The sequence below is a fragment of the Megalopta genalis genome, chromosome 3 (genome assembly GCF_051020955.1).
Source record: "Megalopta genalis isolate 19385.01 chromosome 3, iyMegGena1_principal, whole genome shotgun sequence".
NCBI lineage: Eukaryota > Metazoa > Arthropoda > Insecta > Hymenoptera > Halictidae > Megalopta > Megalopta genalis.
In genome coordinates, this window is record NC_135015.1 from 384,837 (window position 1) to 456,925 (window position 72,089).

Genomic DNA, 72,089 nt, shown 5'->3' on the forward strand with positions numbered 1-72,089 from the left:
GCTTCAAATCAATGCGATGTAGAAGGATTAGCTTCAAATCCATGTGAAACAAATGATTTTGCTTCAAACACTTGGGATGTAGGTGATATAGCATCAACTGCATGCGAAACAAACGAGTTAGCTTCAAATCCATGCGAAACACATGATTTAGCTTCAAATCAATGCGAAACACATGATTTAGCTTCAAACCAATGCGATGTAGAAGGTTTAGATTCAAATCCAAGCGAAACACATGATTTAGTGTCAAATCAATGCGATGTAGAAGGTTTAGCTTCAAATCCATGCGGAACAAATGGTTTAGCTTCAAATACTTGTGATGTACATGATTTAGCTTCAACTGCATGTGAAACAAACGAGATAGCTTCAAATCCATGCGAAACAAATGATTTAGCTTGAAATCAACTCGAAGTACACGGCTTAGATTCAAATCCAAGCGACACAAATGATTTAGCTTCAAATACTTGCGATATAAATGATATAGATTCAAGTGCAGACGAAACAAACGAGTTAGCTTCAAACCCATGCAATACACAAGCTTTAGCTTCAAATCAATGCGACACAAATGATATAGCTTCAAAATCTTGCTATATAAGAGATAAAGATTCAACTGCAGGCGAAACAAACGAGATAGCTTGAAATCCATGAGAAACAAATGATTTTTCTTCACATACTTGCGATACAAGTGATATAGCTTCAAATGCAGGCGAAGCAAACCAGTTAGCTTCAATTCCATGCCAAACACATGATATAGCTTAAAATTCATGCGAAACACATGATTTAGCGTCAAATCAATGCGATGTAGAAGGTTTATCTTCAAAACCAAGCGAAACACATGATTTAGAGTCAAATCAATGCGATGTAGAAGGTTTAGCTTCAAATCCATGCGGAAGAAATGGTTCAGCATCAAATACTTGTGATGTACATGATTTAGCTTCAACTATATGCAAAACAAACGAGTTAGCTTCAAATCCAAGTGATACACACGAGTTAGCTTCAATTCAATTCAAAGTAGAAGGCTTAGCTTTAAATCCATGCGAACAAATGATTTAGCTTCAAATACTCTCGATATTAGTGATATAGCTTCAAATGCATGCGCAACAAACGAGTTAGCTTCAAATCCATGCGAAACACATGATTTAACAGCAAATCTATGCTATGTAGTAGGTTCAGCTTCTAATCCTTGCGAAACCAATGATTTAGCTCCAGATACTTGCGATATAAGTGATGTAGCTTCAAATGCAGACGAAAGAATCGAGTTAGCTTCAATTCCAAGCGAATCCCATGATTTATATTCAAATCAATACGATTGAGAAGGTTTAACTTCAAATCCATTCGATGCACAAGGTATAGCTTCAAATCAACGCGATATAGAAGGTTTAGCTTCAATTTCATGCGACACAAATGATTTAGCTTCAAATCAATGCGATGTAGAAGGTTTAGCTTCAAATCGATGAGACACAAATGATTTGGCTTCAAATACTGGCCATTTAAATGATATAGCTTCAAATGCAAGCGAAACAAACGAGTTAGCTTCAAATCCAAGCAAAACACATGTTTAGTCTTCAAATCAATGCTAAGTAGAAGGTTTAGCTTCAAAACCATGCGACACAAATGATTTAGCTTCAAATACTTGGGATATAAGTGATATAGTTTCAAATTCAGACGAATCAAACGAGCTAGCTACAAAATCCATGCGATCCACATGACTTAGCTTCAAATGAATGCCAAGTAGAAGGTTTAGATTCAAATCAATACGAAACAAATGGTTTAGCTACAAATACATGTGATATAAGATATTTAGCTACAACTGCATGCGAATCAAAAGAGTTAGCTTCAAATCCATGCGAATATACATGATTTAGCTTCAACTGCATGCCAAACAAACGAGTTAGCTTCAAATCCAAGCGATACACATGATTTAGCTTCAAATCCATGCGGAACAAATGGTTTAGCTGGAAACCAAAGCGATGTAGAAGGTGTAGCTTCCAATCCAAGAGAAACACATGATTTAACTTCAAATCAGTGCTAAGTAGAAGGCTTAGCTACAACTCCAAGCGAAACACATGATTTAGATTCAAATCAATGCGATGTAGATGGCTTAGATACAAATCCAAGCGAAAAACATTATTTTGCTTCAAACCAATGCGATGTAGAAGGATTAGCTTCAAAAACATGCGAAACGAAAAATTTAGCTTCAAATACTTGGGAACTTAAGTGATATAGCTTCAAATGCAGCCGAAACAAACGTGTTAGCTACAAATCCAAGCGAAAAACATTATTTTGCTTCAAATCAATGCGATCTAGTAGGATTAGCTTCAAATCCAAGCGACACAAATGATTTAGCTTCAGATACTTGCGATATAAGTGAAATAGCTGCAAATGCAGACGAAACAAACGAGTTAGTTTCAAATCCAAGCGAAACACATGATTTAGCTTCAAATCAATGCGATGTAGAACGCTTAGCTTCAAATCCATGCGAAACAAATGATTTGGCTTCAGATACTTGCGATATAAGTGATATAGTTTCACATGCAGAGGAAACAATCGAGTTAGCTTCAAATCCATGCAAAACACATGATTAGGCTTCAAATCAATGTTACGTAGAAGGTTTAGCTTCAAATCCATGCGGAACAAATGATTTAGCATCAGATACTTGCGATATAAGTGAAATAGCTTCAAATGCAGACGAAACAAACGGGTTGGCTTCAAATCCAAGCGAAACACATGATGTAGCTTCAAATCAATGCGATGTAGAAGGTTTAGCTTCAAATCCATGCGAAACACATGATTTAAATGCAAGTCAATGCGATGTAGAAGGTTTAGCTTCAAATCCATGCGAAACAAATGATTGAGCTTCAAACACTTAGAATATAGATGATATAGCTGGAACAGCATTCGAAACAAACGAGTTAGCTTCAAATCCAAGCGAAGCACATGATCTAGCTTCAAATCAATTGGATGTAGAAGGTTTAGCTTCAAATCCAAGCGAAACGCATGATTCAGCTTCAAATCAAAGCGATGTAGAAGGTTTAGCTTCATATCCAATTGAAACACATGATCTAGCTTCAAATCAATGCGATGTAGAAGGTTTAACTTCAAATCCAAGCGAAACAAACGAGTTAGCTACAGATCCATGCGAAACAAATGGTTTAGATACAAATACTTGTGATATACATTATTTAGCTACAACTGCATGCGAAACAAACGAGTTAGCTTCAAATCCATGCGAAACAAATGATTTAGCTTCAAATCAATGCTATGTAGAAGGGTTAGCTTCAAATCCATGCGACACAAATAATTTATCTTCAGATACTTGCGATATAAGTGATATAGCCTCAAATGCAGACGACACAAAAGAGTTAACATCAAATCAATGCGAAACACAAAATTTAGCTGCTAATCAATGCGATTTAGATGGTTTAGCTTCAAATCCAAGCGATACAAATGAATTAGCTTCAGATGCTTGCAATGTAAGGGATATAGCCTCAAATGCAGACGAAACAAACGAGTTAGCTTCTAATCCATGCGAAACACATGATTTAGCTGCAAATCAATGCGATGTAGAAGGTTTAGCTTCAAATCCATGCGATAAACAAGATTTAGCTTCAAATCGATGCGATGTAGAAGGTTTAGCATCAGATCCATTCGAAACAAATGATTTAGCTTCAGATAACTGCGATATAAGTGACACAGCTTCACATGCAGGCGAAACGTATGAGTTGGCTGGAAATCCATGCGATACACATGATTTAGCTGCAAATCAATGCGATGAAGAAGGTTTAGGTTCAAATCCATGCGAAACAAATGATTTAGCATCAGATACTTGCGATATAAATGATATAGTTTCAAATGCAGGGGAAACAAACGACTTAGCTTCAAATCCATGCAAAACACATGATTAAACTTCAAATCGATTCGATGTAGAAGGTTTAGCATCAGATCCATGCGAAACAAATGATTTAGCTTCAGATACCTGCGATATAAGTGACTTAGCTACACCTGCAGGCGAAACATACGAGTTGGCTTGAAATCCATGCGAAACAAATGATTGAGCTTCAAACACTTGGGATATAGGTGATATAGCATCAACTACATGCGAAACAAACGAGTTAGCTACAAATCCATGCGATACACATGATTTAGCTTCAAATCAATGCGAAGTAGAAGGCTTAGCTTCAAATCCATGCGCAACAAACGGCATCGCTTGAAATACTTGTGATATACATGATTTAGCTTCAACTGCAAGCGAAACAAACGAGATAGCTTCAAATCCGTGCGAAACACATGATTTAGCTTAAAATCGATGCGATGTAGAAGGTTTAGCTTCAAATCCATGCGAAACAAATGATTGAGCTTCAAACACTTGGGATATAGGTGATATAGCATCAACTACATGCGAAACAAACGAGTTAGCTACAAATCCATGCGAGGCACATGATTTAGCTTCAAATCAATGCGAAGTAGAAGCCTTAGCTTGAAATCCATGCGACACAAATGATTTAGCTTCAGATACTTGCGATATAAGTGATATAGCTTCAAATGCAGACGATACAAACGAGTTAACTTCAAATCCAAGCGAAACACATGATTTAGCTTCAAATCAATGCGATGTAGAATGATTAGCTTCAAATTCAAAGGAGAAACACATGATTTAGCTTCAAATCAATGCGATGTAGAAAGATTAGCTTCAAATTCAAGCGAAACACATGATTTAGCTTCAAATCAATGCGATGTAGAAGATTTAGCTTCATACCCATGCGACACAAGTGATTTTGCTTCAAATACTTGCGATATAAATGATATAGCTTCAAATGCAGGCGGAACGATCGAGTTAGCTTCTAATCCATGCAAAACACACGATTAAGCTTCAAATCAATGTTACGTAGAAGGTTTAGCTTCATATCCATGCGACACAAATGATTTAGTTTCAGATAAATAGCTTCAAATGCAGACGAAACAAACGAGTTAGCTTCAAATTCAAGCGAAACATTATATTTAGCTTTAAATCAGTGCGATGTAGAAGGTTTAGCTTGAAATCCATGCGAAACACATGATTTAGCTTCAAATCAATGCGATGTAGTAGGATTAGATTCAAATGCAGGCGAAACAAACGAGTTAGCTTCTAATCCATGCAAAACTCACGACTTAGCCTCAAATCAATGCGATGTAGAATGTTTAGCATCAAATCCATGCGAAACAAACAATATAGCATCAGATACTTGCGATATAAGTGATACAGCTTCAAATGCAGGGGAAACAAACGAGTTAGCTTCAAATCCCTGCAAAAAAACATGATTATGCTTCAAATCAATGCGATGTAGAAGGATTAGCTTCAAATCCAAGCGAAACACATGATTTAGCTTCGAATCAATGCGATGTAGAAGGTTTAGCTTCAAATCCAAGTGAAACACATGATTTGGCTTCAAAACAATGCGATGTAGAAGGATTAGCTTCAAATCCATCTGAAACAAATGATTTAGCTTCAAACACTTGGGATATAAGAGATATAGCTTCAAATGCAGACGAATCCAACAAGTTAGACTTAAAATTAATGCGATACACATGATTTAGCTTCAAATCCTTCACGATGTAGAAGGTTTAGCTTCAGATCCATGCGAAACAAATGATTTTGCTTGAAACACTTGGGATATATGTGATATAGCATCAACTGCATGCGAAACAAACGAGTTAGCTTCAAATCCATGCGAAACACATGATTTAGCTTCAAATCAATGCGATGTAGAAGGTTTAGCTTCAAATCCATGCGATGCACAAAATTTAGCTTCAAATCAATGCGATGTAGAAGGTTTAGCTTCAGAACCATGCGAAACACATGATTTTGCTTGAGACACTTGGGATATATGTGATATAGCATCAACTGCATGCGAAACAAACGAGTTAGCTTCAAATCCATGCGAAACACATGATTTAGCTTCAAATCAATGCGATGTAGAAGGTTTAGCTTCAAATCCATGCGATGCACAATATTTAGCTTCAAATCAATGCGATGTAGAAGTTTTAGCTTCAAATTCAAGCGAAACACATGATTTAGCTTCAAATCAATGCGATGTAGAAGGTTTAGCTTCAAATCCAAGCGGAATACATGATTTAGCTTCAGATACTTGCAATATAAGTGATATAGATTCAAATGCAGGCGATACAAACGAGAAATCTTTAAATCCATGCGAAACGAACGAGTTAGCTACAAATCCATGCGAAACACATGATTAAGCTTCAAATCAATGCGATGTAGAAGGTTTAGCTACAAATACATGCGCCACAAATGATTTAGCTTCAAATACGTGCGATATAAAACTGATTTGGCTTCAAATGCAGACGAAACAAACCAGTTAGCTTCAAGTCGATGCATGATTAAGCTTCAAATGCATAAGGAAGACAAGATCTAGGTTCAAATTCATGCAAAACACATGATTTAGATGCAATTTCACGCGAAACAAATGGTTTAGCTTCAGATACTTGTGAAATACATGATTTAGCATCAACTCCATGCGAAACAACCGAGTTAGCTTCAAACCCGCGCGAAACATATGATTTTGCTTCAAATCAAGGTGTAGTAGAAGGCTGAGCTTCAAATTCAAGCGAAACACATGATTTAGCTACAAATCAGTGCGATGTAGAAGGCTTAGCTTCAAATCCATGCGAATCAAATGGATTAGCTACAAATACTTGTGATATACATTATTTAGATACAACTGAATGCGAAACAAATGAGTCAGCTTCAAATCCATGCGAAACACATGATTTAGCTTCAAATCAACGCGAAGTAGAAGGCATAGCTTCAAATCCATGCGAATCAAATGGATTAGCTACAAATACTTGTGATATACATTATTTAGATACAACTGAATGCGAAACAAATGAGTCAGCTTCAAATCCATGCGAAACACATGATTTAGCTGCAAATCAATGCTATGTAGAAGGCTTAGCTTCAAATCCATGCGAATCAAATGAATTAGCTTCAGATACTTGTGATATACATTATTTAGATACAACTGAATGCGAAACAAATGAGTTAGCTTCAAATCCATGCGAAACACATGATTTAGCTACAAATCAATGCTATGTAGAAGGTTTAGCTTCAAATCCATGCGACACAAATGATTTAGCTTCAGATACTTGCGATATAAGTGATATAGACTTCAAATGCAATCGAAACAAAAGAGTTAACTTCAAATCCAAGAGAAACATATGATTTGGGTTCAAATCAATGCGATGTAGAAGGTTTAGCTTCAAATCCAAGCGAAACACATGATTTAGCTTCAAATCAATGCGATGTAGAAGGATTAGCTTCAAATCCAAGTGAAACACATGATTTGGCTTCAAAACAATGCGATGTAGAAGGATTAGCTACAAATCCATCTGAAACAAATGATTTAGCTTCAAACACTTGGGATATAAGAGATATAGCTTCAAATGCAGACGAATCCAACAAGTTAGACTTAAAATCCATGCGATACACATGATTTAGCTTCAAATCCTTCACGATGTAGAAGGTTTAGCTTCAGAACCATGCGAAACAAATGATTTTGCTTGAGACACTTGGGATATATGTGATATAGCATCAACTGCATGCGAAACAAACGAGTTAGCTTCAAATCCATGCGAAACACATGATTTAGCTTCAAATCAATGCGATGTAGAAGGTTTAGCTTCAAATCCATGCGATGCACAATATTTAGCTTCAAATCAATGCGATGTAGAAGTTTTAGCTTCAAATTCAAGCGAAACACATGATTTAGCTTCAAATCAATGCGATGTAGAAGGTTTAGCTTCAAATCCAAGCGGAATACATGATTTAGCTTCAGATACTTGCAATATAAGTGATATAGATTCAAATGCAGGCGATACAAACGAGAAATCTTTAAATCCATGCGAAACGAACGAGTTAGCTACAAATCCATGCGAAACACATGATTAAGCTTCAAATCAATGCGATGTAGAAGGTTTAGCTACAAATACATGCGCCACAAATGATTTAGCTTCAAATACGTGCGATATAAAACTGATTTGGCTTCAAATGCAGACGAAACAAACCAGTTAGCTTCAAGTCGATGCATGATTAAGCTTCAAATGCATAAGGAAGACAAGATCTAGGTTCAAATTCATGCAAAACACATGATTTAGATGCAATTTCACGCGAAACAAATGGTTTAGCTTCAGATACTTGTGAAATACATGATTTAGCATCAACTCCATGCGAAACAACCGAGTTAGCTTCAAACCCGCGCGAAACATATGATTTTGCTTCAAATCAAGGTGTAGTAGAAGGCTGAGCTTCAAATTCAAGCGAAACACATGATTTAGCTACAAATCAGTGCGATGTAGAAGGCTTAGCTTCAAATCCATGCGAATCAAATGGATTAGCTACAAATACTTGTGATATACATTATTTAGATACAACTGAATGCGAAACAAATGAGTCAGCTTCAAATCCATGCGAAACACATGATTTAGCTTCAAATCAACGCGAAGTAGAAGGCATAGCTTCAAATCCATGCGAATCAAATGGATTAGCTACAAATACTTGTGATATACATTATTTAGATACAACTGAATGCGAAACAAATGAGTCAGCTTCAAATCCATGCGAAACACATGATTTAGCTGCAAATCAATGCTATGTAGAAGGCTTAGCTTCAAATCCATGCGAATCAAATGAATTAGCTTCAGATACTTGTGATATACATTATTTAGATACAACTGAATGCGAAACAAATGAGTTAGCTTCAAATCCATGCGAAACACATGATTTAGCTACAAATCAATGCTATGTAGAAGGTTTAGCTTCAAATCCATGCGACACAAATGATTTAGCTTCAGATACTTGCGATATAAGTGATATAGACTTCAAATGCAATCGAAACAAAAGAGTTAACTTCAAATCCAAGAGAAACATATGATTTGGGTTCAAATCAATGCGATGTAGAAGGTTTAGCTTCAAATCCAAGCGAAACACATGATTTAGCTTCAAATCAATGCGATGTAGAAGGATTAGCTTCAAATCCAAGTGAAACACATGATTTGGCTTCAAAACAATGCGATGTAGAAGGATTAGCTACAAATCCATCTGAAACAAATGATTTAGCTTCAAACACTTGGGATATAAGAGATATAGCTTCAAATGCAGACGAATCCAACAAGTTAGACTTAAAATCCATGCGATACACATGATTTAGCTTCAAATCCTTCACGATGTAGAAGGTTTAGCTTCAGAACCATGCGAAACAAATGATTTTGCTTGAGACACTTGGGATATATGTGATATAGCATCAACTGCATGCGAAACAAACGAGTTAGCTTCAAATCCATGCGAAACACATGATTTAGCTTCAAATCAATGCGATGTAGAAGGTTTAGCTTCAAATCCATGCGATGCACAATATTTAGCTTCAAATCAATGCGATGTAGAAGTTTTAGCTTCAAATTCAAGCGAAACACATGATTTAGCTTCAAATCAATGCGATGTAGAAGGTTTAGCTTCAAATCCAAGCGGAATACATGATTTAGCTTCAGATACTTGCAATATAAGTGATATAGATTCAAATGCAGGCGATACAAACGAGAAATCTTTAAATCCATGCGAAACGAACGAGTTAGCTACAAATCCATGCGAAACACATGATTAAGCTTCAAATCAATGCGATGTAGAAGGTTTAGCTACAAATACATGCGCCACAAATGATTTAGCTTCACATACGTGCGATATAAAACTGATTTGGCTTCAAATGCAGACGAAACAAACCAGTTAGCTTCAAGTCGATGCATGATTAAGCTTCAAATGCATAAGGAAGACAAGATCTAGGTTCAAATTCATGCAAAACACATGATTTAGATGCAATTTCACGCGAAACAAATGGTTTAGCTTCAGATACTTGTGAAATACATGATTTAGCATCAACTCCATGCGAAACAACCGAGTTAGCTTCAAACCCGCGCGAAACATATGATTTTGCTTCAAATCAAGGTGTAGTAGAAGGCTGAGCTTCAAATTCAAGCGAAACACATGATTTAGCTACAAATCAGTGCGATGTAGAAGGCTTAGCTTCAAATCCATGCGAATCAAATGGATTAGCTACAAATACTTGTGATATACATTATTTAGATACAACTGAATGCGAAACAAATGAGTCAGCTTCAAATCCATGCGAAACACATGATTTAGCTTCAAATCAACGCGAAGTAGAAGGCATAGCTTCAAATCCATGCGAATCAAATGGATTAGCTACAAATACTTGTGATATACATTATTTAGATACAACTGAATGCGAAACAAATGAGTCAGCTTCAAATCCATGCGAAACACATGATTTAGCTGCAAATCAATGCTATGTAGAAGGCTTAGCTTCAAATCCATGCGAATCAAATGAATTAGCTTCAGATACTTGTGATATACATTATTTAGATACAACTGAATGCGAAACAAATGAGTTAGCTTCAAATCCATGCGAAACACATGATTTAGCTACAAATCAATGCTATGTAGAAGGTTTAGCTTCAAATCCATGCGACACAAATGATTTAGCTTCAGATACTTGCGATATAAGTGATATAGACTTCAAATGCAATCGAAACAAAAGAGTTAACTTCAAATCCAAGAGAAACATATGATTTGGGTTCAAATCAATGCGATGTAGAAGGTTTAGCTTCAAATCCAAGCGAAACACATGATTTAGCTTCAAATCAATGCGATGTAGAAGGATTAGCTTCATTAGCTAAGAAATGACTTAGATTCAAACACTTTGGATATAAGCAATATAGCTTCAAATCAATGCGATGTAGAAGGATTAGCTCCAAATCCATGCGATACACATGATTTAGGTTCAAATCAATGCGAAGTGGAAGGTTTAGCTTCAAATCCATGCGAAAGAAATGAATTAGCTTCAGATACTTGCAATATAAGTGATATAGCCACAAATGCAGACGAAACAAACGAGTTAGCTTCTAATCCATGCGAAACTCATGATTTAGCTTTAAATCAATGAGAACTAGATGTCTTAGCATCAAACCCATGCGAAACAAATGATTTAGCTTCAGATACCGGCGATATAAGTGATATAGCCTCAAATGCAGACGAATCAACGAGATAGCTTCAAAATCCAAACGATACACATGATTTAGCTTCAAATCAATGCGATGTAGAAGGTTTAGCTTCAAATCCATGCGAAACAAATGATATAGCATCAGATACTTGCGATATAAATGATATAGCTTCAAGTGCAGGGAAAACAATCGAGTTAGCATCAAATCCATGCAAAACACATCATTAAGCTTCAAATCAATGCGATGTAGAAGGTTTAGCTTCAAATTCAAGCGAAACACATGAATTAGCTTCAAATCAATACGATGTAGAAGGTTTAGCTTCAAATCCATGCGAAACAAATGATTTAGCATCAGATACTTGCGATATAAATGATATAGCTTCAATTGCAGGGGAAACAAAAGAGTTAGCTTCAAATCCATGCTAAACAAATGATTAAGCTACAAATCAATGAGACAGAAATTATTTAGCTTCAGATACTTGCGATATAAGTGATATAGCTTCAAATCCAGACGAAACAAAAGAGTTAGCTTCAAATCCAAGCGAAACATATGATTTAGCTCAAATCAATGCGCTGTAGAAGGTTGAGCTTCAAATCCAAGCGACACAAATGATTTAGCTTCAGATACCGTCGATATAAGTGATAGAGCTTCAAATGCAGGCGAAACGTACGAGCTAGCTTTAAATCCATGCGAAACAAATGAATTAGCTTCAGATACTTGCAATATAAGTGGCATAGCCTCTAATGCAGACGAAACAAACGAGTTAGCTTCTCAACCATGCGAAACACATAAGTTAGCTGCAAATCAATGCGATGTAGAAGGTTTATCTTCAAATCCAAGCGAAACACATGATTTTGCTTCAAATCAATGCGATGTAGAAGGTTTAGCTTCAAATCCAAGCGAAACACATAATTTAGCTTTAAATCAATGCGATGTAGAAGGTTTAGCTTCAAATCCATACGAAACAAATGACTTAGCTTCAAACACTTGGGATATAAGTGATATAGCTTCAAATGCAGACGAATCAAACGAGTTAGCTTCAAAATCCAAGCTAAACACATGATTTAGCTTCAAATCAATGCGATGTAGAAGGTTTAGCGTCACATTCAAGCGAAACACATGATTTAGCTTCAAATCAATGCGATCTAGAAGGTTTAGATTCAAATCCATGCGAAACAACTGAGTTGGCATCAGATACTTGCGATAAAAGTGATATAGCTTCAAATGCAGTGGAAACAAACGAGTTAGCATCAAATCCATGCGAAACACATGATTAAGCAGGAAATTAATGCGATGTAGAAGGTTTAGCCTCAAATCCATGCGACACAAATGACTTAACTTCAAATACTTGCGATATGAGTGATATAGCATCAAATGCAGGCGAAAGGAACGAGTTAGCTACAAATCCATGCGAAACATGTGATTTGGCTGCAAATCAATGCGATGTAGAAGGTTTAGCTTAAAATCCATGCGAAACAATAGATTTAGCATCAGATACTTGCGATATAAGTCATATAGCTTCAACTACATGCGAAACAAACGAGTTAGCTTCAAATCCATGCGATACACAAGATTTAGCTTCAAATCAATGCGACGTAAAATGTTTAGCTTCAAATCTATTCGACACAAATGTTTTAGCTTGAAATACTTGCGATATAAATGATATAGCTTCAAATGCAGGCGATACAAACGAGAAATTTTTAAATCCATGCGAAACGAACGAGTTAGCCTCAAATCCAAGCGAAACACATGATTTAGCTTCAAATCAATACGATGTAGAAGGTTTAGCTTCAAATCCAAGCGAAACACAAGATTTAGCTTCAAATCATTACGATGTAGAAGGTATAGCTTCAAATCCATGCGGAACATATGGTTTCGCTTCATATACTTGTGATATACATGATTTAGCTTCAACTATATGCGAAACAAACGAGTTAGCTTCAAATTCAAGCGATACACGTGATTTAGCTTCAAATCAGTGCGAATTAGAATGATTAGCTTCAAATCCATGCGAAACGTATGATTTGGCTGCAAATCAATGCGATGTAGAAGGTTTAGCTTAAAATCCATGCGAAACAATAGATTTAGCATCAGATACTTGCGATATAAGTCATATAGCTTCAACTACATGCGAAACAAACGAGTTAGCTTCAAATCAATGCGACGTAAAATGTTTAGCTTCAAATTTATTCGACACAAATGATTTAGCTTCAAACACTTGCGATATAAATGATATAGCTTCAAATGCAGGCGATACAAACGAGAAATCTTTAAATCCATGCGAAACGAACGAGTTAGCTACAAATCCATGCGAAACACATGATTAAGCTTCAAATCAATGCGATGTAGAAGGTTTAGCTACAAATACATGCGCCACAAATGATTTAGCTTCACATACGTGCGATATAAAACTGATTTGGCTTCAAATGCAGACGAAACAAACCAGTTAGCTTCAAGTCGATGCATGATTAAGCTTCAAATGCAAAAGGAAGACAAGATCTAGGTTCAAATTCATGCAAAACACATGATTTAGATGCAATTTCACGCGAAACAAATGGTTTAGCTTCAGATACTTGTGAAATACATGATTTAGCATCAACTCCATGCGAAACAACCGAGTTAGCTTCAAATCCGCGCGAAACATATGATTTTGCTTCAAATCAAGGTGTAGTAGAAGGCTTAGCTTCAAATTCAAGCGAAACACATGATTTAGCTACAAATCAGTGCGATGTAGAAGGCTTAGCTTCAAATCCATGCGAATCAAATGGATTAGCTACAAATACTTGTGATATACATTATTTAGATACAACTGAATGCGAAACAAATGAGTCAGCTTCAAATCCATGCGAAACACATGATTTAGCTTCAAATCAACGCGAAGTAGAAGGCTTAGCTTCAAATCCATGCGAATCAAATGGATTAGCTACAAATACTTGTGATATACATTATTTAGATACAACTGAATGCGAAACAAATGAGTCAGCTTCAAATCTATGCGAAACACATGATTTAGCTGCAAATCAATGCTATGTAGAAGGCTTAGCTTCAAATCCATGCGAATCAAATGAATTAGCTTCAGATACTTGTGATATACATTATTTAGATACAACTGAATGCGAAACAAATGAGTTAGCTTCAAATCCATGCGAAACACGTGATTTAGCTACAAATCAATGCTATGTAGAAGGTTTAGCTTCAAATCCATGCGACACAAATGATTTAGCTTCAGATACTTGCGATATAAGTGATATAGACTTCAAATGCAATCGAAACAAAAGAGTTAACTTCAAATCCAAGAGAAACATATGATTTGGGTTCAAATCAATGCGATGTAGAAGGTTTAGCTTCAAATCCAAGCGAAACACATGATTTAGCTTCAAATCAATGCGATGTAGAAGGATTAGCTTCATTAGCTAAGAAATGACTTAGATTTAAACACTTTGGATATAAGCAATATAGCTTCAAATCAATGCGATGTAGAAGGATTAGCTCCAAATCCATGCGATACACATGATTTTGGTTCAAATCAATGCGAAGTGGAAGGTTTAGCTTCAAATCCATGCGAAAGAAATGAATTGGCTTCAGATACTTGCAATATAAGTGATATAGCCACAAATGCAGACGAAACAAACGAGTTAGCTTCTAATCCATGCGAAACTCATGATTTAGCTTTAAATCAATGAGAACTAGATGTCTTAGCATCAAACCCATGCGAAACAAATGATTTAGCTACATATACCTGTGATATAAGTGATATATCTTCAAATGCAGGCGAAACGTACGAGCTAGCTTCAAATCCAAGCGAAACACATGATTTAGCTTCAAATCAATGCGATGTTGAAGGTTTAGCTTCAAAGCCATGCGAAACAAATGATTTAGCATCAGATACTTGCGATATAACCGATGTAGCTTCAACTGCAGGGGAAACAAAAGAGTTAGCTTCAAATCCAAGCTAAACACATGATTAAGCTTCAAATCAATGCTATGTAGAAGGTTTAGCTTCAAATCCATGCGACACATAGGATTTAGCTTCAGATACTTGTGATATAAGTGATATAGCTTCAAATCCAGACGAAACAAAAGAGTTAGCTTCAAATCCAAGCGAAACATATGATTTAGCTTCAAATCAATGCACTGTAGAAGGTTTAGCTTCAAATCCAAGCGAAACACATGATTTAGCTTCAAATCAATGCGACGTAAAATGTTTAGCTTCAAATGTATTCGACACAAATGATTTAGCTTCAAATACTTGCGATATAAATGATATAGCTTCAAATCCAAGCGATTCGCATGATTTAGCTTCAAATCAATGCGATGTAGAAGGTTTAGCTTCAAATTCATGCGAAACAAATGATTTAGCTTCAGGTACTGGCGATATTAGTGACATAGCATCAAATGAAGGCGAAACGGTGGAGTTAGCTTCAAATCCAAGCGAAACACATGATTTAGCTTGAAATCAGTGCAATGTAGAATGTTTAGCTTCAAATCCAAGCGAAACACATGATTTAGCTTCAAATCAATGCGATGTAGAAGGTTTAGCTTCAAATCCAAGCGAAACAGATGATTTAGCTTCAAATCAATGCGATGTAGAAGGTTTAGAATCAAATCCATGCGAAACAAATGAGTTAGCATCAGATACTTGCGATATAAGTGATACAGCTTCCAATGCGGGGGATACAAACGAGTTAGCTTCAAATCCATGCGACACATATGCTTAAGACTCAAATCAATGCTATGTAGAAGGTTTAGCTTCAAATCCATGCGACACAAATGATTTAGCTTCAGATACCTGCGATATAAGTGATATAGCTTCAAATGCAATCGAAACAAAAGAGTTAACTTCAAATCCAAGCGAAACATATGATTTGGGTTCAAATCAATGCGATGTAGAAGGATTAGCTCCAAATCCATGCGATACACATGATTTAAGTTCATATCAATGCGAAGTGGAAGGTTTAGCTTCAAATCCATGCGAAAGAAATGAATTAGCTTCAGATACTTGCAATATAAGTGATATAGCCACAAATGCAGACGAAACAAACGAGTTAGCTTCTAATCCATGCGAAACTCATTATTTAGCTTTAAATCAATGAGAACTAGATGTCTTAGCATCAAACCCATGCGAAACAAATGATTTAGCTTCAGATACCGGCGATATAAGTGATATAGCTTCAAATGCAGGCGAAACGTACGAGCTAGCTTCAAATCCATGCGATACAAATGAATTAACTTCAGATACTTGCGATATAAGTGATATAGCCTCAAATGCAGACGAATCAAACGAGTTAGCTTCAAAATCCATGCGATACACATGATTTAGCTTCAAATCAATGCTATGTAGAAGGTTTAGCTTGAAATCCATGCGACACAAAGGATTTAGCTTCAGATAGTTGCGATATAAGTGATATAGCTTCGAATACTAACGAAATAAAAGAGTTAACTTCAAATCCAAGCGGTACATATGAATTAGCTTCAAATCAATGCGATGTAGAAGGTTTAGCTTCAAATCCAAGCGAAACACATGATTTAGCTTCAAATCAATGCGATGTAGAAGGTTTAGCCTCAAAGCCATGCGAAACAAATGATTTAGCATCAGATACTTGCGATATAAACGATGTAGCTTCAACTGCAGGGGAAACAAAACAGTTAGCTTCAAATCCAAGCTAAACACATGATTAAGCTTCAAATCAATGCTATGTAGAAGGTTTAGCTTCAAATCCATGCGACACATATGATTTAGCATCAGATACTTGCTATATAAGTGATATAGTTTTAAATGAAAAACGAAACAAACGAGTTAACTTCACATCCAAGCGAAACATTTGATTTGGCTTCAAATCAATGCGATGTAGAAGGTTTTGCTTCAAATCCAAGCGAAACACATGACTTAACTTCAAATCAATGCGATGTAGAAGGTTTAGCTTCAAATCCATGCGAAAGAAATGACTTAGATTCAAACACTTGGGATATAAGTGATATAGCTTCAAATCACACGAATCAAACGAGTTAGCTTCAAAATCCATGCGGAACACATGATTTAGCTGCAAATCAATGCGATGTAGAAGGTTTAGCTTCAAAACCAAGCGAAACAAATGCTTTAGCTTCAAACACTTAGGATAAATGTGATATAGTTTCATATGCAGACGAATCAACGAGATAGCTTCAAAATCCAAGCGATACACATGATTTAGCTTCAAATAAATGCGATGTAGAAGGTTTAGCTTCAAATCAATGCGACACAAATGATTTAGCTTCAGATATTTGCGATATAAGTGATATAGCTTCAAATGCAGACGACACAAAAGAGTTAACAACAAATCCAAGCGAAACATATGATTTAGCTTCAAATCAATCCGCTGAAGAAGGTTTAGCTTCAAAATCCATTCGATACACATGATTTAGGTTCAAATCAGTGCGAAGTAGAAGGTTTAGCTTCAAATCCATGCGAAACAAATGAATTAGCTTCAGATACTTGCAATATAAGTGATATAGTCTCAAATGCAGACGAAACAATCGAGTTAGCTTCTAATCCATGCTAAACTCATGATCTAGCTTTAAATCAATGCGAACTAGATGTCTTGGCATCAAATCCATGCAAAACAAATGATTTAGCTTCAGATACCGGCGATGTAAGTGATATAGCTTCAAATGCAGGCGAAACGTACGAGCTAGCTCAAATCCATGCGAAACAAATGAATTAACTTCAGATACTTGCGATGTAAGTGATATTGCCTCAAATGAAGACGAATCAAACGAGTTAGCTTCAAATCCATGCTAAACAAATGATTAAGCTACAAATCAATGAGACAGATATTATTTAGCTTCAGATACTTGCGATATAAGTGATATAGCTTCAAATCCAGACGAAACAAAAGAGTTAGCTTCAAATCCAAGCGAAACATATGATTTAGCTTCAAATCAATGCGCTGTAGAAGGTTTAGCTTCAAATCGAAGCGACACAAATGATTTAGCTTCAGATACCGTCGATATAAGTGATAGAGCTTCAAATGCAGGCGAAACGTACGAGCTAGCTTTAAATCCATGCGAAACAAATGAATTAACTTAAGATACTTACGATATAAGTGATATAGCCCCAACTGCAGACGAATCAAACGAATTAGCTTCAAAATCCGCGCGAAACATATGATTTTGCTTCAAATCAAGGTGTAGTAGAAGGCTTAGCTTCAAATTCAAGCGAAACACATGATTTAGCTACAAATCAGTGCGATGTAGAAGGCTTAGCTTCAAATCCATGCGAATCAAATGGATTAGCTACAAATACTTCTGATATACATTATTTAGATACAACTGAATGCGAAACAAATGAGTCAGCTTCAAATCCATGCGAAACACATGATTTAGCAGCAAATACTTACGATATGAATGATATAGTTTCAAATTCAGGCGAAAGGGACGAGTTAGCTACAAATCCATGCGAAACACATGATTTAGCTTCAAATACTTGCGGTATAAGTGACATAGCATCAAATGCAGGCGAAAAGGTCGAGTTAGCTTCAAATCCAAGCGAAACACATGATTTAGCTTGAAATCAGTGCAATGTAGAATGTTTAGCTTCAAATCCGCGCGAAACACATGATTTTGCTTCAAATCAAGGTGTAGTAGAAGGCTTAGATTCAAATCCAAGCGAAACACATGATTTAGCTACAAATCAGTGCGATGTAGTAGGCTCAGCTTCAAATCCATGCGGAACGAAAATTATAGCTTCAAATACTTGGGAACTTAAGTGATATAGCTTCAAATGCAGCCGAAACAAACGTGTTAGCTTCAAATCCATGCGACACACATGATTTTGCTTCAAATCCATGCGAAACAAATGAATTAGCTTCAGATACTTGCAATATAAGTGATATAGCCTCAAATGCAGACGAAACAAACGAGATAGCATCTAATCCATGCAAAACCCAAGATTTAGCTTCAAATTAATGCGAACTAGATGTCTTAGCTTCAAATCCATGGGAAACAAATGATTTAGCTTCAGATACTGGCGATGTAAGTGATATAGCTTCAAATGCAGGCGAAACGTACAAGTTAGCCTCAAATCCAAGCGAAACACATGATTTAGCTTCAAATCAATACGATGTAGAAGGTTTAGCTTCAAATCCAAGCGAAACACATGATTTAACCTCAAATCCAAGCGAAACACATGATTTAGCTTCAAATCCATGCGAAACACATGATTTAGCTTCAAATACTTGTGGTATAAGTGACATAACATCAAATGCTGGCGAAACGGTCGAGTTAGCTTCAAATCCAAGCGAAACACATGATTTAGCTTGAAATCAGTGCAATGTGGAATGTTTAGCTTCAAATCCAAGCGATACGCATGATTTAGCTTCAAATCAATGCGATGTAGAAGGTTTAGCTTCAAATCCATGCGAAACAATAGATTTAGCATCAGATACTTGCGATATAAGTCATATAGCTTCAACTACATGCGAAACAAACGAGTTAGCTTCAAATCCATGCGATACACAAGATTTAGCTTCAAATCAATGCGACGTAAAATGTTTAGCTTCAAATCTATTCGACACAAATGATTTAGCTTCAAATACTTGCGATATAAATGATATAGCTTCAAATGCAGGCGATACAAACGAGAAATCTTTAAATCCATGCGAAACGAACGAGTTAGCCTCAAATCCAAGCGAAACACATGATTTAGCTTCAAATCAATACGATGTAGAAGGTTTAGCTTCAAATCCAAGCGAAACACAAGATTTAGCTTCAAATCATTACGATGTAGAAGGTATAGCTTCAAATCCATGCGGAACATATGGTTTCGCTTCATATACTTGTGATATACATGGTTTAGCTTCAACTACATGCGAAACAAACGAGTTAGCTTCAAATTCAAGCGATACACGTGATTTAGCTTCAAATCAGTGCGATTTAGAATGCTTAGCTTCAAATCCATGCGAAACGTATGATTTGGCTGCAAATCAGTGCGATGTAGAAGGCTTAGCTTCAAATCCATGCGAATCAAATGGATTAGCTACAAATACTTGTGATACACATTATTTAGATACAACTGAATGCGAAACAAATGAGTCAGCTTCAAATCCATGCGAAACACATGATTTAACTTCAAATCAACTCGAAGTAGAAGGCTTAGCTTCAAATCCATGCGAATCAAATGGATTAGCTACAAATACTTGTGATATACATTACTTAGATACAACTGAATGCGAAACAAATGAGTCAGCTTCAAATCCATGCGAAACACATGATTTAGCTGCAAATCAATGCTATGTAGAAGGCTTAGCTTCAAATCCATGCGAAACAAATGAATTAGCTTCAGATACTTGTGATATACATTATTTAGATACAACTGAATGCGAAACAAATGAGTTAGCTTCAAATCCATGCGAAACACATGATTTAGCTACAAATCAATGCGATGTAGAAGTCTTAGCTTCAAATCCATGCGAAACAAATGAATTAGCTTCAGATACTTGCAATATAAGTGATATAGCCTCAAATGCAGACGAAACAAACGATATAGCATCTAATCCATGCGAAACTAATGATTTAGCTTCAAATTAATGCGAACTAGATGTCTTAGCTTCAAATCCATGCGAAACAATTGGTTTATTACTTGTGATATACATGATTTAGCTTCAACTGCATGCGCAACAAACGAGTTAGTTTCAAATCCATGCGAAACACATGATTTAGCAGCAAATACTTACGATATGAATGATATAGTTTCAAATGCAGGCGAAACAAACGAGTTAGCTTCAAATCCATGCGAAACAGTTGATTTAGCTTCAAATCAATGCGAAGTAGAAGGCTTGGCTTCAAATCCATGCGGAACAAATGGTTTAGCTTCAAATACTTGTGTTATACATGATTTAGGTTCAACTGCATGCGAAACAAACGAGTTAGCTTCCAATACATGCTATACACATGATTTAGCTTCAAATCAATGCGAAGTAGAAGGCTTAGCTATAAATCCATGCAAAACAAATGATTTAGCTTCAGATACCTGCGATATAAATGATATAGCTTCAAATGCAGGAGATACAAACGAGTTAGCTTCGAATTCATGCGAGACACATGACTTATCTTAAAATCAATACGAAGTAGTTGGCTTAGCTTCAAATCCATGCGAAACGAATGATTTAAATTCAAATACTTGCGGTATAAATGAATCAGCTACAAATGCAGGCGAAACAAACGAGTTAGCTTCAAATCAAATGCAAAATACATGATTAAGCTTCAAATGCATGCGAAACATATGATTTAGCTTCAAATTCATGAAAAAGCTCACGGTTTAGATTCAAATCAATGCGAAGTAGAATTCTTAGCTTCAAACCCATGCGAAAGACATGATTTAGCTTCAACTCAGTGCGAAGTAGGAGGCTTAGCTCCAAATCCATGCGAAACAAATGATATAGCATCAGATACTTGCGATATTAGTGATACTGCTTCTAATGCAGGGGAAACAATCGAGTTAGCTTCAAATAGATGCGAAACATATGATTAAGCACCAACTCAATGCAAAGAAGAAGGCTCGGCTTCAAATCCATGCGAAGTAGAAGTCTTAGCTTCAAATCCATTCGAAACAAATGGTTTAGCTACAAATACTTGTGAAATAAATTACTTAGCTACAACTGGATGCGAAACATATGAGTTAGCTCCAAGTCCATTCGAAACACATGGTTTAGCTACAAATCAATGCGATGTAGAAGGTTTAGCTTCAAATCCATGCGATGTACAAGATTTGGCTTGAAATCAATGAGATGTAGAAGGTTTAGCTTCAAATCGATGCGACACAAATGATTTAGATTCAAACACTTGGGATGTAAGTGATATTGCTTCAAATGCAGACGACACAAAAGAGTTAACATCAAAACCATGCGCAACACATGATTTAGCTGCAAATCAATGCGGTGTAGAAGGCTTAGCTTCAAATACATGCGATACAAATGAATTAGATTCAGATACCTGCGATAAAAGTGACATAGATTCAAATGCAGGCGGTACGTACGAGTTAGCTTCAAATCCATGCGAAACAAATCATTCAGCTTCAAATACTTGCGAAACAAATGATTTAGCTTCAAACACTTGGGATATAAGTGGTATAGCTTCAAATGCAGACGAATCAAAAGAGTTAACATCAAATCCATGCAAAACACATGATTTAGCTTCAAATCAATGCGATGTAGAAGGTTTAGCTTCAAATCCATGCGAAACTCATGATTTAGCTTCAAATTAATGCGAACTAGATGTCTTAGCTTCAAATCCATGCGACACAAATGATTTAGCTTCAGATACGTTTAGCTGTATTTTCATGCAAAACAAATGACTTAGCATCAAACACTTGGGATATAGTTGATATAGCTTCAACTGCATGCGAAACTAACGATTTAGCTTCATATCAAAGCGAAACAAATGATTGAGCTGCAAACACTTGTGATATAGGTGATATAGCTTCAGTTGCATGCTAAACAAACGAGTTAGCTTCAAGTCCATGCGAAACACATGATTTAGTTGTACATCAACGCGATTTAGAAGGTTTAGCTTCAAATCCATGCGATGAACATGATTTAGCTTCAAATCAATGCGATGTAAAGGTTTAGTATCAAATCCATGCGAAACAAATGATTTAGCATCAGATACTTGCCATATAAGAGATATAGCTTCAAATGCAGGCGAAACGAACGAGTTAGCTTCAACTCCAAGCGAAACACATGATTTAGCTTCTAATAAATTCGAAGTACACGGCTTTGGTTCAAATCCATGCGAAACAAATGGTTTAGCTACAAATACTTGTGATACATGTTATTTAGATTCAACTGCATACGCAAGAAACGAGTTAGCTTCAAATGCATGAGAAACAAATGATTCAGCTTAAAACACTTGTGATATAGGTGATATATCTTCAGCTGCATGCGAAACAAACGAGTTCGCTTCAAATCCATGCGAAACACATGATTTAGCTTCAAACCAATGCAATGTAGAAGGTTTACCTTCAAATCCATGCGATGCACTAGATTTTGCATACAATCAATGCGATGTAGAAGTTTTAACTTCAAATCCATGCGATACAAATGATTTAGCTTCAAACACTTGGGATATAAGTGATATAGCTTCAAATGCAGACGAATCAAACGGGTTAGCTTCAAAATCCACGCGATATACATGATTTGGCTTCAAATCAATGCGATGTAGAATGTTTAGCTTCAAATCCATGCGAGACACATGATTTAGCTTCGAATCAATGCGATGTAGAAGGTTTAGCTTCAAATCCAAGTGAAACACATGATTTGGCTTCAAATCAATGCGAAGTAGAAGGTTTAGCTTCAAATCCATGCGAAACAAATGATTTAGCTTCAAAATCTTTCTATATAAGAGATAAAGATTCAACTGCAGGCGAAACAAACGAGATAGCTTGAAATCCATGCGAAACAAATGATTTTTCTTCACATACTTGCGACACAAGTGATATAGCTTCAAATGCAGGCGAAACAAACCACTTAGATTCAATTCCATGCCAAAAACATGATTTAGCTAAAATTCATGTGAAACACATGATTTAGCTTCAAATCATTGCGAAGTAGAGGGCTTAGCATCAAATCCATGCGACACAAATGATATAGCTTCAAAATCTTGCTATATAAGAGATAAAGATTCAACTGCAGGCGAAACAAACGAGATAGCTTGAAATCCATGAGAAACAAATGATTTTTCTTCACATACTTGCGATACAAGTGATATAGCTTCAAATGCAGGCGAAGCAAACCAGTTAGCTTCAATTCCATGCCAAACACATGATATAGCTTAAAATTCATGCGAAACACATGATTTACCGTCAAATCAATGCGATGTAGAAGGTTTATCTTCAAATCCAAGCGAAACACATGATTTAGAGTCAAATCAATGCGATGTAGAAGGTTTAGCTTCAAATCCATGCGGAACAAATGGTTCAGCATCAAATACTTGTGATGTACATGATTTAGCTTCAACTATATGCAAAACAAACGAGTTAGCTTCAAATCCAAGTGATACACACGAGTTAGCTTCAATTCAATTCAAAGTAGAAGGCTTAGCTTTAAATCCATGCGAACAAATGATTTAGCTTCAAATACTCTCGATATTAGTGATATAGCTTCAAATGCATGCGCAACAAACGAGTTAGCTTCAAATCCATGCGAAACACATGATTTAACAGCAAATCTATGCTATGTAGTAGGTTCAGCTTCTAATCCTTGCGAAACCAATGATTTAGCTCCAGATACTTGCGATATAAGTGATGTAGCTTCAAATGCAGACGAAAGAATCGAGTTAGCTTCAATTCCAAGCGAATCCCATGATTTATATTCAAATCAATACGATTGAGAAGGTTTAACTTCAAATCCATTCGATGCACAAGGTATAGCTTCAAATCAATGCGATATAGAAGGTTTAGCTTCAATTTCATGCGACACAAATGATTTAGCTTCAAATCAATGCGATGTAGAAGGTTTAGCTTCAAATCGATGAGACACAAATGATTTGGCTTCAAATACTGGCCATTTAAATGATATAGCTTCAAATGCAAGCGAAACAAACGAGTTAGCTTCAAATCCAAGCAAAACACATGTTTAATCTTCAAATCAATGCTAAGTAGAAGGTTTAGCTTCAAATCCATGCGACACAAATGATTTAGCTTCAAATACTTGGGATATAAGTGATATAGTTTCAAATTCAGACGAATCAAACGAGCTAGCTACAAAATCCATGCGATCCACATGACTTAGCTTCAAATGAATGCCAAGTAGAAGGTTTAGATTCAAATCAATACGAAACAAATGGTTTAGCTACAAATACATGTGATATAAGATATTTAGCTACAACTGCATGCGAATCAAAAGAGTTAGCTTCAAATCCATGCGAATATACATGATTTAGCTTCAACTGCATGCCAAACAAACGAGTTAGCTTCAAATCCAAGCGATACACATGATTTAGCTTCAAATCCATGCGGAACAAATGGTTTAGCTGGAAACCAAAGCGATGTAGAAGGTGTAGCTTCCAATCCAAGAGAAACACATGATTTAACTTCAAATCAGTGCTAAGTAGAAGGCTTAGCTACAACTCCAAGCGAAACACATGATTTAGATTCAAATCAATGCGATGTAGATGGCTTAGATACAAATCCAAGCGAAAAACATTATTTTGCTTCAAACCAATGCGATGTAGAAGGATTAGCTTCAAAAACATGCGAAACGAAAAATTTAGCTTCAAATACTTGGGAACTTAAGTGATATAGCTTCAAATGCAGCCGAAACAAACGTGTTAGCTACAAATCCAAGCGAAAAACATTATTTTGCTTCAAATCAATGCGATCTAGTAGGATTAGCTTCAAATCCAAGCGACACAAATGATTTAGCTTCAGATACTTGCGATATAAGTGAAATAGCTGCAAATGCAGACGAAACAAACGAGTTAGTTTCAAATCCAAGCGAAACACATGATTTAGCTTCAAATCAATGCGATGTAGAAGGTTTAGCTTCAAATCCAAGCGAAATACATGATTCAGCTTCAGATACTTGCGATATAATTGATATAGCATCAACTGCATGCGAAACAAACGATTTAGCTTCAAATCCATGCGAAACACATGATTTAGGTTCAAATCAATGCGATGTAGAAGGTTTAGCTTCAAATCCATGCGAAACAAATGATTTAGCATCAAACAATTGGGATATAAGAGATATAGCTTCAAATGCAGACGAATCCAAAGAGTTAGATTCAAAATCCATGCGATACACATGATTTAGCTTCAATTCCATGCAAAGTAGAAGGTTCAGCTTCAAATCCATGCGAACAAGTGATTGGTGCTTCAAACAGTTGGGATATAGGTGATATAGCATCAACTGCATGCGAAACAAACGAGTTCGCTTCAAATCCATGCCAAACACATGATTTAGCTTCAAATCCATGCGAAACACATGACTTGGCTACAAATCAATGCGATGTAGAATGTTTAGCTTCAAATCTATGCGAAACAATTGATTTAGCTGCAAATCAATGGCATGTAGAAGGTTTAGCTTCAAATCGATGGGAAACATATGATTTTGCATCAGATACTTGCGATATAAGTGAAATAGATTCAAATGCGGACGATACAAACGAGTCAGCTTCAAATCCAAGCGAGACACATAATTTAACTTCAAATCAATTCGATGTAGAAGGTTTAGCTTCAAACTCATGAGAAACAAATGACATAGCATCAGATGCTTGCGATATAAGTGATACAGCTTCAAATGACGGGGAAACAAACGAGTTAGCTTCAAATCCATGCAAAACACATCATTAAGCTTCAAATCAATGCTATGTGGAAAGTTTAACTTCTAATCCATGCGACACAAATGTTTTAACTTCAGATACTTGCGATATAAGTGATATAGCTTCAAATGCAGACGAAACAAACGAGTTAGTTTCAAATTCAAGCGAAAAACATGATTTAGCTTCAAATCAATGCGATGTAGAAGGTGTAGCTTCTAATGCATGCGAAACAAGTGATTTAGGATCAGATACTTGCGATCTAAGTGATATAGCTTCAAATGCAGGCGAAACAACGAGTTAGCTTCTAATCAATGCGAAACTCACGGCTTAGTTTCAAATCAATGCGAACTAGAAGTCTTAGCTTCAAATCCATGCGAAACTAATGATTTAGCTTCAGATACTGGCGATATAAGTGATATAGCATCTAATGCAGGCGAAACGCTCGAGTTAGCTTCACATCCATGCGGAACACGTGATTTAGCTGCAAATCAATACGATGTACAAGGTTCAGCTTCAAATCCATGCGAAACACATGATTTAGCTGCAAATCAATGCGATGTAGAATGTTTAGCTTCAAATCCAAGCGAAACACATGATTTAGCTTCAAATCAATGCGATGTAGATGGTTTAGCTTCAAATCCATGCGAAACAAATGATTTGCTCAAAACAATGCTATGTAGAAGGTTTAGCTTCAAATCCATGCCACACAAATGATTTAGCTTCAGATACTTGCGATATAAGTGATATAGCTTCAAATGCAGAGGAAAAAAAAGAGTTAACTTCAAATCCATCGAAACACATGATGTAGGTTCAAATCAATGCGATGTAGAAGGTTTCGCTTCAAATCCAAGCGAAACACATGATTTAGCTTCAAATCAATGCGATGTAGAAGGTTTAGCTTCAAATCCATGCGGAACAAATGGTTTAGCTTCAAATACTTATGAGGCACATGATTCAGCTTAAACTGTATGCGAAACAAACGAGTTAGCTTCAAATCCAAGTGATACACACGATTTAGCTTCAATTCAATTCAAAGTAGAAGGCTTAGCTTCAAATCCATGCGAACAAATGATTTAGTATCAAATACTCTCGATATTAGTGATATAGCTTCAAATGCAGACGAAACAAACGGGATAGCTTCAAATCCATTCGCAAAACATGATTTAGCTTCAAATCAACTCGAAGTACACGGCTTAGATTCAAATCCATGCGAAACAAATGGTTTAGCTACAAATACTTGTGATATATGTTATTTAGATTCAACTGCATGCGCAACAAACGAGTTAGCTTCAAATCCATGCGAAACACATGATTTAGCAGCAAATACTTGCGATATAAATGATACAGCTTCAAATGCAGACGAAACAAACGAGTTAGCTTCAAATCCAAGCGAAACACATGATTTAGCTTCAAATCAATGCGATGTAGTAGGATTAGCTTCATTAGCTAAGAAATGACTTAGATTCAAACACTTTGGATATAAGCAATATAGCTTCAAATCAATGCGATGTAGAAGGATTAGCTCCAAATCCATGCGATACACATGATTTAGGTTCAAATCAATGCGAAGTGGAAGGTTTAGCTTCAAAACCATGCGAAAGAAATGAATTGGCTTCAGATACTTGCAATATAAGTGATATAGCCACAAATGCAGACGAAACAAACGAGTTAGCTTCTAATCCATGCGAAACTCATGATTTAGCTTTAAATCAATGAGAACTAGATGTCTTAGCATCAAACCCATGCGAAACAAATGATTTAGCTACATATACCTGTGAAATAAGTGATATATCTTCAAATGCAGGCGAAACGTACGAGCTAGCTTCAAATCCAAGCGAAACACATGATTTAGCTTCAAATCAATGCGATGTAGCAGGTTTAGCTTCAAAGCCATGCGAAACAAATGATTTAGCATCAGATACTTGCGATATAACCGATGTAGCTTCAACTGCAGGGGAAACAAAAGAGTTAGCTTCAAATCCAAGCTAAACACATGATTAAGCTTCAAATCAATGCTATGTAGAAGGTTTAGCTTCAAATCCATGCGACACATAGGATTTAGCTTCAGATACTTGTGATATAAGTGATATAGCTTCAAATCCAGACGAAACAAAAGAGTTAGCTTCAAATCCAAGCGAAACATATGATTTAGCTTCAAATCAATGCGCTGTAAAAGGTTTAGCTTCAAATCCAAGCGAAACACATGATTTAGCTTCAAATCAATGCGACGTAAAATGTTTAGCTTCAAATGTATTCGACACAAATGATTTAGCTTCAAATACTTGCGATATAAATGATATAGCTTCAAATGCAGGCGATACAAACGAGAAATCTTTAAATCCATGCGAAACGAATGAGTTAGCTTCAAATCCATGCGAAACACATCATTAAGCTTCAAATCAATGCGATGTAGAAGGTTTAGCTACAAATACATGCGCCACAAATGATTTAGCTTCACATACGTGCGATATAAAACTGATTTGGCTTCAAATGCAGACGAAACAAACCAGTTAGCTTCAAGTCGATGCATGATTAAGCTTCAAATGCATAAGGAAGACCAGATCTAGGTTCAAATTCATGCAAAACACATGATTTAGATGCAATTTCACGCGAAACGAATGGTTTAGCTTCAGATACTTGTGAAATACATGATTTAGCATCAACTCCATGCGAAACAACCGAGTTAGCTTCAAATCCGCGCGAAACATATGATTTTGCTTCAAATCAAGGTGTAGTAGAAGGCTTAGCATCAAATTCAAGCGAAACACATGATTTAGCTACAAATCAGTGCGATGTAGAAGGCTTAGCTTCAAATCCATGCGAATCAAACGGATTAGCTACAAATACTTGTGATATACATTATTTAGATACAACTGAATGCGAAACAAATGAGTCAGCTCCAAATCCATGCGAAACACATGATTTAGCTGCAAATCAATGCTATGTAGAAGGCTTAGCTTCGAATCCATGCGAAACAAATGAATTAGCTTCAGATACTTGTGATATACATTATTTAGATACAACTGAATGCGAAACAAATGAGTTAGCTTCAAATCCATGCGAAACACATGATTTAGCTACAAATCAATGCGATGTAGAAGGCTTAGCTTCAAATCCATGCGAAACAAATGAATTAGCTTCAGATACTGGCGATATTAGTGACATAGCATCAAATGAAGGCGAAACGGTGGAGTTAGCTTCAAATCCAAGCGAAACACATGATTTAGCTTGAAATCAGTGCAATGTAGAATATTTAGCTTCAAATACAAGCGAAACATATGATTTAGCTTCAAATCAATGCTATGTAGAAGGTTTAGCTTCAAATCCATGCGACACAAAGGATTTAGCTTCAGATAGTTGCGATATAAGTGATATAGCTTCGAATACTAACGAAATAAAAGAGTTAACTTCAAATCCAAGCGATACATATGAATTAGCTTCAAATCAATGCCATTTAGAAGGTTTAGCTTCAAATCCAAGCGAAACACATGATTTAGCTTCAAATCAATGCGATGTAGAAGGTTTAGCTTCAAAGCCATGCGAAACAAATGATTTAGCATCAGATACTTGCGATATAAACGATGTAGCTTCAACTGCAGGGGAAACAAAAGAGTTAGCTTCAAATCCAAGCTAAACACATGATTAAGCTTCAAATCAATGCTATGTAGAAGGTTTAGCTTCAAATCCATGCGACACATATGATTTAGCATCAGATACTTGCTATATAAGTGATTTAGTTTTAAATGAAAAACGAAACAAAAGAGTTAACTTCACATCCAAGCGAAACATATGATTTGGCTTCAAATCAATGCGATGTAGAAGGTATTGCTTCAAATCCAAGCGAAACACATGATTTAACTTCAAATCAATGCGATGTAGAAGGTTTAGCTTCAAATCCATGCGAAAGAAATGACTTAGTTTCAAACACTTGGGATATAAGTGATATAGCTTCAAATCACACGAATCAAACGAGTTAGCTTCAAAATCCATGCGGAACACATGATTTAGCTGCAAATCAATGCGATGTAGAAGGTTTAGCTTCAAAACCAAGCGAAACAAATGCTTTAGCTTCAAACACTTAGGATAAATGTGATATAGTTTCATATGCAGACGAATCAACGAGATAGCTTCAAAATCCAAGCGATACACATGATTTAGCTTCAAATCAATGCGATGTAGAAGGTTTAGCTTCAAATCAATGCGACACAAATGATTTAGCTTCAGATATTTGCGATATAAGTGATATAGCTTCAAATGCAGACGACACAAAAGAGTTAACAACAAATCCAAGCGAAACATATGATTTAGCTTCAAATCAATCCGCTGAAGAAGGTTTAGCTTCAAAATCGATTCGATACACATGATTTAGGTTCAAATCAATGCGAAGTAGAAGGTTTAGCTTCAAATCCATGCGAAACAAATGAATTAGCTTCAGATACTTGCAATATAAGTGATATAGTCTCAAATGCAGACGAAACAATCGAGTTAGCTTCTAATCCATGCTAAACTCATGATCTAGCTTTAAATCAATGCGAACTAGATGTCTTGGCATCAAATCCATGCAAAACAAATGATTTAGCTTCAGATACCGGCGATGTAAGTGATATAGCTTCAAATGCAGGCGAAACGTACGAGCTAGCTCAAATCCATGCGAAACAAATGAATTAACTTCAGATACTTGCGATGTAAGTGATATTGCCTCAAATGCAGACGAATCAAACGAGTTAGCTTCAAAATCCATGCGATACACATGATTTAGCTGCAAAGCAATGCGATGTAGAAGGTTCAGCTTCAAATCCATGCGACACAAATGATTTAGCTTCAGATACTTGCGATATAAATGATATAGCTTCAAGAGCAGGGAAAACAAACGAGTTAGCTTCAAATCCATGCAAAACACATCATTAAGCTTCAAATCAATGCGATGTAGAAGGTTTAGCTTCAAATTCAAGCGAAACACATGATTTAGCTTCAAATCAATACGATGTAGAAGGTTTAGCTTCAAATCCATGCAAAACAAATGATTTAGCATCAGATACTTGCGATATAAATGATATAGCATCAATTTCAGGGGAAACAAAAGAGTTAGCTTCAAATCCATGCTAAACAAATGATTAAGCTACAAATCAATGAGACAGAAATTATTTAGCTTCAGATACTTGCGATATAAGTGATATAGCTTCAAATCCAGACGAAACAAAAGAGTTAGCTTCAAAACCAAGCGAAACATATGATTTAGCTTCAAATCAATGCGCTGTAGAAGGTTTAGCTTCAAATCGAAGCGACACAAATGATTTAGCTTCAGATACCGTCGATATAAGTGATAGAGCTTCAAATGCAGGCGAAACGTACGAGCTAGCTTTAAATCCATGCGAAACAAATGAATTAACTTAAGATACTTACGATATAAGTGATATAGCCCCAACTGCAGACGAATCAAACGAATTAGCTTCAAAATCCGTGCGATACACATGATTTAGGTTCAAATCAATGCGGAGTAGAAGGTCTAGCTTTAAATCCATGCGAAACAAATGAATTAGCTTCAGATACTTGCAATATAAGTGGCATAGCCTCTAATGCAGACGAAACAAACGAGTTAGCTTCTCAGCCATGCGAAACACATAAGTTAGCTGCAAATCAATGCGATGTAGAAGGTTTATCTTCAAATCCAAGCGAAACACATGATTTTGCTTCAAATCAATGCTATGTAGAAGGTTTAGCTTCAAATCCATACGAAACAAATGACTTAGCTTCAAACACTTGGGATATAAGTGATATAGCTTCAAATGCAGTGGAAACAAACGAGTTAGCTTCAAATCCATGCGAAACACATGATTAAGCAGCAAATTAATGCGATGTAGAAGGTTTAGCCTCAAATCCATGCGACACAAATGACTTAACTTCAAATACTTGCGATATGAGTGATATAGCATCAAACTCAGGCGAAAGGAACGAGTTAGCTACAAATCCATGCAAAACATATGATTTGGCAGCAAATCAATGCGATGTAGAAGGTTTAGCTTAAAATCCATGCGAAACAATAGATTTAGCATCAGATACTTGCGATATAAGTCATATAGCTTCAACTACACGCGAAACAAACGAGTTAGCTTCAAATCAATGCGACGTAAAATGTTTAGCTTCAAATGTATTTGACACAAATGATTTAGCTTCAAATACTTGCGATATAAATGATATAGCTTCAAATGCAGGCGATACAAACGAGAAATCTTTAAATCCATGCGAAACGAACGAGTTAGCTTCAAATCCATGCGAAACACATCATTAAGCTTCAAATCAATGCGATGTAGAAGGTTTAGCTACAAATACATGCGCCACAAATGATTTAGCTTCACATACGTGCGATATAAAACTGATTTGGCTTCAAATGCAGACGAAACAAACCAGTTAGCTTCAAGTCGATGCATGATTAAGCTTCAAATGCAAAAGGAAGACAAGATCTAGGTTCAAATTCATGCAAAACACATGATTTAGATGCAATTTCACGCGAAACAAATGGTTTAGCTTCAGATACTTGTGAAATACATGATTTAGCATCAACTCCATGCGAAACAACCGAGTTAGCTTCAAATCCGCGCGAAACATATGATTTTGCTTCAAATCAAGGTGTAGTAGAAGGCTTAGCTTCAAATTCAAGCGAAACACATGATTTAGCTACAAATCAGTGCGATGTAGAAGGCTTAGCTTCAAATCCATGCGAATCAAATGGATTAGCTACAAATATTTCTGATATACATTATTTAGATACAACTGAATGCGAAACAAATGAGTCAGCTTCAAATCCATGCGAAACACATGATTTAGCAGCAAATACTTACGATATGAATGATATAGTTTCAAATTCAGGCGAAAGGAACGAGTTAGCTACAAATCCATGCGAAACACATGATTTAGCTTCAAATACTTGCGGTATAAGTGACATAGCATCAAATGCAGGCGAAAAGGTCGAGTTAGCTTCAAATCCAAGCGAAACACATGATTTAGCTTGAAATCCGCGCGAAACACATGATTTTGCTTCAAATCAAGGTGTAGTAGAAGGCTTAGATTCAAATCCAAGCGAAACACATGATTTAGCTACAAATCAGTGCGATGTAGTAGGCTCAGCTTCAAATCCATGCGGAACGAAAATTATAGCTTCAAATACTTGGGAACTTAAGTGATATAGCTTCAAATGCAGCCGAAACAAACGTGTTAGCTTCAAATCCATGCGACACACATGATTTTGCTTCAAATCCATGCGAAACAAATGAATTAGCTTCAGATACTTGCAATATAAGTGATATAGCCTCAAATGCAGACGAAACAAACGAGATAGCATCTAATCCATGCAAAACCCAAGATTTAGCTTCAAATTAATGCGAACTAGATGTCTTAGCTTCAAATCCATGGGAAACAAATGATTTAGCTTCAGATACTGGCGATGTAAGTGATATAGCTTCAAATGCAGGCGAAACGTACAAGTTAGCCTCAAATCCAAGCGAAACACATGATTTAGCTTCAAATCAATACGATGTAGAAGGTTTAGCTTCAAATCCAAGCGAAACACATGATTTAACCTCAAATCCAAGCGAAACACATGATTTAGCTTCAAATCCATGCGAAACACATGATTTAGCTTCAAATACTTGTGGTATAAGTGACATAACATCAAATGCTGGCGAAACGGTCGAGTTAGCTTCAAATCCAAGCGAAACACATGATTTAGCTTGAAATCAGTGCAATGTGGAATGTTTAGCTTCAAATCCAAGCGATACGCATGATTTAGCTACAAATCAATGCGATGTAGAAGTCGTAGCTTCAAATCCATGCGAAACAAATGAATTAGCTTCAGATACTTGCAATATAAGTGATATAGCCTCAAATGCAGACGAAACAAACGATATAGCATCTAATCCATGCGAAACTAATGATTTAGCTTCAAATTAATGCGAACTAGATGTCTTAGCTTCAAATCCATGCGAAACAATTGGTTTATTACTTGTGATATACATGATTTAGCTTCAACTGCATGCGCAACAAACGAGTTAGCTTCAAATCCATGCGAAACACATGATTTAGCAGCAAATACTTACGATATGAATGATATAGTTTCAAATGCAGGCGAAACAAACGAGTTAGCTTCAAATCCATGCGAAACAGTTGATTTAGCTTCAAATCAATGCGAAGTAGAAGGCTTGGCTTCAAATCCATGCGGAACAAATGGTTTAGCTTCAAATACTTGTGTTATACATGATTTAGGTTCAACTGCATGCGAAACAAACGAGTTAGCTTCCAATACATGCTATACACATGATTTAGCTTCAAATCAATGCGAAGTAGAAGGCTTAGCTATAAATCCATGCAAAACAAATGATTTAGCTTCAGATACCTGCGATATAAATAATATAGATTCAAATGCAGGAGATACAAACGAGTTAGCTTCGAATTCATGCGAGACACATGACTTATCTTAAAATCAATACGAAGTAGTTGGCTTAGCTTCAAATCCATGCGAAACGAATGATTTAAATTCAAATACTTGCGGTATAAATGAATCAGCTACAAATGCAGGCGAAACAAACGAGTTAGCTTCAAATCAAATGCAAAATACATGATTAAGCTTCAAATGCATGCGAAACATATGATTTAGCTTCAAATTCATGAAAAAGCTCACGGTTTAGATTCAAATCAATGCGAAGTAGAATTCTTAGCTTCAAACCCATGCGAAAGACATGATTTAGCTTCAACTCAGTGCGAAGTAGGAGGCTTAGCTCCAAATCCATGCGAAACAAATGATATAGCATCAGATACTTGCGATATTAGTGATACTGCTTCTAATGCAGGGGAAACAATCGAGTTAGCTTCAAATAGATGCGAAACATATGATTAAGCATCAACTCAATGCAAAGAAGAAGGCTCGGCTTCAAATCCATGCGAAGTAGAAGTCTTAGCTTCAAATCCATTCGAAACAAATGGTTTAGCTACAAATACTTGTGAAATAAATTACTTAGCTACAACTGGATGCGAAACATATGAGTTAGCTCCAAGTCCATTCGAAACACATGGTTTAGCTACAAATCAATGCGATGTAGAAGGTTTAGCTTCAAATCCATGCGATGTACAAGATTTGGCTTGAAATCAATGAGATGTAGAAGGTTTAGCTTCAAATCGATGCGACACAAATGATTTAGCTTCAAACACTTGGGATGTAAGTGATATTGCTTCAAATGCAGACGACACAAAAGAGTTAACATCAAAACCATGCGCAACACATGATTTAGCTGCAAATCAATGCGGTGTAGAAGGCTTAGCTTCAAATACATGCGATACAAATGAATTAGATTCAGATACCTGCGATAAAAGTGACATAGATTCAAATGCAGGCGGTACGTACGAGTTAGCTTCAAATCCATACGAAACAAATCATTCAGCTTCAAATACTTGCGAAACAAATGATTTAGCTTCAAACACTTGGGATATAAGTGGTATAGCTTCAAATGCAGACGAATCAAAAGAGTTAACATCAAATCCATGCAAAACACATGATTTAGCTTCAAATCAATGCGATGTAGAAGGTTTAGCTTCAAATCCATGCGAAACTCATGATTTAGCTTCAAATTAATGCGAACTAGATGTCTTAGCTTCAAATCCATGCGACACAAATGATTTAGCTTCAGATACGTTTAGCTGTATTTTCATGCAAAACAAATGACTTAGCATCAAACACTTGGGATATAGTTGATATAGCTTCAACTGCATGCGAAACTAACGATTTAGCTTCATATCAAAGCGAAACAAATGATTGAGCTGCAAACACTTGTGATATAGGTGATATAGCTTCAGTTGCATGCTAAACAAACGAGTTAGCTTCAAGTCCATGCGAAACACATGATTTAGCTGCACATCAACGCGATTTAGAAGGTTTAGCTTCAAATCCATGCGATGAACATGATTTAACTTCAAATCAATGCGATGTAAAGGTTTAGTATCAAATCCATGCGAAACAAATGATTTAGCATCAGATACTTGCGATATAAGAGATATAGCTTCAAATGCAGGCGAAACGAACGAGTTAGCTTCAACTCCAAGCGAAACACATGATTTAGCTTCTAATAAATTCGAAGTACACGGCTTTGGTTCAAATCCATGCGAAACAAATGGTTTAGCTACAAATACTTGTGATACATGTTATTTAGATTCAACTGCATACGCAAGAAACGAGTTAGCTTCAAATGCATGAGAAACAAATGATTCAGCTTAAAACACTTGTGATATAGGTGATATATCTTCAGCTGCATGCGAAACAAACGAGTTCGCTTCAAATCCATGCGAAACACATGATTTAGCTTCAAACCAATGCAATGTAGAAGGTTTACCTTCAAATCCTTGCGATGCACTAGATTTTGCATACAATCAATGCGATGTAGAAGTTTTAACTTCAAATCCATGCGATACAAATGATTTAGCTTCAAACACTTGGGATATAGGTGATATAGCTTCAAATGCAGACGAATCAAACGGGTTAGCTTCAAAATCCACGCGATACACATGATTTAGCTTCAAATACTTGCGATATAAGTGATATAGCTTCAAATGCAGGCGAAACGATCGAGTAAGCTTCAAATCCAAGCGAAATACATGATTTAGCTTCAACTCAATGCGATGTAGAAGGTTTAGCTCCAAATCCAAGCGAAACACATGATTTAGCTTCAAATCAATGCGATGTAGAAGGATTAGATTCAAATCCATGCGAAACACATGATTTGGCTTCAAATACTTGCGATGTAAGTGATACAGCATCAAATCCAGGCGAAACAAACGAGTTAGCTTCAAGTCCAAGCGAAACACATGATTTAGCTATAAATCAATGCGATGTAGAAGGTTGAGCTTCAAATCCATGCGAAACAAGTCATTTAGCTTCAACTACTTGCGATATAAGTGATATAGATACAGATGCAGACGAAACAAACGAGTTAGCTTCAAATCCATGCGATACACAAGCTTTAGCTTCAAATCAATGCGATGTAGAAGGTTTAGCTTCAAATCCATGCGACACAAATGATTTAGCTTCAAATACTTGCGATATAAATGATATAGCTTCAAATGCAGGCGAAACAAACGAGATAGCTTCAAATCCGTACGAACAAATGATTTTTCTTCAAATACTTGCGATACAAGTGATATAGCTTCAAATGCAGGCGAAACAAACCAGTTAGCTTCAATTCCATGCCAAACACATGATTTAGCTTAAAATTCATGCGAAACACATGATTTAGCTTCAAATCAATGCTATGTAGAAGGTTTAGCTACAAATGCAAGCGAAACACATGATTTAGCGTCAAATCAATGCCATATAGAAGGTTTAGCTTCAAATCCATGCGAAAGATAAGATTTAGCTTCATACGCTAGGGATATAGGTGATACATCTTCAACTGCATGCGAAACAAACGAGATAGCTTCAACTCCAACGAAACTCATACTTTAGCTTCAAATCAATGCAATGTAGAAGGTTTAGCTTCCAATCCAAGAGAAACACATGATTTAACTTCAAATCAGTGCGAAGTAGAAGGGTTATCTTCCAATTTATGCGAATCGAATGGATTAGCTACAAATACTTGTGATATACATTATTTAGATACAACTGAATGAGAAACAAATGAGTCAGCTTCAAATCCATGCGAAACACATGATTTAACTTCAAATCAACTCGAAGTAGAAGGCTTAGCTTCAAATCCATGCGAATCAAATGGATTAGCTACAAATACTTGTGATATACATTACTTAGATACAACTGAATGCGAAACAAATGAGTCAGCTTCAAATCCATGCGAAACACATGATTTAGCTGCAAATCAATGCTATGTAGAAGGCTTAGCTTCAAATCCATGCGAAACAAATGAATTAGCTTCAGATGCTTGTGATATACATTATTTAGATACAACTGAATGCGAAACAAATGAGTTAGCTTCAAATCCATGCGAAACACATGATTTAGCTACAAATCAATGCGATGTAGAAGGTTTAGCTTCAAATCCAAGCGACACAAATGATTTAGCTTCAAATACTTACGATATAAATGACATAGCTTCAAATGCAGACGAAACACAACGAGTTAGCTTCAAATCCAAGCGAAACACATGATTTAGCTTCAAATCCAAGCGAAACACATGATTTGGCTTCAAATCAATGCGATGTAGAATGTTTAGCTTCAAATCCATGCGAGACACATGATTTAGCTTCGAATCAATGCGATGTAGAAGGTTTAGCTTCAAATCCAAGTGAAACACATGATTGAGCTTCAAATCAATGCGAAGTAGAAGGCTCAGCTTCAAATCAATCCGAAACAATTGGTTTACCTTCAAATACTTGTGATATACACGATTTAGCTTCAACTGTGTGCGAAACAAACGAATTAGCTTCAAATCAATGCGAAACATAGGATTTAGCTTCTAATGAATTCGATGTAGATGATTTAGCTTTAAAGCCATGAGAAACAATTGGTTTAGTTTCCATTAATTGTGACATACATGATTAAGCTTCAACTGCAAGAGAAGCAAACGTGTTAGCTTCAGATACATTCGGAACACATGATATAGCTTCAAATCAATTCGAAGTACACGGCATAGATTCAAATCCATGTGAAACAAATGGTTTAGCTACAGATACTTGCGATATAAGTTATATAGCTTCAAATGCTGGAGAAACAAACCAGTTTGCATAAAATCAAAGCGAAACACATGATTTTGCTTCAAGTCAATGCGATGTAGAAGATTTAGCTTCAAATCCATGCGGAACTAATGGTTTAGCTTCAAATACTTGTGAGGTACATGATTTAGCTTCTACAGTATGCGAAACAAACGAGTTAGCTTCAAAACCAAGTGATACACACGATTTAGCTTCAATTCAATTCAAAGTAGGAGGTTTAGCTTCAAATCCATGCGAAGAAATGATTTAGCTTCAAATACCCTCGATATTAGTGATATATCTTCAAATGCAGACGAAACAAACTAGTTAGCTTCAAATCCATTCGAAACACATGATTAAGCTTGAAATCAACTCGAAGTACACGGCTCAGATTCAAATCCAAGCGACACAAATGATTTAGCTTCATATACATGCGATATAAATGATATAGCTTCAAATGCAGGCGAAACAAACCAGTTAGCTTCAATTCCATGCCAAACACATGATATAGCTTAAAATTCATGCGAAACACATGATTTAGCTTCAAATCAATGCGATGTAGAAGGTTTAGCTTCAAATCCAAGCGAAACACATGATTTAGCGTCAAATCAATGCGATGTAGAATGTTTAGCTTCAAATCCAAGCGGACCACATGATTTATCTTCAAATCAATGCGATGTAGAAGGTTTTCCTTCAAATCCATTAGAATCAAATGATATAGCATCAGATACTTGCGGTATAAGTGATACAGCTTCAAATGCAGGCGAAACAAACGTGTTAGCTTCTAATCCATGCAAAACTCACGACTTAGCTTTAAATCAATGCGATGTAGAAGGTTTAGCTTCAAATAAAAGCGAAACACATTATTTAGCTCCAAATCAATGCGACGTAGAACGCTTAGCTTCAAATCCATGCGAAACAAATGATTTGGCTTCAGATACTTGCGATATAAGTGATATAGTTTCACATGCAGAGGAAACAATCGAGTTAGCTTCAAATCCATGCAAAACACATGATTAGGCTTCAAATCAATGTTACGTAGAAGGTTTAGCTTCAAATCCATGCGGAACAAATGATTTAGCATCAGATACTTGCGATATAAGTGAAATAGCTTCAAATGCAGACGAAACAAACGGGTTGGCTACAAATCCAAGCGAAACACATGATGTAGCTTCAAATCAATGCGATGTAGAAGGTTTAGCTTCAAATCCATGCGAAACACATGATTTAAATGCAAGTCAATGCGATGAAGAAGGTTTAGCTTCAAATCCATGCGAAACAAATGATTGAGCTTCAAACACTTAGAATATAGATGATATAGCTGGAACAGCATTCGAAACAAACGAGTTAGCTTCAAATCCAAGCGAAGCACATGATCTAGCTTCAAATCAATTGGATGTAGAAGGTTTAGCTTCAAATCCAAGCGAAACGCATGACTCAGCTTCAAATCAAAGCGATGTAGAAGGATTAGCTTCAAATCCAATTGAAACACATGATCTAGCTTCAAATCAATGCGATGTAGAAGGTTTAACTTCAAATCCAAGCGAAACAAACGAGTTAGCTACAGATCCATGCGAAACAAATGGTTTAGATACAAATACTTGTGATATACATTATTCAGCTACAACTGCATGCGAAACAAACGAGTTAGCTTCAAATCCATGCGAAACACATGATTTAGCTGCAAATCAACGCGACGTAGAAGTTTACGTTTCAAATCCATGTGAAGCATATGATTTAACTTCAAATTCTTGCGATATAAGTGATATTGCTTCAAATGCAGACGAAACAAAAAGTTAACATCAAATCCATGCGCAACACAAGATTTAACTGCAAATCAATGCGGTGTAGAAGGCTTAGCTTCAAATCCATGCGAAACAAATGATTTAGCTTCAAATCAATGCTATGTAGAAGGGTTAGCTTCAAATCCATGCGACACAAATAATTTATCTTCAGATACTTGCGATATAAGTGATATAGCCTCAAATGCAGACGACACAAAAGAGTTAACATCAAATCAATGCGAAACACATGATTTAGCTGCTAATCAATGCGATGTAAAAGGCTTAGCTTCGAATTCATGCGATACAAATGAATTAGCTTCAGATGCTTGCTATATAAGTGATATAGCCTCAATTGCATACGAAACAGAAGAGTTAACATCAAATCCATGCGAAACACATGATTTAGCTGCTAATCAATGCGATTTAGATGGTTTAGCTTCAAATCCAAGCGATACAAATGAATTAGCTTCAGATGCTTGCAATGTAAGGGATATAGCCTCAAATGCAGACGAAACAAACGAGTTAGCTTCTAATCCATGCGAAACACATGATTTAGCTGCAAATCAATGTGATGTAGAAGGTTTAGCTTCAAATCCATGCGATAAACAAGATTTAGCTTCAAATCGATGCGATGTAGAAGGTTTAGCATCAGATCCAATCGAAACAAATGATTTAGCTTCAGATAACTGCGATATAAGTGACACAGCTTCACATGCAGGCGAAACGTACGAGTTGGCTGGAAATCCATGCGATACACATGATTTAGCTGCAAATCAATGCGATGAAGAAGGTTTAGGTTCAAATCCATGCGAAACAAATGATTTAGCATCAGATACTTGCGATATAAATGATATAGTTTCAAATGCAGGGGAAACAAACGACTTAGCTTCAAATCCATGCAAAACACATGATTAAACTTCAAATCGATTCGATGTAAAAGGTTTAGCATCAGATCCATGCGAAACAAATGATTTAGCTTCAGATACCTGCGATATAAGTGACTTAGCTTCACCTGCAGGCGAAACATACGAGTTGGCTTGAAATCCATGCGAAACAAATGATTGAGCTTCAAACACTTGGGATATAGGTGATATAGCATCAACTACATGCGAAACAAACGAGTTAGCTACAAATCCATGCGAGGCACATGATTTAGCTTCAAATCAATGCGAAGTAGAAGCCTTAGCTTGAAATCCATGCGACACAAATGATTTAGCTTCAGATACTTGCGATATAAGTGATATAGCTTCAAATGCAGACGAAACAAACGAGTTAACTTCAAATCCAAGCGAAACACATGATTTAGCTTCAAATCAATGCGATGTAGAATGATTAGCTTCAAATCCAAAGGAGAAACACATGATTTAGCTTCAAATCAATGGGATGTAGAAAGTTTAGCTTCAAATCCATGCGAAACACATGATTTAGCTTCAAATCAATGCGATGTAGAATGATTAGCTTCAAATGCAAAGGAGAAACACATGATTTAGCTTCAAATCAATGGGATGTAGATGGTTTAGCTTCAAATCCATGCGAAACACATGATTTAGCTTCAAATCAATGCGATGTAGAAAGATTAGCTTCAAATTCAAGCGAAACACATGATTTAGCTTCAAATCAATGCGATGTAGAAGATTTAGGTTCATATCCATGCGACACAAGTGATTTTGCTGCAAATACTTGCGATATAAATGATATAGCTTCAAATGCAGGCGGAACGATCGAGTTAGCTTCTAATCCATGCAAAACACACGATTAAGCTTCAAATCAATGTTACGTAGAATGTTTAGCTTCATATCCATGCGACACAAATGATTTAGTTTCAGATAAATAGCTTCAAATGCAGACGAAACAAACGAGTTAGCTTCAAATTCAAGCGAAACATTATATTTAGCTTTAAATCAGTGCGATGTAGAAGGTTTAGCTTGAAATCCATGCGAAACACATGATTTAGCTTCAAATCAATGCGATGTAGTAGGATTAGATTCAAATGCAGGCGAAACAAACGAGTTAGCTTCTAATCCATGCAAAACTCACGACTTAGCCTCAAATCAATGCGATGTAGAATGTTTAGCATCAAATCCATGCGAAACAAACAATATAGCATCAGATACTTGCGATATAAGTGATACAGCTTCAATGCAGGGGAAACAAACGAGTTAGCTTCAAATCCCTGCAAAAAAACATGATTATGCTTCAAATCAATGCGATGTAGAAGGATTAGCTTCAAATCCAAGCGAAACACATTATTTAGCTTCAAATCAATGTGATGTAGAAGTTTTAGCTTCAAATCCATGCGACACAAATGATTTTGCTTCTAATACTTGCGATATAAATGATATATCTTCAAATGCAGGTGGAACGATCGAGTTAGATTCTAATCCATGCAAAACACATGATTAAGCTTCAAATCAATGTTACGTAGAAGGTTTAGCTTCATATTCATGCGACACAAATGATTTAGCTTCAGATAAATAGCTTCAAATGCAGGCGAAACAAACGAGTTAGCTTCAAATTCAAGCGAAACACTAGATTTAGCTTCAAATCAGAGCGATGAAGAAGGTTTAGCTTGAAATACATGCGAAACACATGATTTAGCTTCAAATCAATGCGATGTAGTGGGATTAGATTCAAATCCAAGAGGAACACATGATTTGGATTCAAATCAAAGCGATGTAGAATGTTTAGCTTCAAATCCATGCGATATAAATGATATGGCTTCAAATGCAGGCGAAACAAACGAGTTAGCTTCAAATTCAAGCGAAACACTAGATTTAGCTTCAAATCAGTGCGATGTAGGAGGTTTAGCTTGAAATCCATGCGAAGCACATGATTTAGCTTCAAATCAATGCGATATAGTGGGATTAGATTCAAATGCAGGCGAAACGTACGAGATAGCTTCAAATCCATGCGAAACACATGATTTAGTTGCAAATCAATGCGATGTAGAAGGTTTAGCTTCAAATCCACGCCAAAAGAATGATTATGCTTCAAATATTTGCCTTATAAATGAAATAGCTTCAACTTCTTGCGGAACAAACGAGTTAGCTTCAAATCAAGCGATGCACATGATTTAGCTTCAAATTAATGCGAAGTAGAAGGCTTAGCGACAAATCCATGCGGAACTAATGGTTTAGCTTCAAATAATTGTGATATACATGTTTTAGCTTCAACTGCATGGGAAACAAACGAGGTAGCTTCAAATCCAAGCGATACACATGATTTAGCTTCAAATCAATGCGAAGTAGAAGTCTTAGATTCAAATCCATGCCACACAAATGATTTAGCTTCAAATACTAGCGATATAAATGAAATAGCTTCAAATGCAGGCGAAACAAACGAGTTAGTGATATAGCTTCAAATGCAGGAGAAACAAACCAGATTTCTTAAAATCCAAGCGAAACACATAATTTTGCTTCAAATCAATGCGATGTAGAAGGTTTAGCTTCAACTCCATGCGAAACAGATGATTTAGCCACAAATTCATCCGAAAAAAATGGTTTAGCTTCATATACTTGCGATATACATGACTTAACTCCAACTGCATGCGAATCAAACGTGATAGCTTCCAATCCAAGAGAAACACATGATTTAGGTTCAAATCAGTGCGAAGTAGAAGGATTAGCTTGAAATTCAAGCGAAACAAATGATTTAGATTCAAATCAGTGCGAAGTGGAACGCTTAGCATCAAATCCATGCGAGTCAATTGGTTCAGCTTCAAATACTTGTGATATACATGATCTAGCTCAACTGCATGCGAAACAAGCGAGTTAGCTTCAAATCCAAGCGATACACGTGATTTAGCTTCAAATCAATGCGATGTAGAAGGTTTAGCTACAAATCCATGCAAAACATAAGATTTAGAAGGAAATCAATGCCATGTAGAAGTTTTAGCTTCAAATCCATGCGAAACAAATAGTTTAGCTACAAACATTTGTGCTATACAAGATTTAGCTTCAACTGCGTGCGGAACAAACGAGCTAGCCTCAAATCCAAGCGAATCACATGATTTAGCTTCAAATTAATGCCAAGTATAAGGCTTAGCTTCCAATCCAAGCGAAACACATAATTTAGATTCAAATCAGTGTGAAGTGGATGGCTTAGCTTCAAATCCATGCGAATCAATTGGTTCAGCTTTAAATACTTGTGATATACATGATTTAGTTTCAACTGCATGCGAAACAAACGAGTTAGCTTCAAGTCCAAGCGATACACATGATTTAGCTTCCAATCAATGCGAAGTAGAAGGCTTAGCTTCAAATCCATGCGGAACAAATGGTTTAGCTGCAAATCAAAGCGATGTAGAAGGTTTAGCTTCCAAACCAAGAGAAACACATGATTTAACTTCAAATCAGTTCAGAGTAGAAGGCTTAGCTTCCAATCCATGCGAAACAAATGGTTTAGCTTCAAATACTTGTGATATACATGATTTAGCTTCAACTGCATGCGAAACAATCGAGCTAGCCTCAATCCAAGCGAAACACATGATCTAGCTTCAAATCAATGCGAAGTAGAAGGCTTAGCTTCAAAACCATGTGAACCAAATTGTTTAGCTTCAAATCCATGCGAAACGTATGATTTTGCTTCAAATCAGTGCGAAGTAGAAGGCTTAGCTTCAAATCCAAGTGAAACACATGATTTGGCTTCAAAACAATGCGATGTAGAAGGATTAGCTTCAAATCCATCTGAAACAAATGATTTAGCTTCAAACACTTGGGATATAAGAGATATAGCTTCAAATGCAGACGAATCCAACAAGTTAGACTTAAAATCCATGCGATACACATGATTTAGCTTCAAATCCTTCACGATGTAGAAGGTTTAGCTTCAGATCCATGCGAAACAAATGATTTTGCTTGAAACACTTGGGATATATGTGATATAGCATCAACTGCATGCGAAACAAACGAGTTAGCTTCAAATCCACGCGAAACACATGATTTAGCTTCAAATCAATGCGATGTAGAAGGTTTAGCTTCAAATCCATGCGATGCACAAAATTTAGCTTCAAATCAATGCGATGTAGAATGTTTAGCTTCAAATCCATGCGAAACACATGATTTAGCTTCGAATCAATGCGATGTAGAAGGTTTAGCTTCAAATCCAAGTGAAACACATGATTTGGCTTCAAAACAATGCGATGTAGAAGGATTAGCTTCAAATCCATCTGAAACAAATGATTTAGCTTCAAACACTTGGGATATAAGAGATATAGCTTCAATGCAGACGAATCCAACAAGTTAGACTTAAAATCCATGCGATACACATGATTTAGCTTCAAATCCTTCACGTTGTAGAAGGTTTAGCTTCAGATCCATGCGAAACAAATGATTTTGCTTGAGACACTTGGGATATATGTGATATAGCATCAACTGCATGCGAAACAAACGAGTTAGCTTCAAATCCATGCGAAACACATGATTTAGCTTCAAATCAATGCGATGTAGAAGGTTTAGCTTCAAATCCTTGCGATGCACAATATTTAGCTTCAAATCAATGCGATGTAGAAGTTTTAGCTTCAAACTCAAGCGAAACACATGATTTAGCTTCAAATCAATGCGATGTAGAAGGTTTAGCTTCAAATCCAAGCGGAATACATGATTTAGCTTCAGATACTTGCAATATAAGTGATATAGATTGAAATGCAGACGAAACAACCGAGTTAGCTTCAAATCCAAGCGAAACACATGATTTAGTTGCAAATCAATGCGATGTAGAAGGTTTAGCTTCAAATCCACGCCAAAAGAATGATTATGCTTCAAATATTTGCCTTATAAATGAAATAGCTTCAACTTCTTGCGGAACAAACGAGTTAGCTTCAAATCCAAGCGATGCACATGATTTAGCTTCAAATTAATGCGAAGTAGAAGGCTTAGCGACAAATCCATGCGGAACTAATGGTTTAGCTTCAAATAATTGTGATATACATGTTTTAGCTTCAACTGCATGGGAAACAAACGAGGTAGCTTCAAATCCAAGCGATACACATGATTTAGCTTCAAATCAATGCGAAGTAGAAGTCTTAGATTCAAATCCATGCCACACAAATGATTTAGCTTCAAATACTAGCGATATAAATGAAATAGCTTCAAATGCAGGCGAAACAAACGAGTTAGTGATATAGCTTCAAATGCAGGAGAAACAAACCAGATTTCTTAAAATCCAAGCGAAACACATAATTTTGCTTCAAATCAATGCGATGTAGAAGGTTTAGCTTCAACTCCATGCGAAACAGATGATTTAGCCACAAATTCATCCGAAAAAAATGGTTTAGCTTCATATACTTGCGATATACATGACTTAACTCCAACTGCATGCGAATCAAACGTGATAGCTTCCAATCCAAGAGAAACACATGATTTAGGTTCAAATCAGTGCGAAGTAGAAGGATTAGCTTGAAATTCAAGCGAAACAAATGATTTAGATTCAAATCAGTGCGAAGTGGAACGCTTAGCATCAAATCCATGCGAGTCAATTGGTTCAGCTTCAAATACTTGTGATATACATGATCTAGCTCAACTGCATGCGAAACAAGCGAGTTAGCTTCAAATCCAAGCGATACACGTGATTTAGCTTCAAATCAATGCGATGTAGAAGGTTTAGCTACAAATCCATGCAAAACATAAGATTTAGAAGGAAATCAATGCCATGTAGAAGTTTTAGCTTCAAATCCATGCGAAACAAATAGTTTAGCTACAAACATTTGTGCTATACAAGATTTAGCTTCAACTGCGTGCGGAACAAACGAGCTAGCCTCAAATCCAAGCGAATCACATGATTTAGCTTCAAATTAATGCCAAGTATAAGGCTTAGCTTCCAATCCAAGCGAAACACATAATTTAGATTCAAATCAGTGTGAAGTGGATGGCTTAGCTTCAAATCCATGCGAATCAATTGGTTCAGCTTTAAATACTTGTGATATACATGATTTAGTTTCAACTGCATGCGAAACAAACGAGTTAGCTTCAAGTCCAAGCGATACACATGATTTAGCTTCCAATCAATGCGAAGTAGAAGGCTTAGCTTCAAATCCATGCGGAACAAATGGTTTAGCTGCAAATCAAAGCGATGTAGAAGGTTTAGCTTCCAAACCAAGAGAAACACATGATTTAACTTCAAATCAGTTCAGAGTAGAAGGCTTAGCTTCCAATCCATGCGAAACAAATGGTTTAGCTTCAAATACTTGTGATATACATGATTTAGCTTCAACTGCATGCGAAACAATCGAGCTAGCCTCAAATCCAAGCGAAACACATGATCTAGCTTCAAATCAATGCGAAGTAGAAGGCTTAGCTTCAAAACCATGTGAACCAAATTGTTTAGCTTCAAATCCATGCGAAACGTATGATTTTGCTTCAAATCAGTGCGAAGTAGAAGGCTTAGCTTCAAATCCAAGTGAAACACATGATTTGGCTTCAAAACAATGCGATGTAGAAGGATTAGCTTCAAATCCATCTGAAACAAATGATTTAGCTTCAAACACTTGGGATATAAGAGATATAGCTTCAAATGCAGACGAATCCAACAAGTTAGACTTAAAATCCATGCGATACACATGATTTAGCTTCAAATCCTTCACGATGTAGAAGGTTTAGCTTCAGATCCATGCGAAACAAATGATTTTGCTTGAAACACTTGGGATATATGTGATATAGCATCAACTGCATGCGAAACAAACGAGTTAGCTTCAAATCCACGCGAAACACATGATTTAGCTTCAAATCAATGCGATGTAGAAGGTTTAGCTTCAAATCCATGCGATGCACAAAATTTAGCTTCAAATCAATGCGATGTAGAATGTTTAGCTTCAAATCCATGCGAAACACATGATTTAGCTTCGAATCAATGCGATGTAGAAGGTTTAGCTTCAAATCCAAGTGAAACACATGATTTGGCTTCAAAACAATGCGATGTAGAAGGATTAGCTTCAAATCCATCTGAAACAAATGATTTAGCTTCAAACACTTGGGATATAAGAGATATAGCTTCAATGCAGACGAATCCAACAAGTTAGACTTAAAATCCATGCGATACACATGATTTAGCTTCAAATCCTTCACGTTGTAGAAGGTTTAGCTTCAGATCCATGCGAAACAAATGATTTTGCTTGAGACACTTGGGATATATGTGATATAGCATCAACTGCATGCGAAACAAACGAGTTAGCTTCAAATCCATGCGAAACACATGATTTAGCTTCAAATCAATGCGATGTAGAAGGTTTAGCTTCAAATCCTTGCGATGCACAATATTTAGCTTCAAATCAATGCGATGTAGAAGTTTTAGCTTCAAACTCAAGCGAAACACATGATTTAGCTTCAAATCAATGCGATGTAGAAGGTTTAGCTTCAAATCCAAGCGGAATACATGATTTAGCTTCAGATACTTGCAATATAAGTGATATAGATTGAAATGCAGACGAAACAACCGAGTTAGCTTCAAATCCAAGCGAAACACATAATTTATCTTCAAATCAATACGATGTAGAAGGTTTAGCTTCAGATCCATGCGACACAAATGATTTAGCTACAGATACTTGAGATATAAGTGATATAGCTTCAAATGCAGACGAATCAAACGAAGTAGCATCAAATCCAAGCGAATCACATGATTTAGCTTCAAATCAATGCGATGTAGAAGGTTTAGCTTCAAATCAATGCGAAACAAATGATTGAGTTTCAAACGCTTGGGATATAGGTGATACACCATCAACTGCATGCGTAACGAACGAGTTAGCTTCAAATCCATGCGAAACAATTGAATTTTCTACAAATACTTGCGATACGAGTGATATAGCTTCAAATGCAGGCGAAACACATGATTTAGCTTAAAATTCATCCGAAACACATGGATTAGCTTCAAATTCGCGCGAAACAAATGATTTAGATTCAAATACCAGCGGTATAGGTGAGTTAGCTTCATATGCGAACGAAACAAACGAGTTAGCTTCAGATCCATGCGAAACAAATGGTTTAGCTACAAATACTTGTGATATACATAATTTAGCTACAACTGCATGCGAAACAAACGAGTTAGCTTCAAATCCATGCGAAACACATGATTTAGCTTCAAATCAATACGAAACACATGATTTAGCTTCAAATCCAAGCGAAACACATGATTTAGCTTCAAATCCAAGCGAAACACATGATTTAGCTTCAAAACAATGCGATGTAGAAGGATTAGATTCAAATCCAAGCGAAACACATGATTTGGCTTCAAATGAATGCGATGTAGAAGGTTTAGCTTCAAATCCAAGCGAAATACATGATTTAGCTTCAGATACTTGCGATTTAATTGATATAGCTTCAAATGCAGACGAAACAAACGAGTTAGCTTCAAATCCATGCGAAACGCATGATTTGGCTTCAAATCAACGCGATGTAGAAGTTTTATCTTCAAATCCATGCGAAACAAATGATTTAGCTTCAGATACTGGCGATATTAGTGACATAGCATCAAAAGCAGGCGGAACGATCGTGTTAGCTTCAAATCCAAACGAAACACATGATTTGGCTTCAAATCAACGCGATGTAGAAGTTTATCTTCAAATCCCTGCGAAACAAATGATTGAGCATCAAACACTTGTGATATAGGTCATATAGCATCAACTGCATGCCAAAAAAACGAGATAGCTTCAAATCCATGCGAAACACATGATTTATCTGCAAATCATTGCGATGTAGAAGGTTTAGCTTCAAATCCATGCGATGCACATGATTTAGCTTCAAATCAATGCGATGTATAAGGTTTAGCTTCAAATCAATGCGATGTAGAAGGTTTAGCTTCAAATCAATGCGATGTAGAAGGGTTAGCTTCAAATCCAAGCGAAACAAATGATTTAGCTTCAAATCAATGCGATGTAGAAGGTTTAGCTTCAAATCCATGCGAAACAAATGATTTGGCTTCAGATACTTGCGATATAAGTGATATAGTTTCACATGCAGAGGAAACAATCGAGTTAGCTTCAAATCCATGCAAAACACATGATTAGGCTTCAAATCAATGTTACGTAGAAGGTTTAGCTTCAAATCCATGCGAAACAAATGATTTAGCATCAGATACTTGCGATATAAGTGAAATAGCTTCAAATGCAGACGAAACAAACGGGTTGGCTTCAAATCCAAGCGAAACACATGATGTTGCTTCAAATCAATGCGATGTAGAAGGTTTAGCTTCAAATCCATGCGAAACACATGATTTAAATGCAAGTCAATGCGATGTAGAAGGTTTAGCTTCAAATCCATGCGAAACAAATGATTGAGCTTCAAACACTTGGAATATAGATGATATAGCTGGAACAGCATTCGAAACAAACGTGTTAGCTTCAAATCCAAGCGAAGCACATGATCTAGCTTCAGATCAATTGGATGTAGAAGGTTTAGCTTCAAATCCAAGCGAAACGCATGATTCAGCTTCAAATCAAAGCGATGTAGAAGGTTTAGCTTCAAATCCAATTGAACCACATGATCTAGCTTCAAATCAATGCGATGTAGAAGGTTTAACTTCAAATCCAAGCGAAACAAACGAGTTAGCTACAGATCCATGCGAAACAAATGGTTTAGATACAAATACTTGTGATATACATTATTTAGCTACAACTGCATGCGAAACAAACGAGTTAGCTTCAAATCCATGCGAAACACATGATTTAGCTGCAAATCAACGCGACGTAGAAGTTTACGTTTCAAATCCATGTGAAGCAAATGATTTAACTTCAAATTCTTGCGATATAAGTGATATTGCTTCAAATGCAGACGAAACAAAAAGTTAACATCAAATCCATGCGCAACACAAGATTTAACTGCAAATCAATGCGGTGTAGAAGGCTTAGCTTCAAATCCAAGCGAAACACATGATTTAGCTTCAAATCAATACGATGTAGAAGGTTTAGCTTCAGATCCATGCGACACAAATGATTTAGCTACAGATACTTGAGATATAAGTGATATAGCTTCAAATGCAGACGAATCAAACGAAGTAGCTTCAAATCCAAGCGAAACACATAATTTTGCTTCAAATCAATGCGATGTAGAAGGTTTAGCTTCAACTCCATGCGAAACAGATGATTTAGCCACAAATTCATCCGAAAAAAATGGTTTAGCTTCATATACTTGCGATATACATGACTTAACTCCAACTGCATGCGAATCAAACGTGATAGCTTCCAATCCAAGAGAAACACATGATTTAGGTTCAAATCAGTGCGAAGTAGAAGGATTAGCTTGAAATTCAAGCGAAACAAATGATTTAGATTCAAATCAGTGCGAAGTGGAAGGCTTAGCATCAAATCCATGCGAGTCAATTGGTTCAGCTTCAAATACTTGCGATATACATGATCTAGCTCAACTGCATGCGAAACAAGCGAGTTAGCTTCAAATCCAAGCGATACACGTGATTTAGCTTCAAATCAATGCGATGTAGAAGGTTTAGCTACAAATCCATGCAAAACATAAGATTTAGAAGGAAATCAATGCCATGTAGAAGTTTTAGCTTCAAATCCATGCGAAACAAATAGTTTAGCTACAAACATTTGTGCTATACATGATTTAGTTTCAACTGCATGCGAAACAAACGAGTTAGCTTCAAATCCAAGCGATACACATGATTTAGCTTCCAATCAATGCGAAGTAGAAGGCTTAGCTTCAAATCCATGCGGAACAAATGGTTTAGCTGCAAATCAAAGCGATGTAGAAGGTTTAGCTTCCAAACCAAGAGAAACACATGATTTAACTTCAAATCAGTTCAGAGTAGAAGGCTTAGCTTCCAATCCATGCGAAACAAATGGTTTAGCTTCAAATACTTGTGATATACATGATTTAGCTTCAACTGCATGCGAAACAATCGAGCTAGCCTCAAATCCAAGCGAAACACATGATCTAGCTTCAAATCAATGCGAAGTAGAAGGCTTAGCTTCAAAACCATGTGAACCAAATTGTTTAGCTTCAAATCCATGCGAAACATATGATTTTGCTTCAAATCAGTGCGAAGTAGAAGGCTTAGCTTCAAATCCAAGTGAAACACATGATTTGGCTTCAAAACAATGCGATGTAGAAGGATTAGCTTCAAATCCATCTGAAACAAATGATTTAGCTTCAAACACTTGGGATATAAGAGATATAGCTTCAAATGCAGACGAATCCAACAAGTTAGACTTAAAATCCATGCGATACACATGATTTAGCTTCAAATCCTTCACGATGTAGAAGGTTTAGCTTCAGATCCATGCGAAACAAATGATTTTGCTTGAAACACTTAGGATATATGTGATATAGCATCAACTGCATGCGAAACAAACGAGTTAGCTTCAAATCCACGCGAAACACATGATTTAGCTTCAAATCAATGCGATGTAGAAGGTTTAGCTTCAAATCCATGCGATGCACAAAATTTAGCTTCAAATCAATGCGATGTAGAATGTTTAGCTTCAAATCCATGCGAAACACATGATTTAGCTTCGAATCAATGCGATGTAGAAGGTTTAGCTTCAAATCCAAGTGAAACACATGATTTGGCTTCAAAACAATGCGATGTAGAAGGATTAGCTTCAAATCCATCTGAAACAAATGATTTAGCTTCAAACACTTGGGATATAAGAGATATAGCTTCAATGCAGACGAATCCAACAAGTTAGACTTAAAATCCATGCGATACACATGATTTAGCTTCAAATCCTTCACGTTGTAGAAGGTTTAGCTTCAGATCCATGCGAAACAAATGATTTTGCTTGAGACACTTGGGATATATGTGATATAGCATCAACTGCATGCGAAACAAACGTGTTAGCTTCAAATCCATGCGAAACACATGATTTAGCTTCAAATCAATGCGATGTAGAAGGTTTAGCTTCAAATCCTTGCGATGCACAATATTTAGTTTCAAATCAATGCGATGTAGAAGTTTTAGCTTCAAACTCAAGCGAAACACATGATTTAGCTTCAAATCAATGCGATGTAGAAGGTTTAGCTTCAAATCCAAGCGGAATACATGATTTAGCTTCAGATACTTGCAATATAAGTGATATAGATTGAAATGCAGACGAAACAACCGAGTTAGCTTCAAATCCAAGCGAAACACATGATTTAGCTTCAAATCAATACGATGTAGAAGGTTTAGCTTCAGATCCATGCGACACAAATGATTTAGCTACAGATACTTGAGATATAAGTGATATAGCTTCAAATGCAGACGAATCAAACGAAGTAGCATCAAATCCAAGCGAATCACATGATTTAGCTTCAAATCAATGCGATGTAGAAGGTTTAGCTTCAAATCAATGCGAAACAAATGATTGAGTTTCAAACGCTTGGGATATAGGTGATACACCATCAACTGCATGCGTAACGAACGAGTTAGCTTCAAATCCATGCGAAACAATTGAATTTTCTACAAATACTTGCGATACGAGTGATATAGCTTCAAATGCAGGCGAAACACATGATTTAGCTTAAAATTCATGCGAAACACATGGATTAGCTTCAAATTCGCGCGAAACAAATGATTTAGATTCAAATACCAGCGGTATAGGTGAGTTAGCTTCATATGCGAACGAAACAAAGGAGTTAGCTTCAGATCCATGCGAAACAAATGGTTTAGCTACAAATACTAGTGATATACATAATTTAGCTACAACTGCATGCGAAACAAACGAGTTAGCTTCAAATCCATGCGAAACACATGATTTAGCTTCAAATCAATACGAAACACATGATTTAGCTTCAAATCCAAGCGAAACACATGATTTAGCTTCAAATCCAAGCGAAACACATGATTTAGCTTCAAAACAATGCGATGTAGAAGGATTAGCTTCAAATCCAAGTGAAACACATGATTTGGCTTCAAATGAATGCGATGTAGAAGGATTAGCTTCAAATCCATGTGAAACAAATGATTTTGCTTCAATCACTTGGGATATAGGTGATATAGCATCAACTGCATACGAAACAAACGAGTTAGCTTCAAATCCATGCGAAACACATGATTTAGCTTCAAATCAATGCGATGTAGAAGGTTTAGCTTCAAATCCATGCGAAACACATGATTTGGCTTCAAAACAATGCGATGTAGAAGGATTAGCTTCAAATCCATCTGAAACAAATGATTTAGCTTCAAACACTTGGGATATAAGAGATATAGCTTCAAATGCAGACGAATCCAACAAGTTAGACTTAAAATCCATGCGATACACATGATTTAGCTTCAAATCCTTCACGATGTAGAAGGTTTAGCTTCAGATCCATGCGAAACAAATGATTTTGCTTGAGACACTTGGGATATATGTGATATAGCATCAACTGCATGCGAAACAAACGAGTTAGCTTCAAATCCATGCGGAACACATGACTTAGCTTCAAATCAATGCGAAGTAGAAGGGTTAGCTTCAGATCCATGCGAAACAAATGATTTTGCTTCAAACACTTGGGATATAAGTGATATAGCATCAACTGCACGCGAAACAAACGAGTTAGCTTCAAATCCATGCGAATACATGATTTAGCTTCAAATCAATGCGATGTAGAAGGTTTAGCTTCAAATCCATGCGAAACAAATAATTTAGCTTCAAATCAATTTGATGTAGAAGGTTTAGCTTCAGATCCATGCGAAACAAATGATTGTGCTTCAAACACTTGGGATATAAGTCATATACATCAACTGCATGCGAAACAAACGAGTTAGCTTCAAATCCATGCGAAACACATGATTTAGCTTCAAATCAATGCGATGTAGAAGGTTTACTTTCAAATCAATGCGAAACACATGATTTAGCTTCAAATCCAAGCGAAACACATGATTTGGCTTGAAATCAATGCGATGTAGAATGTTTAGCTTCAAATCCATGCGAAACAAATGATATAGCTTCAAACACTTGGGATATAAGAGATATAGCTTCAAATGCAGCCGAAACAAACGAGTTAGTTTCAAATCAAAGCGAAACCGATGATTTAGCTTCAAATCATTGCGATGTAGAAGGTTTAGCTTGAAATCCGATCGAAACACATGATTTAGCTTCAAATCAAGGCGATGTAGAAGGATTAGCTTCAAATCCAAGCGAAACACATGATTTAGCTACAAATCAATGCGATGTAGAAGGTTTAGCTTCAAATCAATGCGATGTAGAAGGTTTAGCTTCAAATCCATGCGAAACCCAAGATTTACCTTCACATCAATTCGAAGTACACGGCTTAGATTCAAAGCCATGCGAAACAAATGGTTTAGCTACAAATACTAGTGATATACGTTATTTAGATTTAGCTGCTTGCGAAACAAACGAGTTAGCTTCAAGTCCATGCGAATCACATGATTTATCTTCAAATCCAAGTGAAACACATGATTTGGCTTCAAAACAATGCGATGTAGAAGGATTAGCTTCAAATCCATGCGAAACACAAGATTTAGCTTCAAATCAATTCGAAGTACACGACTTAGATTCAAATCCATGCGAAACAAATGGTTTAGATACAAATACTTGTGATATACGTTATTTAGATTTTGCTGCATGCGAAACAAACGAGTTAGATTCAAGTCCATGCGAAACACATGATTTAGCTTCAAATCAATGCGATGTAGGAGGTTTATCTTCAAATCCATGCGGTGCACAAGATTTAGCTTCAAATCAATGCGAAGTAGAAGGCTTAGCTTCAAATCGATGCGAAACAAATGATTTAGTTTCAGATACTTGCGATATAAGTTATCTAGCTTCAAATGCAGGAGAGACAAACGAGTTAGATCCAAATCTATGCGAAACAAATGACTGAGCTTCAAACACTTGGGATATAGGTGATATAGCTTGAACTGCGCGCGTAACAAACGAGTTAGCTTCTAATCCAAGCGAAACACATGATTTAGCTTCAAATCCAAGCGAAACACATCATTTGGCTTCAAATCAATGCTATGTGGAATGTTTAGCTTCGAATCCATGCGAAACACATGAGTTAGCTTCGAATCAATGCGATGTAGAAGGTTTAGCTTCAAATCCAAGTGAAACACATGATTTGGCTTCAAATCAATGCGATGTAGAAGGATTAACTTCAAATCCATGCGAAACAAATGGTTTAGCTACAAATACTTGTGATATATGTTATTTAGATTTAGCTGCATGCGAAACAAACGAGTTAGCTTCAAGTCCATGCGAAACACATGATTTAGCTTAAAATCAATGCGATGTAGGAGGTTTAGCTTCAAATCCATGCGATGCACAAGATTTAGCTTCAAATCAATGCGAAGTAGAAGGCTTAGCTTCAAATCCAAGCGACACAAATGATTTAGCTTCAAATACTTACGATATAAATAACATAGCTTCAAATGCAGACGAAACAAGCGAGTTAGCTTCAAATCCAAGCGAAACATATGATTTGGCTTCAAATCAATGCGATGTAGAATGTTTAGCTTCAAATCCATGCGATGCACAAGATTTAGCTTCAAATCAATGCGAAGTAGAAGGCTTAGCTTCAAATCCAAGCGACACAAATGATTTAGCTTCAACTACTTACGATATAAATGACATAGCTTCAAATGCAGACGAAACAAACGAGTTAGCTTCAAATCCAAGCGAAACATATGATTTGGCTTCAAATCAATGCGATGTAGAATGTTTAGCTTCAAATCCATGCGACGCACAAGATTTAGCTTCAAATCAATGCGAAGTAGAAGGCTTAGCTTCAAATCCAAGCGACACAAATGATTTAGCTTCAAATACTTACGATATAAATGACATAGCTTCAAATGCAGACGAAACACAACGAGTTAGCTTCAAATCCAAGCGAAACACATGATTTGGCTTCAAATCAATGCGATGTAGAAGGATTAGCTTCAAATCCATGTGAAACAAATGATTTTGCTTCAAACACTTGGGATATAGCTGATATAGCATCAACTGCATGCGAAACAAACGAGTTAGCTTCAAATCCATGCGACACACATGATTTAGCTTCAAATCAATGCGATGTAGAAGGTTTAGCTTCAATTCCAAGCGAAACACATGATTTAGCTACAAATCAATGCGATGTAGAAGGTTTAGCTTCAAATCAATGCGATGTAGAAGGTTTAGCTTCAAATCCAAGCGACACAAATGATTTAGCTTCGAATCAATGCGATGTAGAAGGTTTAGCTTCAAATCCAAGCGAAACACATGATTTAGCTTCAAATCAATGCGATGTAGAAGGTTTAGCTTCAAATCCAAGTGAAACACATGATTTGGCTTCAAATCAATGCGATGTAGAAGGATTAACTTCAAATCCGTGCGAAACAAATGGTTTAGCTACAAATACTTGTGATATACGTTATTTAGATTTAGCTGCATGCGAAACAAACGAGTTAGCTTCAAATCCATGCGAAACACATGATTCAGCTTCAAATCAATACGATGTAGAAGGTTTAGCTTCAAATCCAAGCGACACAAATGATTTAGCTTCAAATACTTACGATATAAATGACATAGCTTCAAATGCAGACGAAACAAACGAGATAGCTTCAAATCCAAGCGAAACACATGATTTAGCTTCAAATCCAAGCGAAACACATGATTTGGATTCAAATCAGTGCGATGTAGAATGTTTAGCTTCAAATCCATGCGAAACACATGATTTAGCTTCGAATCAATGCGATGTAGAAAGTTTAGCTTCAAATCCAAGTGAAACACATGATTTGGCTTCAAATCAATGCGATGTAGAAGGATTAGCTTCAAATCCATGTGAAACAAATGATTTTGCTTCAAACACTTGGGATATAGGTGATATAGCATCAACTGCATGCGAAACAAACGAGTTAGCATCAAATCCATGCGAAACACATGATTTAGCTTCAAATCAGTGCGAAACACATGATTTAGCTTCAAATCAATGCGATGTAGAAGGTTTAGATTCAAATCCAAGCGAAACACATGATCTAGCTACAAATCAATGCGATGTAGAAGGTTTAGCTTCAAATCAATGCGAAGTAGAAGGTGTAGCTTCAAATCCAAGCGACACAAATGATTTAGCTTCAAATACTTACGATATAAATGACATGGCTTCAAATGCAGACGAAACACAACGAGTTAGCTTCAAATCCAAGCGAAACACATGATTTAGCTACAAATCCAAGCAAAACACATGATTTGGCTTCAAATCAATGCGATGTAGAATGTTTAGCTTCAAATCCATGCGAAACACATGATCTAGCTACAAATCAATGCGATGTAGAAGGTTTAGCTTCAAATCAATGCGAAGTAGAAGGTTTAGCTTCAAATCCAAGCGACACAAATTATTTAGCCTCAAATCCAAGCGAAACACATGATTTGGCTACAAATCAATGCGATGTAGAAGGTTTAGCTTCAAATCAATGCGAAGTAGAAGGTTTAGCTTCAAATCCAAACGACACAAATTATTTAGCCCCAATCCAAGCGAAACACATGATTTGGCTTCAAATCAATGCGATGTAGAATGTTTAGCTTCAAATCCATGCGAAACACATGATTTAGCTTCGAATCAATGCGATGTAGAAGGTTTAGCTTCAAATCCAAGTGAAACACATGATTTGGCTTCAAATCAATGCGATGTAGAAGGATTAGATTCAAATCCATGTGAAACAAATGATTTTGCTTCAAACACTTGGGATATATGTGATATAGCATCAACTGCATGCGAAACAAACGAGTTAGCTTCATATCCATGCGAAACACATGATTTAGCTTCAAATCAATGCGAAACACATTATTTAGCTTCAAATCAATGTGATGTAGAAGGTTTAGCTTCAAATCCATGAGAAACAAATGATTTAGCTTCAAACACTTGGGATATAAGAGATATAGCTTCAAATGCAGACGAATCCAACGAGTTAGATTCAAAATCCATGCGATACACATGATTTAGCTTCAAATCAATGCGAAATAGAAGCCATAGCTTCAAATCAATGTGAAACAAATGATTTAGCTTCAGATACTTGCGATATATGTGATATAGCTTCAAATGTAGACGAAACAAACGAGTTAGCTCCAAATCCATGCGAAACAAATGATTTAGCTTCAAATCAATGCGATGTAGAAGGGTTAGCTACAAATCCATGCGACGCACAAGATTTAGCTTCAAATCAATGCGATGTAGAAGGTTTAGCTTCAAATCCAAGCGGAATACATGATTTAGCTTCAGATACCTGCAATATAAGTGATATAGATTCAAATGCAGACGAAACAAACGAGTTAGCTTCAAATCCAAGCGAAACACATGATTTAGCTTCAAATCAATACGATGTAGAAGGTTTAGCTTCAGATCCATGCGAAACAAATGATTTTGCTTCAAACACTTGGGATATAAGAGATATAGCATCAACTGCATGCGAAACAAACGAGTTAGCTTCAAATCCATGCGAATCACATGATTTAGCTTCAAATCAATGCGATGTAGAAGGTTTAGCTTCAAATCCATGCGAAACAAATAATTTAGCTTCAAATCAATGCGATGTAGGAGGTTTATCTTCAAATCCATGCGATGCACAAGATTTAGCTTCAAATCAATGCGAAGTAGAAGGCTTAGCTTCAAATCGATGCGAAACAAATGATTTAGTTTCAGATACTTGCGATATAAGTGATCTAGCTTCAAATGCAGAAGAGACAAACGAGTTAGGTCCAAATCTATGCGAAACAAATGATTGAGCTTCAAACACTTGGGATATAGGTGATATAGCTTGAACTGCGCGCGTAACAAACGAGTTAGCTTCTAATCCAAGCGAAACACATGATTTAGCTTCAAATCCAAGCGAAACACATGATTTGGCTTCAAATCAATGCTATGTGGAATGTTTAGCTTCAAATCCATGCGAAACACATGAGTTAGCTTCGAATCAATGCGATGTAGAAGGTTTAGCTTCAAATCCAAGTGAAACACATGATTTGGCTTCAAATCAATGCGATGTAGAAGGATTAACTTCAAATCCATGCGAAACAAATGGTTTAGCTACAAATACTTGTGATATATGTTATTTAGATTTAGCTGCATGCGAAACAAACGAGTTAGCTTCAAGTCCATGCGAAACACATGATTTAGCTTAAAATCAATGCGATGTAGGAGGTTTAGCTTCAAATCCATGCGATGCACAAGATTTAGCTTCAAATCAATGCGAAGTAGAAGGCTTAGCTTCAAATCCAAGCGACACAAATGATTTAGCTTCAAATACTTACGATATAAATGACATAGCTTCAAATGCAGACGAAACAAACGAGTTAGCTTCAAATCCAAGCGAAACATATGATTTGGCTTCAAATCAATGCGATGTAGAATGTTTAGCTTCAAATCCATGCGATGCACAAGATTTAGCTTCAAATCAATGCGAAGTAGGAGGCTTAGCTTCAAATCCAAGCGACACAAATGATTTAGTTTCAACTACTTACGATATAAATGACATAGCTTCAAATGCAGACGAAACAAACGAGTTAGCTTCAAATCCAAGCGAAACATATGATTTGGCTTCAAATCAATGCGATGTAGAATGTTTAGCTTCAAATCCATGCGATGCACAAGATTTAGCTTCAAATCAATGCGAAGTAGAAGGCTTAGCTTCAAATCCAAGCGACACAAATGATTTAGCTTCAAATACTTACGATATAAATGACATAGCTTCAAATGCAGACGAAACAAACGAGTTAGCTTCAAATCCAAGCGAAACATATGATTTGGCTTCAAATCAATGCGATGTAGAATGTTTAGCTTCAAATCCATGCGATGCACAAGATTTAGCTTCAAATCAATGCGAAGTAGAAGGCTTAGCTTCAAATCCAAGCGACACAAATGATTTAGCTTCAACTACTTACGATATAAATGACATAGCTTCAAATGCAGACGAAACAAACGAGTTAGCTTCAAATCCAAGCGAAACATATGATTTGGCTTCAAATCAATGCGATGTAGAATGTTTAGCTTCAAATCCATGCGACGCACAAGATTTAGCTTCAAATCAATGCGAAGTAGAAGGCTTAGCTTCAAATCCAAGCGACACAAATGATTTAGCTTCAAATACTTACGATATAAATGACATAGCTTCAAATGCAGACGAAACACAACGAGTTAGCTTCAAATCCAAGCGAAACACATGATTTGGCTTCAAATCAATGCGATGTAGAAGGATTAGCTTCAAATCCATGTGAAACAAATGATTTTGCTTCAAACACTTGGGATATAGCTGATATAGCATCAACTGCATGCGAAACAAACGAGTTAGCTTCAAATCCATGCGACACACATGATTTAGCTTCAAATCAATGCGATGTAGAAGGTTTAGCTTCAATTCCAAGCGAAACACATGATTTAGCTACAAATCAATGCGATGTAGAAGGTTTAGCTTCAAATCAATGCGATGTAGAAGGTTTAGCTTCAAATCCAAGCGACACAAATGATTTAGCTTCGAATCAATGCGATGTAGAAGGTTTAGCTTCAAATCCAAGCGAAACACATGATTTAGCTTCAAATCAATGCGATGTAGAAGGTTTAGCTTCAAATCCAAGTGAAACACATGATTTGGCTTCAAATCAATGCGATGTAGAAGGTTTAGCTTCAAATCAATGCGATGTAGAAGGTTTAGCTTCAAATCCATGCGAAACCCAAGATTTACCTTCACATCAATTCGAAGTACACGGCTTAGATTCAAAGCCATGCGAAACAAATGGTTTAGCTACAAATACTAGTGATATACGTTATTTAGATTTAGCTGCTTGCGAAACAAACGAGTTAGCTTCAAGTCCATGCGAATCACATGATTTATCTTCAAATCAATGCGATGTAGGAGGTTTAGCTTCAAATCCATGCGATGCACAAGATTTAGCTTCAAATCAATGCGAAACACATGATTTAGATTCAAATCCAAGCGAAACACATGATTTGGCTTCAAATCAATGCGATGTAGAATGTTTAGCTTCAAATCCATGCGAAACACATGATTTAGCTTCGAATCAATGCGATGTAGAAGGTTTAGCTTCAAATCCAAGTGAAACACATGATTTGGCTTCAAAACAATGCGATGTAGAAGGATTAGCTTCAAATCCATGCGAAACACAAGATTTAGCTTCAAATCAATTCGAAGTACACGACTTAGATTCAAATCCATGCGAAACAAATGGTTTAGATACAAATACTTGTGATATACGTTATTTAGATTTTGCTGCATGCGAAACAAACGAGTTAGCTTCAAGTCCATGCGAAACACATGATTTAGCTTCAAATCAATGCGATGTAGGAGGTTTATCTTCAAATCCATGCGGTGCACAAGATTTAGCTTCAAATCAATGCTATGTAGAAGGTATAGCTTCAAATCCATGTGAAACAAATGATTTTGCTTCAAACACTTGGGATATAGCTGATATAGCATCAACTGCATGCGAAACAAACGAGTTAGCTTCAAATCCATGCGACACACATGATTTAGCTTCAAATCAATGCGATGTAGAAGGTTTAGCTTCAATTCCAAGCGAAACACATGATTTAGCTACAAATCAATGCGATGTAGAATGTTTAGCTTCAAATCCATGCGATGCACAAGATTTAGCTTCAAATCAATGCGAAGTAGAAGGCTTAGCTTCAAATCCAAGCGACACAAATGATTTAGCTTCAACTACTTACGATATAAATGACACAGCTTCAAATGCAGACGAATCAAACGAGTTAGCTTCAAATCCAAGCGAAACATATGATTTGGCTTCAAATCAATGCGATGTAGAATGTTTAGCTTCAAATCCATGCGATGCACAAGATTTAGCTTCAAATCAATGCGAAGTAGAAGTCTTAGCTTCAAATCCAAGCGACACAAATGATTTAGCTTCAAATACTTACGATATAAATGACATAGCTTCAAATGCAGACGAAACACAACGAGTTAGCTTCAAATCCAAGCGAAACACATGATTTGGCTTCAAATCAATGCGATGTAGAAGGATTAGCTTCAAATCCATGTGAAACAAATGATTTTGCTTCAAACACTTGGGATATAGCTGATATAGCATCAACTGCATGCGAAACAAACGAGTTAGCTTCAAATCCATGCGAAACACATGATTTAGCTTCAAATCAATGCGATGTAGAAGGTTTAGCTTCAATTCCATGCGAAACACATGATTTAGCTACTAATCAATGCGATGTAGAAGGTTTAGCTTCAAATCAATGCGATGTAGAAGGTTTAGCTTCAAATCCAAGCGACACAAATGATTTAGCTTCGAATCAATGCGATGTAGAAGGTTTAGCTTCAAATCCAAGCGAAACACATGATTTAGCTTCAAATCAATGCGATGTAGAAGGTTTAGCTTCAAATCCATGCGAAACACAAGATTTAGTTTCAAATCAATTCGAAGTACACGACTTAGATTCAAATCCATGCGAAACAAATGGTTTAGCTACAAATACTTGTGATATACGTTATTTAGATTTTGCTGCATGCGAAACAAACGAGTTAGCTTCAAGTCCATGCGAAACACATGATTTAGCTTCAAATCAATGGGATGTAGAAGGTTTAGCTTCAATTCCAAGCGAAACACATGATTTAGCTACAAATCAATGCGATGTAGAAGGTTTAGCTTCAAATCAATGCGATGTAGAAGGTTTAGTTTCAAATCCAAGCGACACAAATGATTTAGCTTCGAATCAATGCGATGTAGAATGTTTAGCTTCAAATCCATGCGAAACACATGATCTAGCTACAAATCAATGCGATGTAGAAGGTTTAGCTTCAAATCAATGCGAAGTAGAAGGTTTAGCTTCAAATCCAAGCGACACAAATTATTTAGCCTCAAATCCAAGCGAAACACATGATTTGGCTACAAATCAATGCGATGTAGAAGGTTTAGCTTCAAATCAATGCGAAGTAGAAGGTTTAGCTTCAAATCCAAACGACACAAATTATTTAGCCCCAATCCAAGCGAAACACATGATTTGGCTTCAAATCAATGCGATGTAGAATGTTTAGCTTCAAATCCATGCGAAACACATGATTTAGCTTCGAATCAATGCGATGTAGAAGGTTTAGCTTCAAATCCAAGTGAAACACATGATTTGGCTTCAAATCAATGCGATGTAGAAGGATTAGATTCAAATCCATGTGAAACAAATGATTTTGCTTCAAACACTTGGGATATATGTGATATAGCATCAACTGCATGCGAAACTAACGAGTTAGCTTCATATCCATGCGAAACACATGATTTAGCTTCAAATCAATGCGAAACACATTATTTAGCTTCAAATCAATGTGATGTAGAAGGTTTAGCTTCAAATCCATGAGAAACAAATGATTTAGCTTCAAACACTTGGGATATAAGAGATATAGCTTCAAATGCAGACGAATCCAACGAGTTAGATTCAAAATCCATGCGATACACATGATTTAGCTTCAAATCAATGCGAAATAGAAGCCATAGCTTCAAATCAATGTGAAACAAATGATTTAGCTTCAGATACTTGCGATATATGTGATATAGCTTCAAATGTAGACGAAACAAACGAGTTAGCTCCAAATCCATGCGAAACAAATGATTTAGCTTCAAATCAATGCGATGTAGAAGGGTTAGCTACAAATCCATGCGACGCACAAGATTTAGCTTCAAATCAATGCGATGTAGAAGGTTTAGCTTCAAATCCAAGCGGAATACATGATTTAGCTTCAGATACCTGCAATATAAGTGATATAGATTCAAATGCAGACGAAACAAACGAGTTAGCTTCAAATCCAAGCGAAACACATGATTTAGCTTCAAATCAATACGATGTAGAAGGTTTAGCTTCAGATCCATGCGAAACAAATGATTTTGCTTCAAACACTTGGGATATAAGAGATATAGCATCAACTGCATGCGAAACAAACGAGTTAGCTTCAAATCCATGCGAATCACATGATTTAGCTTCAAATCAATGCGATGTAGAAGGTTTAGCTTCAAATCCATGCGAAACAAATAATTTAGCTTCAAATCAATGCGATGTAGGAGGTTTATCTTCAAATCCATGCGATGCACAAGATTTAGCTTCAAATCAATGCGAAGTAGAAGGCTTAGCTTCAAATCGATGCGAAACAAATGATTTAGTTTCAGATACTTGCGATATAAGTGATCTAGCTTCAAATGCAGAAGAGACAAACGAGTTAGATCCAAATCTATGCGAAACAAATGATTGAGCTTCAAACACTTGGGATATAGGTGATATAGCTTGAACTGCGCGCGTAACAAACGAGTTAGCTTCTAATCCAAGCGAAACACATGATTTAGCTTCAAATCCAAGCGAAACACATGATTTGGCTTCAAATCAATGCTATGTGGAATGTTTAGCTTCAAATCCATGCGAAACACATGAGTTAGCTTCGAATCAATGCGATGTAGAAGGTTTAGCTTCAAATCCAAGTGAAACGTATGATTTGGCTTCAAATCAATGCGATGTAGAAGGATTAACTTCAAATCCATGCGAAACAAATGGTTTAGCTACAAATACTTGTGATATATGTTACTAAGATTTAGCTGCATGCGAAACAAACGAGTTAGCTTCAAGTCCATGCGAAACACATGATTTAGCTTAAAATCAATGCGATGTAGGAGGTTTAGCTTCAAATCCATGCGATGCACAAGATTTAGCTTCAAATCAATGCGAAGTAGAAGGCTTAGCTTCAAATCCAAGCGACACAAATGATTTAGCTTCAAATACTTACGATATAAATGACATAGCTTCAAATGCAGACGAAACAAACGAGTTAGCTTCAAATCCAAGCGAAACATATGATTTGGCTTCAAATCAATGCGATGTAGAATGTTTAGCTTCAAATCCATGCGATGCACAAGATTTAGCTTCAAATCAATGCGAAGTAGGAGGCTTAACTTCAAATCCAAGCGACACAAATGATTTAGTTTCAACTACTTACGATATAAATGACATAGCTTCAAATGCAGACGAAACAAACGAGTTAGCTTCAAATCCAAGCGAAACATATGATTTGGCTTCAAATCAATGCGATGTAGAATGTTTAGCTTCAAATCCATGCGATGCACAAGATTTAGCTTCAAATCAATGCGAAGTAGAAGGCTTAGCTTCAAATCCAAGCGACACAAATGATTTAGCTTCAAATACTTACGATATAAATGACATAGCTTCAAATGCAGACGAAACACAACGAGTTAGCTTCAAATCCAAGCGAAACACATGATTTGGCTTCAAATCAATGCGATGTAGAAGGATTAGCTTCAAATCCATGTGAAACAAATGATTTTGCTTCAAACACTTGGGATATAGCTGATATAGCATCAACTGCATGCGAAACAAACGAGTTAGCTTCAAATCCATGCGACACACATGATTTAGCTTCAAATCAATGCGATGTAGAAGGTTTAGCTTCAATTCCAAGCGAAACACATGATTTAGCTACAAATCAATGCGATGTAGAAGGTTTAGCTTCAAATCAATGCGATGTAGAAGGTTTAGCTTCAAATCCAAGCGACACAAATGATTTAGCTTCGAATCAATGCGATGTAGAAGGTTTAGCTTCAAATCCAAGCGAAACACATGATTTAGCTTCAAATCAATGCGATGTAGAAGGTTTAGCTTCAAATCCAAGTGAAACACATGATTTGGCTTCAAATCAATGCGATGTAGAAGGATTAACTTCAAATCCATGCGAAACAAATGGTTTAGCTACAAATACTTGTGATATATGTTATTTAGATTTAGCTGCATGCGAAACAAACGAGTTAGCTTCAAATCCAAGCGACACAAATTATTTAGCTTCAAATCCAAGCGAAACACATGATTTGGCTTCAAATCAATGCGATGTGGAATGTTTAGCTTCAAATCCATGCGAAACACATGAGTTAGCTTCGAATCAATGCGATGTAGAAGGTTTAGCTTCAAATCCAAGTGAAACACATGATTTGGCTTCAAATCAATGCGATGTAGAAGGATTAACTTCAAATCCATGCGAAACAAATGGTTTAGCTACAAATACTTGTGATATATGTTATTTAGATTTAGCTGCATGCGAAACAAACGAGTTAGCTTCAAGTCCATGCGAAACACATGATTTAGCTTCAAATCAATGCGATGTAGGAGGTTTAGCTTCAAATCCATGCGATGCACAAGATTTAGCTTCAAATCCATGCGATGCACAAGATTTAGCTTCAAATCAATGCGAAGTAGAAGGCTTAGCTTCAAATCCAAGCGACACAAATGATTTAGCTTCAAATACTTACGATATAAATGACATAGCTTCAAATGCAGACGAAACAAACGAGTTAGCTTCAAATCCAAGCGAAACATATGATTTGGCTTCAAATCAATGCGATGTAGAATGTTTAGCTTCAAATCCATGCGACGCACAAGATTTAGCTTCAAATCAATGCGAAGTAGAAGGCTTAGCTTCAAATCCAAGCGACACAAATGATTTAGCTTCAAATACTTACGATATAAATGACATAGCTTCAAATGCAGACGAAACACAACGAGTTAGCTTCAAATCCAAGCGAAACACATGATTTGGCTTCAAATCAATGCGATGTAGAAGGATTAGCTTCAAATCCATGTGAAACAAATGATTTTGCTTCAAACACTTGGGATATAGCTGATATAGCATCAACTGCATGCGAAACAAACGAGTTAGCTTCAAATCCATGCGACACACATGATTTAGCTTCAAATCAATGCGATGTAGAAGGTTTAGCTTCAATTCCAAGCGAAACACATGATTTAGCTACAAATCAATGCGATGTAGAATGTTTAGCTTCAAATCCATGCGATGCACAAGATTTAGCTTCAAATCAATGCGAAGTAGAAGGCTTAGCTTCAAATCCAAGCGACACAAATGATTTAGCTTCAACTACTTACGATATAAATGACACAGCTTCAAATGCAGACGAATCAAACGAGTTAGCTTCAAATCCAAGCGAAACATATGATTTGGCTTCAAATCAATGCGATGTAGAATGTTTAGCTTCAAATCCATGCGATGCACAAGATTTAGCTTCAAATCAATGCGAAGTAGAAGGCTTAGCTTCAAATCCAAGCGACACAAATGATTTAGCTTCAAATACTTACGATATAAATGACATAGCTTCAAATGCAGACGAAACACAACGAGTTAGCTTCAAATCCAAGCGAAACACATGATTTGGCTTCAAATCAATGCGATGTAGAAGGATTAGCTTCAAATCCATGTGAAACAAATGATTTTGCTTCAAACACTTGGGATATAGCTGATATAGCATCAACTGCATGCGAAACAAACGAGTTAGCTTCAAATCCATGCGAAACACATGATTTAGCTTCAAATCAATGCGATGTAGAAGGTTTAGCTTCAATTCCATGCGAAACACATGATTTAGCTACTAATCAATGCGATGTAGAAGGTTTAGCTTCAAATCAATGCGATGTAGAAGGTTTAGCTTCAAATCCAAGCGACACAAATGATTTAGCTTCGAATCAATGCGATGTAGAAGGTTTAGCTTCAAATCCAAGCGAAACACATGATTTAGCTTCAAATCAATGCGATGTAGAAGGTTTAGCTTCAAATCCATGCGAAACACAAGATTTAGTTTCAAATCAATTCGAAGTACACGACTTAGATTCAAATCCATGCGAAACAAATGGTTTAGCTACAAATACTTGTGATATACGTTATTTAGATTTTGCTGCATGCGAAACAAACGAGTTAGCTTCAAGTCCATGCGAAACACATGATTTAGCTTCAAATCAATGGGATGTAGAAGGTTTAGCTTCAATTCCAAGCGAAACACATGATTTAGCTACAAATCAATGCGATGTAGAAGGTTTAGCTTCAAATCAATGCGATGTAGAAGGTTTAGCTTCAAATCCAAGCGACACAAATGATTTAGCTTCGAATCAATGCGATGTAGAAGGTTTAGCTTCAAATCCAAGCGAAACACATGATTTAGCTTCAAATCAATGCGATGTAGAAGGTTTAGCTTCAAATCCATGCGAAACACAAGATTTAGTTTCAAACCAATTCGAAGTACACGATTTAGATTCAAATCCATGGGAAACAAATGGTTTAGCTACAAAATACTTGTGATATACGTTATTCAGATTTTGCTGCATGCGAAACAAACGAGTTAGCTTCAAGTCCATGCGAAACACATGATTTAGCTTCAAATCCAAGCGAAGCACATGATCTAGCTTCAAATCAATTGGATGTAGAAGGTTTAGCTTCAAATCCAAGCGAAACGCATGATTCAGCTTCAAATCAAAGCGATGTAGAAGGTTTAGCTTCAAATCCAATTGAAACACATGATCTAGATTCAAATCAATGCGATGTAGAAGGTTTAACTTCAAATCCAAGCGAAACAAACGAGTTAGCTACAGATCCATGCGAAACAAATGGTTTAGATACAAATACTTGTGATATACATTATTTAGCTACAACTGCATGCGAAACAAACGAGTTAGCTTCAAATCCGTGCGAAACACATGATTTAGCTTCAAATTAATGCGATGTAGAAGGATTAGCTTCAAATCCATGCGAAACACAAATTTAGCTTCAAATCAATTCGACGTACACGGCTTAGATTCAAATCCATGCGAAACAAATGGATTAGTTACAAATACTTGTGATATACGTTATTTAGATGTAGCTGCATGCGAAACAAACGAGTTCGCTTCAAGTCCATGCGAAACAAATGATTGAGGTTCAAACACTTGGCATATAGGTGATATAGCTTGAACTGCGCGCGAAACAGCGAGTTAGCTACAAATCCAAGCGAAATAACTTATCTAGCTTCAAATCAATGCGATGTAGAAGGTTTAGATTCAAATCCAAGCGAAACACATAATCTAGCTACAAATCAATGCGATGAAGAAGGTTTAGCTTCAAATCAATACGATGTAGAAGGTTTAGCTTCAAATCCAAGCGACACAAATGATTTAGCTTCAAATATTTACGATATAAATGACATAGCTTCAAATGCAGACGAAACAAACGAGTTAGCTTCAAAACCAAGCAAAACGCATGATTTAGCTTCAAATCAATACGATGTAGAAGGTTTAGCTTCAGATCCTTGCGACACAAATGGTTTAGCTACAGATACTTGAGATATAAGAGATATAGCTTCAAATGCAGAGGAAACAAACGAGGTAACTTCAAATCAAGCGAATCACATGACTTAGCATCAACTCAATGCGATGTAGAATGTTTAGCTTCAAATCCATGCGAAACACATGATTTAGCTTCGAATCAATGCGATGTTGAAGGTTTAGCTTCAAATCCAAGTGAAACACATGATTTGGCTTCAAAACAATGCGATGTAGAAGGATTAGCTTCAAATCCATCTGAAACAATTGATTTAGCTTCAAACACTTGGGATATAAGAGATATAGCTTCAAATGCACACGAATCCAACGAGTTAGACTCAAAATCCATGCGATACACATGATTTAGCTTCAAATCAAAACGATGTAGAAGGTTTAGCTTCAGATCCATGCGAAACAAATGATTTTGCTTCAAACACTTGGGATATAAGAGATATAGCATCAACTGCATGCGAAACAAACGAGTTAGCTTCAAATCCATGCGAATCACATGATTTAGCTTCAAATCAATGCGATGTAGAAGGTTTAGCTTCAAATCCATGCGAAACAAATAATTTAGCTTCAAATCAATGCGATGTAGGAGGTTTATCTTCAAATCCATGCGATGCACAAGATTTAGCTTCAAATCAATGCGAAGTAGAAGGCTTAGCTTCAAATCGATGCGAAACAAATGATTTAGTTTCAGATACTTGCGATATAAGTGATCTAGCTTCAAATGCAGGAGAGACAAACGAGTTAGATCCAAATCTATGCGAAACAAATGATTGAGCTTCAAACACTTGGGATATAGGTGATATAGCTTGAACTGCGCGCGTAACAAACGAGTTAGCTTCTAATCCAAGCGAAACACATGATTTAGCTTCAAATCCAAGCGAAACACATGATTTGGCTTCAAATCAATGCTATGTGGAATGTTTAGCTTCAAATCCATGCGAAACACATGAGTTAGCTTCGAATCAATGCGATGTAGAAGGTTTAGCTTCAAATCCAAGTGAAACACATGATTTGGCTTCAAATCAATGCGATGTAGAAGGATTAACTTCAAATCCATGCGAAACAAATGGTTTAGCTACAAATACTTGTGGTATATGTTATTTAGATTTAGCTGCATGCGAAATAAACGAGTTAGCTTCAAGTCCATGCGAAACACATGATTTAGCTTAAAATCAATGCGATGTAGGAGGTTTAGCTTCAAATCCATGCGATGCACAAGATTTAGCTTCAAATCAATGCGAAGTAGAAG